General features: G+C 51.0%; 2 long non-coding RNA genes across 3 annotated transcripts; one reads left to right on the top strand and one right to left on the bottom strand.

Moving 5' to 3' along the window:
* Positions 1-13,938: 13,938 nt before the first annotated feature.
* Positions 13,939-18,258, bottom strand: LOC144276813 (uncharacterized). Of its 2 annotated transcripts, none has more exons than XR_013348341.1 (3): positions 18,159-18,258; positions 16,667-16,816; positions 13,939-15,762 (listed from the first exon to the last, which is right to left on the bottom strand). It is a non-coding gene; the product is annotated as an uncharacterized LOC144276813 (long non-coding RNA). The 2 variants fall into 2 exon arrangements; XR_013348342.1 differs by having other exon boundaries at positions 13,939-15,743.
* Positions 18,259-18,409: 151 nt separating this feature from the next.
* LOC144276812 (uncharacterized) lies at positions 18,410-62,846 on the top strand. Its single transcript, XR_013348340.1, has 4 exons — positions 18,410-18,857; positions 20,259-20,435; positions 56,598-56,683; positions 60,436-62,846. It is a non-coding gene; the product is annotated as an uncharacterized LOC144276812 (long non-coding RNA).
* Positions 62,847-71,190: the final 8,344 nt, after the last annotated feature.

The raw sequence follows: 71,190 nt of genomic DNA, 5'->3' as shown, positions 1-71,190 counted from the left end.
TCATGGCTCATGATACACACAGGGCCATTCACAAAATTGAGATCAAAGTTCAGGGGACTTCAGAGCGAGGGTCTTGGGGCCGGTGCGTCTCTCCGGGTACGTGGACACTGCAGTCCCGGGGCGTGGTCGCAGCCTGTGTAGACATGACTGCGCGAGTATTACTCTGTCCCGCGTGGACGGCAGATCAGTGCCAGCACGGGCTCCCGCGTGGGCTAGCTGCCCGAGTACGTTCCCAGGCCCCTTGTACAGCCTGAAGTGGAGCCCAAGCTGGATGGAGCTAGCTCAGGTGTCCACCACTGCAGACCTCCCCTATGAAAGCAGGCCGGGGCTCCCTGGCCAAGTCCCTTGTGTCTCCATTTACACCTGTGCAAAATGAGCGTCAAATGCTACCGCTGCTGTAAGCGAGCTGGGAGTTGTGATTGGGTGGCGGTCTACGGCCACGTTGCACAGGCATAAATAGCCGTACAGCCGGGGAGAATCAGCTGCAGGAAAGGGGCGGATTCTCCACTTGCTTATCCTGGTCTTACTCAGGGAGTAACTTCGTTGGCTTCTGCACCGCCGCTCCTCACTTCTGCCCGTGAGCCCAGGCCCAAGAGGGCACATTCTGGAACGCTATGAGGCCCCCACCATTTTTACAGCGGTGCTGACGTTGCTCTGCCGATCAGCTCAGGCTGCAGCGCTGGCTCTGAAGACAGCCCCTCTCCCTAGGTGTCAGAGCCCGGGCCGGAACGTCCACACTGCTATTTCGAGCATGCTAGCCTGGGCCCCGCTGGCGAGAAGCTGTCGACTCTGGCTGTGAGCCTGGCTCCCGGCAGCCGTGTAGACGTACTCTCCGTGGCCTAAGTCCTCCAGCCTTTCAGTGGGCACCGGGCTCCCAGGGTCACTTGGGTGCTGGTTCTTGGTGCACAAGCCGGGACTGGCTTTGGCATCGGAACGTTTGCGCTTCGCAGCCTCGGTGGCTTTACCGCAGCTGCTGTGGGCCAGCGGCAGGGGACGGCCTGCTCCTGAGCGCCGACGCTGCACTTCCCCTTGGCCCGCGAGTGCTTGGGGCGGGGATGAGCTTTGCTCTGGGTTTGTACAGCCCCTAGCACAATGGGGTCCTGGCCCACAACAGCGGCTCCTGGGTGCTGCTGCAATACAAACAACAAAACCAAAATCCTGCTGGGCCAGATTCTCCGCTGGTGGAAACAGGGCAAGCTAATGCAGCTGCATCTTTTGACTCCAGCAGAGCATTTGATCCACCAGGCACAGGGAGCAGCACCGGAGAGCAGCCCGTAGGTTGCACAGTGAGGCAGCACTGAAGGGGTTAACCAGTGGGATTAGCGCTATGGGAAGTCATCATGCATTCAAGGGGCGCCTGGCTTCTGCCTCTTCTCGGGTGGGCCAGGAGTAGGCTCACCTCTCTCTGACAGCCGTCGCTTCCCATTACCTCCACTCCCGCCTCCCTGCATGCAGCAGGCTGTGAATAGCTCTGCGTTGTCACAGCAGATCTGCACCCTCCTACGCCCCACAGGAGACGTTAGCGGTTGTCTGCACGGATCAGTTTATGCTTGAGCACGTCAGCCCCGCTCTCCTGGCCCTGCTTATGCTGGTCCAGGAGGAAGTCATTTTAACTCCCTGAATCAATGGGCAGGACACATGCAATGTGGCCATCCCCTGGCATTCGGAAAGCATGAGACAGCCCCCCCCCCCCAAATTATGAGCTTGGCTCCAGGCTCACGAGAGCTGACAAGAATAAATGGGTGGGGGGAGGGGGTGTCTTCTTTGAATTCTGGGTGTTGAACCTTTAGGGGTCATGTTCTCCAGCTTTTTCTCTGCAGCCACGAGGGCTAGAAAGTTACTTTTTCATTTGAATGACAGTGGAGCTCATCAGGGAGTCACGTCTCCCGCTGACTTCCCCGGGGTCCAGGATTTCACCCCAAATCAAGTGACAGTTGCAATAGGTAGGAAAGAACCCAGGAGTCCTGACTCCCTGTCCCCTAGTCTAACCTACCAGGCAACACTTCTCTCTTCTATCCACCATCCTACTCGCTGTCCCAATTGCTTCATTCTCACGCACAGCAGAGAGGATATGCTAAGACTCTGACAGTTCATACATCCCTCTCACAAAAAGATTTCCCCACATAGCTGAGATGTTGGCCTGCAATATGCATTTCCTTTGGTCTACAGAAGATTGGCTCCCGCTCAATAGATCTAATCCAGTTTTAACTCCCATTCTCGCTCTACACAGCCACAGCAGCAGCCTTTCCGGGCCCGTTGCGTACCATGGTTTCAGCAAGCAGCTCTGGAGAGGCGTCGTTCCAGTTTAAGGATTTGGAAACAGTCCCAGCGAAGAATTATTTTGGGCCGTCTCTGGAAGGACACAGAGCCCTGCCTGTTTATCTTGAAATGTGCTCCTTTCTGCCCGGCCAGACTGCACTGCAGCATGAGGTGCAGGCCTGCGTCGCAGCTCAGCCATTGCAATTCATCATGCAGAATTTGGTTTTATTGTACTTCAAACTCCACATGTGCAAAGATCTGGACTGACACTGGTTTCTCGTGGTTTGACAGCTGTTTAACTGACAGCAGCACCTGGCCCCTGGTGGCTATGCAACGTCTCCCACGTGAAATCATAGGTGCTGGAACTAGGGGTGCTGTCGTACCCCCTGGCTTGAAGTGGTTTCCGTCATATGCAGGGTTTACAGTTTGGTGGGATGGCTCTCAGCATCCCCCACTATACAAATTGTTCCAGCCCCCTTGCGTGAAATCAAGCCTTCGTAACATCAGTGCCAGAAATGATCTCCTAGCCCTCATTTCCCAGGGTTTTACAGCATTAAGTTTCTCCTGATTTAGGACCAGATTCTGGTCTCAGTTACACCAGCGTAAATCTGGAGTAGCTCCTCCAATGTTAACTGCGATCTGAGTCTGGCCCACTCCTTCCTGTCAAGTGAGAGTTGAATCTGCCCTTTAGTTTTTCCTCAGAGCTCTTCTTTGGAGAATTTGGCTTTTCCTTATTACCTTGCTCTGCTCTGTTGGGAGAGCACAGAGATGAACCGCTTGGAAAGGCCAAATGAAAAGGAACCGCATCAGGATTTGATTTCCTGAACAAGTCACGGTCACTGGAGAAACTGGCATTTCCCTCTGAGCAATGAGGGCTTGCTCCGGTCAAGGTCATTCGCCTCATGACATACCGAGAGGAAGCGTTATTGTGAGTGATCTGGGAGTGTGAGATGAGCAGTTGTGAGCGGGTGAGAGAGCCGTGTGCGTGCATGGCAGTGTGTGTGTTTGTGTGAGATATGCAATTGTTTAGCTGGGAGGGAGAGACGTGAGTGTCTGTCTGTGCAGCTGTGTTACATTTGCAGACTGGGCACAGTGTGTGGTGGGGTGTGTGGACAGATGTGGCTCTGTGACATTCCCAAACTTGCCCCCGGTTAGTGGGATCAGAATTAGGGTGCTAAAAATAGAGCGTAGCTGTGACGGGAGGGGCTAGTTGCCCTGAGTACTTAGCTAGCCAGGACGCGGTGGCCCTGTCTTTTGTAGCAGGCTAGCATGGGTAGCTCCTCAAGCTGCAACTTACACCTGCAGCTCCAAGGGGAGGCGTACCCGTAGCAGGGCGGAGGTGCTCGCTCTGTGTGCATGTAAACAGTTAATCGCTAAGGACAGACAGCGCTCCCAAACGTGGACCAGAGTTCCTGGGTTTTGGAGAAGCAACCGAATGTGTTGTATGGTGCAGGGGGTTAGACCAGCTGACTCTTGCGGTCCCTTCCAAGCCCCTGGTTCTCTGACTCTACTGGCCCTCCAGGGGAAGGCTGCAGCACACCGCCGGGCTTTTTGCTAGATCCTAACAGAAACAATTACAAAAACTAAGCACCCAAAGTAGCTTTCTTGGACATTCAGCTTAAAGGTTACAAGCAAACAAAAGCATCTGGGGTTAGCACAGAGGAGATCCACAAGCCTTAAAAAACAAACCGGATCGCGTCCAGCTAAACATTCTGATCTTCTTACACACATGGAGTTCCAGATAAGTACTGCTAAGTATGATCTGACGATTTCTGCTCACACCTGGGTTAAAGCTCCTTACAGCATTGCTGCTCTGCCCCTGCAGCCCAGAGAGACAGCAGAGGGCTGGGCAGGACTGGGGCCTGCGTGTTGTGTGGATAATCTGCTCTCGCCTGGCCTTACTCCAGTATAAACATGTAAACAAAATCCACCTTTGAAATCCCCCCCAAAGATTTGGAACCTCCAGCCAAATTCAATATTTACCCTGGAGAGGGGAAAGCGCCTCGCTGGGACGGGGCCAGCTGCCCCATGGGGACAACGCACAGGGTAGAACCTCCCAGCAGCGGGGCAGTTCCATCAGCTTTTGCTTCGTGCAAAAACAACAAACAAGCCACCAAACAACCCCAGGCAGCGATCTGCCCCACCCGCATCGGGGCTAGGAGCCAAATGCAGGACATTGCTGGGGACATCTGCGCCAAGAGCTTTTCTTTGATCCCAGCCCCAATCCTTTGTGGCTTTTATTCTGCTTTCTTCTCCGCTGTGACGCGGCGTCCGGAGGGGCTCCAGTCTGGGCAACATCACAGGGTGACTCTGCTCCTCCGACCGCGCTGGGTTGTGGTGTTTATTGTTCCGCTCTTTGTTTTGTTGCAAGGTGGGGGCGGGGAAGTGACGGGAGGGGGCCAAGAGCAGGTCAAGCAGTGCAGGTGCCTGGAATGGAAACGCAGGCAGCCCCTAGCCCAGGAAATGGCTCGCAGTTCACCGGACATTTTCCACAAGGAGATGCAGGGCTTGATCCGGCCAGGTGGCTGCAGCGTCTGGGGAAACCAGCACTGGCCCAGCATCCGCCTCTCATGCCTGATTCCGCACCATCCGGCTTCCAGCCTGGGGAGTCTCTGGTGCGGATCGGCTCCTTTATACAGCCCCCGCTGCCGGTGAAAGGGCCTTCTCCTCCGCACTTCCCGCACTCGGGAAGTGCCTTGCAGGGCCTCTCGGCCTTGTGCCAGCTGTTGTCCCAACGTCCCTCTGGCATCCCCTCTCCTCTCCCTGGCCTGCACGTTGCTGCTTCTCGCTCCTTTGACTCGTGGCTATTACTTTGCGCCGTAAAGTGTCTTGAGACTGGGGGGCCCCGTTTTCATGCCTGGGCCCCCTTCATAGGGTAGGTCCAGTGGCTAGGACACAGGCTTGGGACACAGGCTTGGGTCTAGTCCCAGCTCAGCCACATCCTCACCCGTGCGACCTTGAGCAAGTCATTCCATCTGCCCTGGGCTTCAGTCCCCCGTTGGGTAGCTGGGGACGACACTTCCCTGCCCCAGAGAGGAGCTGTGAAGCTAACACCGTGGAGGCTCTCGGTTTCTGCAGTGACAAGCCATGCCATGTCCACCAGAGGGAGGCCACGCCAGCCTGGCAGGGGACCCTGACGTGCCTTCAGGCCTTTTCCTACCAGGCGAACCAGAAAGGAGCGCCCCTGAGCTGAACTGGGCCAGTCTCAGGCGTAAGTAAGATCTAGGCTGGGATTTGCATACCAGTGAAATTCAATAGGCACCTAACTCCCTTAGGCTTCCTGGAAAAGGTCAGCTCTAAAAAATACCTTCTAGTTCTCCCGTCCCACCCCCACACTTTACATTCAGGCCTGGTGTCAACTTGAGTTGTGTCTCATTCCGATGAGGAAGCAGGAGGCACTGCACAGCGGGGGAAAGGTCCTGCTCATAAAGGAGCAGGCTGGAATGGCGCCAGCCTTGCCAGGTTGTGCTGTATTTTTAGACACTAGGATAACTCCTGCCCTGCTCAGCTGGGCTCCCGGCCTGCCACGGGAGGGAGGAAACACTGACGAATGCGCCACTGAGCCCTCATTAAACATCCGTCCAGTGGAAACAGGAAGGAGAAATGGCCCATTCAGCACGTGCGTTCCCACCACGACAAGCTGTACGGTCCTGTCCTGCACTGGGCGGGCAGAGGAGAGCGGACAGCAGCCGAGCCCAGCTCCCCATTCGTGGCCTAGAAGAGTCGGGGAGCAGGATGAGCCTTAGCGAGGCAAGCGATGGTTGGGATGACTCTGCCCCTGCACTCTGTTAGCCGTCTCCCCAGTCTGGCACAGGGGGCGTGGTGAGCCGGAAAGGCAGCCCAGTGCGGGCGATGGGAACATGCCCCGGTGGAAATGGCTCAACAAAGAGCCAGCGTCTGTCAGCATCTGAGAACCAGAGCGGGAGCAGGCTTCAGGATCTGGGTTCCCACCTCTGAGGGACAAACCACCGGGACATCTGGGATGGTTGAGAGCTCATGAAGCTGGCCGTGTGCACTGAGCACCCTGTCAGATGTCCTGGGGCAGCTGCCTCGCCAAAGGGGTGATCCTGGGGAAACCTGGCCAGGTGGCAGCCCTCGTCCCTGGCCTTTTCTCTGCTTTCAGCTTTCTGGGTCCTCAGCCCTTTGAGCTTCCCCTGGAATGATGGGTGCGAACGGCCCCATAAGCTCAAACTGACCCCTGATCTGTTCCAAACACGACACCAAGCACACTGGAAAGTTGGCCTCAGGCCTGCACTTGAAATTCAGCCCCTATCCCACTGCAATCTCAGTCTAGCCTCCCAAACCTCATGGCAAACCTGGCCCTGGTTTCAGCTCTGGAACGAGTTTCACCTGCTTTGGGGGGTTCATTCACGTGCATGTGACTCTGGTTGGGGGTCCCTCCCCCCTGAGGTCCCCTTACCTCACACTGTGCCCATGGAGTGACGTGCTTGATCAGGCACAAAACCCACAGACCAGGAACAAAGCCCTCATTTGATTTTAATCCCAGCTAGGCGCCAGCTGCCGGGAGCGAGTGGGAGGGAGCAGGGGAGGGGACTCCTCACCATGGCACCGGGCTCTGTGTTATCCAGAAGCGGATTTACCATGAAACAAACTGTGCGGTGGCACGGGGCCCCCAACGACAGGGGCCCCCCGAAAATGCAGGACAAATCTCATCTGACAACCTGCCCCCGACCCCCGGCCGGCAGCGCAGCTGGGCTCAGGCCCAGAGTCGGCACCCAGCACCCAAACGTCCTCCCAGAGCCCGCACCCCGCATCCCCTCCTGCACCTCAACCCCGTGCCCCAGCCCAGAGCCTTGCCTCTGCACCCCACATCCCTCTGGCACCCCAACCCCCTGCCCCAGCCCAGAGCCTTGCCCCTGCACCCTGCATCCCCTCCTGCACCCCAACCCCCTGCCCCAATCAAGGGCACACACTTTGTTTTCATTTACTTCCCATTACTGATAATATAGGAGGATGAAGAAACAAAGAATGAAAAAGCAGGCGGGGGGAGATAAGAGACAATGTTCTTTTTCTTGGCTGGGTCCCCAGGGGTGGGGGTGGGGGCAAAAATGAAGCTGCACACAGGGCCCCACTAACGCTCAATCCACCACTGGTGTTATCCAGCCAAGGTCACAGTGGCCTCGGTCAAAGCGTTGCTGCGGTTTATGATCTTTTTTCCCAGGCTGATTGGGGTCGGGATCGCTGCCCGCCTCCCCTGGCCTGGGGACTCCCTGGTCCATGACTCCGAGTCCTCCACTCCTTACCCTGGGCCACATTCGTGCAGGGAGAAGCTGCGGCTTGCAGTCCCCAACTCTTTCGGGGTCAGCTCCAGGCCTGTCAAAGCCCCAGAGAGGGGCAGAATGGAGGGCGTGATCACAACACATTGAGGGCAGAAAGGAGGATGCAGCTTCTGGGTGTGGGCTGAGGGGAACCTGGGCAAAATATGGCGGCCAGGGGCAGGCTGCTGCTGCTAAAGTGAAACATGTTCCAGGCTGATCAACAAGGCAGGGCTCCCCTACCACTCTCTGGGGACCTGAGCCCAGCTGCACGCTCAGGCCAGTGGGGTGGGAGTGCAGAAGGAAAATAGAGTCTGTGGGGGAAGTTAGTGCTGGAAAAAAAATTGGGGAATCCCCTTTAGAGCACCCTAGTCTCCTTTTCTAAATGCAGGGCCGGGACTGTCCGCTCAATGTTCTGTCTCAATCCCCCGCTGCAGTGGGAACCTGGCTTGCATCTGCCGTGGTATCTAAACCAATGATGTTGTATTTCTTTATCCCGGCAGGCACAGTGCGCAGGCAGAGCATGAGCAGAGAGTGGCGTGGACCAGAACGCTAGAGCCAAACCCACCTCCCTCCCTCCCAAAACATTTGGATCTGGGTCTCGGTGGTTCAAACCCATCCCGGCTTGTGGCTACTAAGTTCATCACGCTTGGATTGCGTGGCTCCTGGCACTGCTGGGAGCTCAGCCGAACTGGCACAGCGGGTGAAACTTTATAGCTAAGGAGACGGCCAAGCTTTCAGAGCTAGAACCGTGAAGAAGGCCAAGCCATGTGAGTCATGTTATCCTAGGCACACAGAATTCATCATCTAACAGCGTGGTGCTGTTGACTATGCAGGAGGAAGTGGGTCCTGGCTCAGGACTGGGCATTCGGAGATGTGAAGGCCATTTTCAGCTCTGTCGCTGGCTCAGTGACCTTGGGCAAGTCATGGCATAGCTGCTAAATGTCTCTACCTGTGAAATGGGCGTAATCCATACTGCCTCCCACCCGCCAGAGGAGAAATTAACTGTTGCACAATGCATTGCGATGCGGTAGTGTCACCCTCTAGTGGCTGGCCCCAGAGTTAACAAGAACCTGCTGTTTACTAACAGCCAATGGAGTTATTCCTTTAGCCCAAGTGGTACTTGCCCTTTTGGTGCTGTAGGTCGCTGGTTTGATACCCCCACTATGGTGGTTGTATGACTATGTCTGTGAAATTAGTTAGAGCCAGAGAAAGAGCAAAGTGTTATTATTAAAGCATGGTTCAGTCCATTGATGAGAACCAGCTACACAACTCAGATCTGGATGTGGATCCAAAATCCTTAAGGTTGGGGGGGGGGGAGTTATTGTTCCCAAGATGGGTAGAAATTAGACTGGGAAGTTGTTGCAGGGGAGGGGAGAAGTTGAGAAGTTCAGGATCACGTCTAGGAAATCCTGTTACAAAACCAAACTCCTGCAAGGCATGAGGGAGCCAGCAGGTTCTGCCAGGAAGCGTTATCGCTGATCATTCTCTCATCCCAGCTCCCGCCAGCTTTGTTCTCCCCCCACGCTGCGGTAGGGAAATAGTTGCAATTCCTCCGGTACAGAAAGAAAGACCAAGCTTGGTGCATAAGAAGAAAAGCAGAACAATTCCAGTCTCTTTGGAAAAGAAGGGACTTTTGTTCTGCAGCTCAGTGTTGTAATGTTTGGCCTTAAATGAAAAGAACGACAGCACCAGCAACAAAGACCCCCCCCCACACACACACACCCAAACAAGTGATTCAAGTAGGGAGAAAACAGCTGGCAGAACACCCCGGTACATGGGCTTCTTCCGCGGAGATCCAGCAAGCTAGAAGGGGTTTGCATCTCGTAGTCAAACCAACAGGGAGCAAAGCATCTTGGAGGAATGCTCAGCCTGCCCCGAGAGGGGAGTGCAATCAGGTCATCTACTTGAGGGCTGTTTATTTGCTGTAAATATTTATCAAACCCAAAGTGCCGTGTTTTCCCAGAACCGGTTGGGACTGACGTACGTTGCGGCTCAGCTACCTGGGAGGCAGCCATTCCTCTTGTCAGCAGGTTGGAATGAAGGATGATCACGAGCCAGATCATAATACGCAGGGGAAGATTCGCCCCTGTGCAGGCACCAGGGAAAGGATGGAGGAGAGGGTCTTTATGCCTTAGTCAGGAGCTACCAGAGCTGATGTGTCCCCAATGCAGGCTAAGGCAACCCTGAGCTTCGGTGACTCCTGATGGGGCCCTGACGGGGTGCAGAATTGCTCAGAGCATAGGTCTGCCCTAGCCATGCCCCCTCAAACACCAGCACTGATCTCTCCTTCCCCACCAGCCTGCCCTGCGCTCCCCTCTGTGCTGAAGGCTGCTCCAGATGCACAGATCCTAACCCTGCTGATCCTAACCCTGTTGTAGGGGCTTCCACAGCAGGGCCTTGTGGCTGCCCTCTGGCCTAACTGCTGCAAGGGGGCCAGAGCACAATGACGAACTGAGCCCATGGGCTGGGATTTTCTGAAGTGCTCAGCATCGGCCCACTTCTTCTCCCAGAGGCATCAATGGGAGCAGAGCGCGGCCAGCTTTGGAAAGCCCAGCTCCTGCTGACAGAGCTCTTTGCTGGCGCCTTTATAGAACTGGTCGGAACTTTTTCAACAAAGAGGGGTTGGGTTTTTTTGGTCAGAAGAGTGCTGATTTGTCAAAACCTAAACCTCACTTCCCAGTGGCCCCAGGTTTGCCCAACGGCCCAGTTCAAAAGAGCGCAGAGAGAAAAGCAAGATTTGAAATTGTCGAGCTGTTTCATTTCCAAATTTCTCAATAATAAAAAAAACCCCTGGTTTTCCAGTGCCACGTGACTCTTTGTTGAGCCAGTTCAGCTAATGGCAGCAGAAAAGAGCAAAGGCAAAAGGTCAAAATCCAGAGGGAATGTTTCGACGGACTGCAAATGACAATAAATAAATACCACAGCGGGTTGCCGGGTCGCAGAGGGATTCAGCTTTTCATCCCGATTCGAGGTGGGAAAAATATCATGCTCTCGTAAGTACTCACAGGACGAGAACCGTCCTCCCTTCACCCCACCACTGCTCATGCCCCCTTGTGAAGTCGGTAAGTATTTACCCCCCCAGCAGTGTATGGCCCACCCTCCCTCTGGAATGCGATGGAAGAGGCTCCCACAATATCTGCCTCATCTCACGCCAGGCCTGAATTCAGACCACTGCCTATAAATACCTGTGTGCTGACCTGCGTAGAAATACCAGAGTGAGTGCTCTATGCCAATCAGTGGGGAGTGGTGCGGAGAGAGGGGAAAGCGTGATGCTCTCCCTGGCTCTGCAGCACCATGCACCAGGCAGAGAGAAAGGGACGAGGGTGCTGGGCAATGAAACGTACTCTGACAAGTTCCTGTCGTTGCAAGGCAGAGGGGTCACGCTGGAAGCAATCAGGAGCTAATTGTTCCCTCTGCAGACCCACTGGGGGGCACCAGGATTCATCAACTTTTGCAGGGGGCCTGCATCCAGCTTGAGAGGGAATCTGTAATTGTTTTGTTGCGTGCAGGCCCACCCAACAGGCCCGGTCAGGAGTGGGGCTTCATTGCCCTGGGCACTGTGCAAACATAGAGAACGACACAGTCCCTGCCCCAAGGAATTTATCATTGGAGGCATCAACCCTGGAAAGAGTTACGTGCAGGCTTAACTTCAGGCACGGGAGGAGTCACAGTGAAGTCAACGGGAAAACTCACCTGCTTATTCGTGCTTGTCTGGCTTGTCTTCCAACCCGCTGACCCTGCCCGTGCTCAAGCATGTATGTAAGCGTTTGCAGGACGAGGGAGTTTGGAGCCAAGCCAGACAGGCGATAGTCAGACAGGAGCCCAGTCAAATCTCTGAGGCAATAGCTGATTTCTCTCTTGCCTTTTTTTAACCCCCAACCCTAACTCGAATGTGAGTTTATTTTTAAGCCCTGTCTGGTTTCCGTTAGTTTGTTCTAACTGCTGCCCACTGAGCTTTCTTTTCTAGCTGCAAACACTGCCTACTAGGGGTGGGGGGAGGCGCGGGCGGGGGGGGGGGTTAGGGGTTTGTACGAACCCTTGTAAAACAAGACAGCTGAACTCCTCCTGGCTCCGTCCCCTCCCACCCTGAGATTCCCAGCAGCTACTCGGTGCTGGGAGAGAGTCCAGCTGTTCGAAAATCATCTTAGGGACAATCTTTGTAGCATTTCAAAACACACCCTGGTTAAGTGCAATGACTAGAAGGGGCCTGAGCCTGCTGAAGACCAAGCAGGGACCCAAGGGAGCAAACAGACTCTGTCTCTCCTAAGGGCATGTTATCCCGGCCCCTCTCCCCCGCAGAACTCAGCACAAGGACATGAAAGAGCGTGAGAACGGAGAGCTCCAGCGAGGTGCAGCTCCCCATGGATGGCAGGGCTAGCTGCAGCTGCTGAGCTCAAGGCCACTGGCTGCCCTTTGCAAGAAAGATTGGGAACAAAAGGGGCTGCTCAGCGTCCCCCCGGGAGAGCCATAAAAAGAGCCATTCCCCTGTTACTGCATGTCAGCAAAGGGAGTGGACAGAGCAGCCAAAGGGGCAGCCCCCTGGGGACTCTGTGCAGACAGATGTTTCCCTCTGGAATGCTCCTGACGCTGGGATTAGTGCCTGGCCCTGATGGGGAAGGCCTCTGGAAGTGGCTCATATACAGAGCGATTCTCTTCTCGCTCAGATCCTAAGCCGGCGTTAATGGCAAAATCAACTGCCAAGCTCCTGCCAGCATCACCGATTCGGGTTCAGCGAGGTGACCCAGTGGATGCTCATGGAGTTACACGTGTGTAACAGAGAGAAACTGGCTGGACAGAGATATTTTCAACACAAGCAGCAAAGACGAGCTGAGTTGAGTTTATCGTCTCATCTCCAGGGCGTCAGGGTCCCTGTATCCAGGGGTGTAGCGAGGCGGCTGCTTTGCGCCTGGGGAAGAAGGTTTATTGGGAATTAACAGTGCTGGTGATGGAGGCGTCCATGCCTCCTGGGCTGCAGGGAATCCTAGCATGGGCTCTGCCATGACCCGGCACTCCTCCCTGCTGCCCTGGGACCTACAGCATTAACCGCTTCAGTGCCTGCCAGCATGGGCGCGCATCAAGAAGTCTAAGCCTAACAGCCTGACTTCTGTGGGGGGCTGGGTGGGGTTTGGTTCAGCACCCGATAAAGAGAGGGGCCAATGGTGAAATTTGGAGCTAGCTCTGGGTTGGGCTTCCAAATACCCCGCAATGTTGTGCGGTGGCTGGATTTGGAGGGGCTGGGGAGGGGTGATTTGGGTCCTTCTCTAATGTAACCCCCAAATCTTCTTTCTTTTACTTCATGCTTTGGACTGATGAGGCTGACAGCCTGAATCCCCTGGGTTACTGCATGGGGGTCTGTAATTAATACAGGGGCGGGAGAATCAGACTCTTATCTTTGCTGCCGGGCCACGGGGTTTGTTCTTCCCCTCCTGGGGCTCAGAGCAACTGTCAGATCAGAAGGGGACTCCAGCACATTCAATGAGATGAGACTAGACCGCTTCGCTGGTGTCGATTTGATGGCTTCTCTCTCACCCCCTGAAAAGCACAGAGAAGCCCTGACAAAATCTTCCTCATAATAACAGGGAGCTAACTGCTGCGAAACACCCACTGACTGTTAATTACAGGGGCCTGCCCTGGCTAATTGCTCTGTAGTTCTGGGGAATATTAACCATATTCCATCAACGGTGATGGTGCAGCGTGAATAGTGACAGGTTGCACTTTTCAGCTTCAAGTCCCTGGCAGAAATGAGTTCATGAACCCACCAGCTTGTGTGAGCTGCGAAGCACAATGCAGTAAGAGGGGAGGATGGTGACGCTGACACTTGGGGGTGTTAGCAAGACCCCGCAGCGGTCGACCTGCACCCCCTGCTGTCATCGGAACCGCTCAGTGTTGCAAGGGGGCCACCACAATGCACCTGGCTAAGTGTGTAGAAAAATTCCCTCCTGGAAGTGCTGCAGGACGGTTCCAGCGTTTAGGTACAGTCGATATCTTACCGGGGGCCGATAACACAGCCACGGCTGGCCCAGGTCAGATGTTTCGGGCTTGCAGGGCTTTGGCTGTGGGGCTATAAAATGGCTGTGTAGACTTTTGGGATCAGGCTGGAGCCCGGGCGCTGGGACCCGCCCCCCTTGCTGGGTGTCATTGCTTCGTGCCTCAGTTTCCCTCTCTGACCTGGGGATGCAAGCACTTTGTCTTGTCTAGTGCAGCTATTTACTGTGGGGCAAGGGCGATCTCTCACTCTGAGCATGGGCAGCACCCAGGGGGCCTCAATCTCAGGCAGACCTCTAGCTGATGCTGCAAAACGTACAATAATTACAAGCACAGCTTACCCCCGGCAGCAAAGGCTGGAGAAGCGAGGAGTCCCACCTATCTATTTCTATGGGTAAAGGCTGGAGGCATGAGCTGTGGGTTTTGGTAAATGGGGCCCCTGGGAGCTGCTTTTCGCAGAGTTATGGAATAAGAGGTTCTGCGACCAACAGCCTGGCTTCCTGCCATGGTGAAATTGCACAGGATTAAGCGAATGTTGGCTGAGAAGAGGCGTAATGTAAACTTCAGGGAGAAGGTGCACAAGTGGCATGTGGCCCTGTGATGAGGAGAACTCGATTACAGCACAAAAAACACCTGCCAAAGAAAACTGGAGACATTTCTGGGTGGCCAACCCCCGCCCCACCCAGCCCCTGGTCTCCTCCCCTTCCCACCAGCTTGCTTCCTCTTTAACCTCCAGTCCCAGCTGCTCCCCACTCTGTCCTGACAATGAGCGTTGCCCACACTCCATCAGCTGCTCTTCCAGGTGGAGAGGAGAGGAACATGTGAGAGAAGCTCCTCCTTATACCGCCCCTGCCCCTGCCAGGCTTGTTTGCTCCTACAGCCCCTAAGGGGGTGACGTTTAGCCACTGGAAGTTCTCCGGGGCAGGAACCATCTTTTGGGGTTGTATTTGTGCCGGGCCTGGCCCAATGGGGCCTGGCTGCGTGCCGGGGGCTTCTAGGCCCCCAAGTAAAATATAATGAGCTCTCAGAGACGCAGGTGATGGTGGGCCGGTTTCCCCACTGCCTCGTGCCCTGTGCAGACAGAGCCCGTGAGTGGGGAATTCTGAGTTGGCAGCAATGTGCATTCACTCGCACCAGATGGCAGGGTGCGGTGGGTGGAGCCCACTGGTTCCAGCACTCCCAGACTTCACTTCCACGACCACCGGACTAATCCCCCAGTGTCTCCTCTTGCCATGTTTCAGGACTGTGCCAAGCAGCGGGCTGCACTGAGGCTGTTATCCTTCGCTCCTGGCTTGGAAAGTCCAGTCCTGTATCTTGCACACGAGTGGACGCTGTTCTGGAATGCAATGGCTAACGAATTCTGACTAACAGCATGAGCAAAGCAAAGGTCAAGGAGGGCTCAAAATTGAACCCAGATCTCCTGGGTCCCAGGTCAGAGCATCAGCCACAAGACCACCCATCCTGTGAGGTACGCCACGGCTGTCTCTCAAAACCATTTAAGTTGTCATTACTGAAGAAAAACTGGGAAGTCATTGTCCACCAGAAGAGAAGAGCAAAGTCCAAAGGCCATCAAGCCTCATCCATCGATCGCAGTGTGATTTACAAAGGAGGGGCACGTGTCATTATCCCCACTTCACAGATGAGGATGCTGAGGTACAGATGTGCCTGAGTCTGTAATGCTGCAGGACAGGGTTCAGCTGGAGAGTTGGGCACACAGGCAGATGGGGCCAGCCAAGTTGCTAGGATGCTGTAGGGAGTGCAGAGCAGAGGAAGTGTATAGGGAGGTAGAAATAAACCCCCACACCCCAGATAGACTCAGCCCAGAATCCTTCTACTTGTGTCTTATTTTTTTCCGTCCAGTGAAACAGTGAGAAACTTTTAAAAAATGGAGGCTTGCGGCAGGGGCTGAGCCGTGGGGAGCACTTGCCCCGTGACGTGGCGGAGATCACACCTCCTGCTCCTCTTGTCCATCATGTGTAGGAAGTCTGACAGGTGCTGTTTAGCAGATCTCTCCCACGTAGGGGCTGTTGCTGCCTCCGCTCTCTCCTCTGCATTCGGGCGCCTGTCAAGGAGATGGTGCGTGTGGCATTGTGTTATTGCCAGGCCAGGCAGGATGCTTGGAATGGGAACAATTAAAGCCTCTTCTCCTTGCAGCAGCTGACCTGTGTGATTGGCAGGGCTTCTCAAGGGAGCCAGAAGGAAGGTGATGGAGAGGTGACACTGGAAGGCAAATGAGAACCTAGAAAATCAGAGAGGAAATTGAACTTTTCGTCGTGGGGGGAGGGGGAGGGGGAAGGATTCTCTTTTTGCAAATAGTGCCCCAAGGAGTTCACCAAAACCATGGATGGGGGTTTGGGGGGTGCAGGCCAAGGGGAATTTCACTCCTTGCCCAGAATTCCCCAAGCACTTGTCCAGTTTTGGCCAAGGTGTAAACTCGACATTGTCCTTGCTGTATAGTTTTAAAGCTATTCCTTCCAGATCAGATCCTGGAGCTTAGCTAGATGACAGTAACAATGGTCTGTGCCTTGGGATGGTGTATGGTACAGTCGCAATGGTGTCTCTGTAACGGTGTACAATACAGTCACAATGGTGTGTTTCTTGTAACAGTATAAGGTCCAGTCAAAAATGGTGTTCGCCTCACAATGGTGTATAGTACAGGACACTCGCAATGGTGCGTCTCTTATAAGGTACAGTGTGCTTCTCTACCAGGGAAGCCTGCAGGACCCATTCTCCAGCTACATTTAATGGGAGCTAGGTACAGTGTGGGAGAACAACAGACCACAGGCAAGGAGGCAGCCATGTCTGTACGTGTTCCCTTTGGGTAGGGGGTTAACCCTGGATCTGTCACACAGCGCCCTGCACTCTGGAGGGATTTACAGATGAGGGGGCTAATCGACGCCTCACACTTGGAGATCCCTCTGCCCTTCCCCAGAGGGGATGCCCTAAGGACTGTTACCCAACAGCCCTTTTCTCCGGGACTGGGGTCAATTCAGGACCCCCCAGTCTGCCCCTAAGACCACCGTAGCTGGCCTGGCTGACGTGCATTCTGCACCGATTTCCAATTAGCCCCTGGCGTGGGTTGGCGTGTGTGTTCCTGTTAACCAGAGCCAACCCGCATGGCAGAGACGGTACGGTCTGCTCACCAGATGGGACGAGAAGCAGGCGGGAGCCGGCGCAGAGATCAGTCTGCCTGCCTGTGGAACCCTGGGCCTGATCCTCCTCCCGCCCAGCCGAGTGTGCCCCAGCCCGTGTAACTCCATGGAGATCGACGGAGAGCAGCCACCAGTGTAGCCCTGGTGACATGAGACGAGACTAGGGTGACCAGATGTCCCGATTTTATAGGGAGAGTCCCGATTTTTGCGGCTTTTTCTTATATAGGCACCTATTACCCGCCACCCCCGTCCCGATTTTTTAACACTTGCTATCTGGTCATCCTAGAAGATAATCAAGCCCAGTGTCTCATAGACCAGCCGCTGAGAGGGTAAGAATGTAAATGTAAGGAATCACTTACAACCCCCAGCGATGTATTTAGTGACTGGAAGAGGGAGTTTGTGCTAACACATCCACTCCAAATGCGTTGGCTTGAGGTCAGGGGCTGCCTAGCTGGCCACTTCAACAGCTTTCCGCTTCCCCCGGCTCTATTATTTATGGCTTAGGGAGCAGGGTTGGCCTAACGAGCTCCATGAGGGCTGTAAACATTTGCTCGGGCATGGGCAGGTGCCATCTCTAAGTGGCAGGGAGGTGCTTTGCAAGGCACCCCCGACATTTGGCAGATGCCTTCCCGCTCTCGCTGCCAGATGGAACAGATCCATTCTGGAGCCGATCACTGCAATGAAAGAATCTCCTTACGGGGTATCCGATTATTCTGATTCCCATGTGTTGGTTATTGAGCTACGCGGAGTGGCGAGGAATTCAGTTAAATCAGCCCAGGGCTCAGCCAGGCAATAACTTATTTACTCTTATGAGACTGTAGCGGCCATTCACCCAAGGGCCTGGCCTCCGCCAGCTTTCATAAGGGTCTGTATTGGTGATACATATTTCTAGCTTGAAGAACTGAGGTGGGCGAAGGTCAGGGGAGCTTCACTGCAAACGCCTGCATTTGCCGGAGACGAGATCATCACACCAAAAACTATAGGTGTGCACAGAGCTGTACAGATATAAAGAGGCAAGGTTTGTTCTCTGTCTCTGGGGTGGGCTCGTGGGTGGGGAAGGAGCATGAAGTCAGCACGAAGGTGATGCTAGGAGAGGAAGGCGTGTCAGGAAGGGGAGCAGCACCGGGGAGAGGTAGCAGGAAGATGGGACCTAGACTGAGGGCTGGGGGAACTCAGAATTTTTGCCTGTGGAGGATGGAGCTTCAGCGCTGGAGGCTTCAGACCCTGTCTGCTCTTAGCCCACCCATGCAATTGGCAGATTATTTACTCCCTTGCTGGCAGTGGGTTTCTGCGGATCCTGGGAGTAAAGTGGATTTGATCGTGAAATTCCAGGACTGCCCTGGGATCGCATTCTCCCTCCCCACCCCCCCAACATTTCCACCTCCTCTCCAGCTTGCCTCCTGTTCCCTGCTTTCCTCTGGCTTCACTCTGCCACCTCCTTCTCCCACTCTCTCACTCCACCAGCTCTTTTTGGACTTCTGACCTTTGTCCCTTGGGTGTCCATGTCGCCTCAAGGCCGCCAGACCTTCCCTCGCACCTGCAACCCTCTAGCACGCTGGATCCCTTGCCCTGACCCAAATGAGTCATCCGCAAACTCCGGGAGCTGTAAACACAGAGCCTAGTGGTATCGCATGGAGCAGTCCTGCCTCCTCCCTGTTTACTGGCAGCAATCACGAGTCTAGCCTAGCTGGGAAATAAACAGCCTTATCTCTCCAAATTAGCTCTCACAGGCCGAGCCTGCATGCCAAAGGCAGACTGCAGGCGCTGGAAGGGCAGATTGCAGCTCAGCCGCATGTAGGAGCTGGAGAAAGAGTTCAAGCTCTTTTCCACAAACAAGTCTTGGGTGTGTGCGATTTCTCTTGAAAATGGGGTTCCCGTTCCTCAAGTCTTTTTCCCCCTAGGCATCTGTAACCGGTGATGGGGGAATGTCTAAGCGTTTGTGTCATAAATATAAAGGGAAGGGTAAACCCCTTTGAAATCCCTCCTGGCCAGGGGAAAGCTCCTCTCACCTGTAAAGGGTTAAGAAGCTAAAGGTAACCTCGCTGGCACCTGACCAAAATGACCAATGAGGAGACAAGATACTTTCAAAAGCTGGGAGGAGGGAGAGAAACAAAGGGTCTGTGTCTGTCTGTATGCTGGTCTTGGCCGGGGATAGACCAGGAATGGAGTCTTAGAACTTTTAGTAAGTAATCTAGCTAGGTATGTGTTAGATTATGATTTCTTTAAATGGCTGAGAAAAGAATTGTGCTGAATAGACTAACTATTTCTGTCTGTGTATCTTTTTTGTAACTTAAGGTTTTGCCTAGAGGGGTTCTCTATGTTTTTTGAATCTAATTACCCTGTAAGATATCTACCATCCTGATTTTACAGGGGGGATTTCTTTATTTCTATTTACTTCTATTTTTTATTAAAAGTCTTCTTGTAAAAAACTGAATGCTTTTTCATTGTTCTCAGATCCAAGGGTTTGGGTCTGTGGTCACCTATGCAAATTGGTGAGGCTTTTTATCCAACATTTCCCAGGAAAGGGGGGGGTGCAAGTGTTGGGAGGATTGTTCATTGTTCTTAAGATACAAGGGTCTGGGTCTGTAGTCACCTACGCAAATTGGTGAGGCTTTTTACCAAACCTTGTCCAGGAAGTGGGGTGCAAGGTTTTAGGAAGTATTTTGGGGGGAAGGATGCGTCCAAACAGCTCTTCCCCAGTAACCAGTATTAGTTTGGTGGTGGTAGCGGCCAGTCCAAGGACAACGGGGGGAATATTTTGTACCTTGGGGAAGTTTTGACCTAAGCTGGTAAAGATAAGCTTAGGAGGTTTTTCATGCAGGTCCCCACATCTGTACCCTAGAGTTCAGAGTGGGGGAGGAACCTTGACAGTTTGGGGTTCAGGTTCCTCTCCAAAAGCCAATGGCTGCTTCTGAAAGTCACCTGAACCTCCTGGACCTGAACTCAGGCATTCATGAGCACATCTGGCTCTTTGGGATTCCTGCTGTTTCCTTTCAAGCTGGAAACTGCAGGCAAACATCCTGCTTTGGGGTATTTTGACACCTCCATTTACGGTTCCAGCTGGAAGGCAGATGAGCAGAAGCATCCGCAGAAATGAGAAATAATGGGAATGGGGCGGGGAGGTCAGTCAGCCTGACTCTTCGGGCCTGCCAAAGGTTTTGGTTCAAGTTATGGGCGAACATGTCATCTGAGTTGTACGATATCTCACCTAGGTTGCTTTATCCTAGCAATAAGGTGCACTCTATAGCCATGACAGATGGGTAGACAGATGGGTAGTCAGGCTCTCCTTGGTGCAAGTACTAGGGGCCTAACACAGTTTCACTGATCAATGGGGTTTGTTTGTTTCTGAGAACCATGTTATTACCATTCCCACTAGCTAGGTATGGTTTTACAGTATTCCTGTAGCATCCCTGTCTCCGCAGCTCAGCCCATGCGAGCTACCTGATAGAACCATGCAAGCAGGTTGCTGGTTTCAACTATAACATGGACAAGTTCTCGTTTAGTTTCTGGGTTTCTCTGCTGGTGAGTTTTGGGGGGGCTGATCCCAGTACTTTGATTGCTTGTTTCCTTATAATCCTTCTAGGGTAGCAACTCCGGGACACTGTGCATCTTAACTACTTCAGTGCTGGCATGAAGGGGAAAATGCCTCTGTGGTGGTACCTCCTATAACTTGGGTATCCTCCCTGAAGTGCCACTGTCTAGTGGTAAATAGGCACTTAAAACACCACCACTATATTTCATTGCAGCAGATGGCAGCAGGGTAAGTGTGGAATAATAATAACAACAGATGCTTAGCCCTGTAGCCACGTGCATTTCATGCCCAGCTCAGCTGAGACCCACTACGACCCTGAATGGGCTGCAGGTGGGAATTCATCCCAATACCTGAAATAACAAAGGAGAGAATGGAGTTTGTTGTCGCCCCGTCTTCACGGTGCCACCATCTTGGATTTTATGCCAAGATGGTGACAGTTGTTTATAGAACTAATTATTACTCAATAGCCAGAAGAACAAAGTTCAGAATTGCTTAGAACGCAATGTTTCAAAGGTGGAAAATAACCCCAAGAGTCTATGTAAGTGAGTGCTTCGAGCCAGCTTGGTTGTTGGTGAGAGGTCAACCAGCATGGACTAGTGCAGGGTCGGTACCCTTTGAGAAGTGGCGTGCCAAGTCTTCATTAATTTAAGGTTTTGTGTGCCAGTAATAAACTTTACATTTACAGGGCCCCCCCCCCGACGGAACCCCAGACTGGCAGTGGGCTGAGAGGTGCTGGCGGCTGGGACCCCGGCTGGCAGGGGCCAGCGGCCGGAACCCCAGACCGGCAGCGGGCTGAGCCGCTCATCCCACTGCTGGCCTGGATGGACGGAACCCCGGGCTGGCAGCAGGCTGAGTGGGGCCAGTGGCCAGAACCCCAGACCTGCAGCGGGCTGAGCCGCTCATCCCACTGCTGGCCTGGATGGACGGAACCCTGGGCTGGCAGCAGGCTGAGTGGGGCCAGTGGCCAGAACCCCAGACCGGCAGCGGGCTGAGCCGCTCATCCCACTGCTGGCCTGGATGGACAGAAGCCCGGGCCGGCAGCGGGCTGAGTGGGGCCAGTGGCCAGAACCCCAGACCTGCAGCGGGCTGAGCGGCTCAGCGCGCTGCTGCTCTGGGGTTCCGTTTGCCGCCCGCATTGCCGGTCTGGGGTCCCAGCTGCCAGCTCTGCTCATCCTGCAACCCTGGCTGGCAGCAGAGTGCCACTAAAAATCAGCTCTCGTGCCATCGCCGACCCCTGGACTAGTGTTTGCAAATGGAAGCATGAAAACAGTGGGATTTGGTGGCAGAAGAGGTCCTGTCACTTCATGAAGTCTGCGTCCAAATAAAGGTCAGGTCACAAGTGAAATGAACTTAGTGCCCTCAACCTTCTCCTTAGAGGCTGCTTGTGCACACTGCAGAGACATCCCCTACGGTTCTCCACCGTTTGCAGTCTCTGCTCAGGAAAGGCTCAGTGCTGCAATAGCAGGAGGAGGGGTGGCATTAAGATGAACTGGGAGATGCTCAGTTGAAAGCCAGCTCAGCCTTATACCCGCCTTATGCTGAGCCCAACTCCTGAGCCCACAGCAAGTAAATGATTCTTCTTCATTCCATCCATTGTCTGGTCCTATCTGCAGCATGAAAGCTCAACAGATGTTAATTGAGCCATTCCTGCAGTGCTAGCAACATTCCCTGGTGGTCAAATAGGAGAAAGTTAAAATAAATTAGCTCTGAGCACTGTGCAAAGACAAGAGACGCTTTTCTCATGCACTAAAGTCTGCATTCCAGAGCAGCTGCTCCTCACAACAGATGCATCATCCCAACCTCAAGGCTGCTGGATATGCAAGACATCAAACAGGTCTGGAGATTTATTATTCTCCCAAATGGCTGCCATGAATTTCCTTGTCACAAGACACTTCATGATGTCATTCTTGGAGTTCTTCCTGCTGCCTATAGGAAAAACACATTCCTCGCCTCCGTAACCCTTTCTCTGCAGGCGAGTCCTCCTACGATTGTCTACAGGACATCTGGATGTACTGGACCATCTGGTCATGCCGGAGTCACCTGTTTCATGAAGGTGTCCAGTGCTGAAGGGGTGAAATTGCGTCTCCAAACGTGCAGGTTAATGACATTGCAGACTGCACTGCAGTGGTATCCCATCATCCTGGATTGATGTTACATGCTTATCGCCGTCGCCAGCTGCCAAACAAAAGTAAATCAAGCTCTACATTAAGAACGAGGTGAGGGGGATTGGTACCGTTTAAAAAGGGCCAAATGTTGATGTGGGGAATAGCTCCACTGAAATCAACTGTTCTTCAATTGACTTCAGGGGAGCCACACTGATTCACACCAGTCGAGCATCTGGCCACAAAGGGTCCAGATGGTTTCTGCATACTCCTAAGGACAACCATTATTTCACAGTTATCTGCACCATCCCTTGCGGCTCTGGCTATAGTGTGTGTGTGTGTATTTACTGGGTGCTATTAAGGAAAGCCAAAGAGAAAGTGTCTAATAGGAGGCTCTCAAGTCACAACAGCATGGTGTGGAAGCCAGCGGCATGCGCGGATCGTTAATGGTTCTTAACTTGGCAACCCGCTGACTGTGACGTCGCTTGGAATGACCCCTTTGGCTGGCTAACGCAAGCCCAGGACAGCTCCTTAGTGGTGTATTGGAGAACGGTGTAGACGCTTCCTGGGCCTGTCCCTGACCTCATGGTGGAGTCATAGTGGTGCTATGTATCCCCCCGAGTCCACTGGATTTACTGGGAGAGGTATGTGGGGTACGTGAGAGCAGTATCAGGCTCCGTGATGTTCAGCAGAGAATGGAAAGAAGAGATGAGGGCAGGCAACCCAAGGGCAGGCGGAAGACAGGGAGGGGAAGAACACAGGATTTCGTCATTGAAACGTCGCCCTATCTGAAAAAGACAAACAGCCAGGCCACAAATAGGGGCACCACAGCAGGAGGATTCAAAAATCGCCTGGAGTAACCACCTTCACCGCAGTCTCACTCGTCCCTCTGCACTCCTGGGAACCAGCAGCGGCCCCAGCCAAACAGTGGCATTGGGTGTTTTTACCTGGGGTGTCCAGGGAAGAACAGAGCCGCGTGCTGTGTCTCCAGGGCATGAGAGCGAGGCTAGACAGTCCAACCGTTGAGCCCCGATGCACCAGTTCTGAACAAACACCTGCTGGGTGGGACGGGATCCAGGAACAAATAGACGTGGGCGAGAGCTTTTCGATGAGCGAGAATTACTGGAAAGAAAAAACGCCCATTGGCTGCCAAGCTTGACTTTACACAGTGCATGTGGGATATTTCACAGTCGAGTCTGTTCCAGCCACCTGTCTCCATTTCCTCTCACTCTGCTGATCTTCTGCCCTTTTCCCTGCTAGCTTGCTGCCATCGGCCCTTCGTGCAGGACTCAGACAAACCCGCCTGAGGATGGTTCCTTCCAAACATCTGTTCCAATCTCAGATTTGGTCCCATTTTCCTGTTTATAACCAATTGCCCATGAAACGGTCCAGGTGACTGGTTGGAAAACACCACGCTGCAGGCGATCATGGCCGACTCTGGCCTCCCTGAGAAATGTCAGCCAGCTGCCTGGAGAGGACGCTGTCTGATGGCTCGATGGGGAGACTAAGAGCATAACTCCTGGGTTCTAGTTCCACCAGAGCAGGTCAAAACATTTCAGTCAAAAATGTTTTTTGATGAAAAGTTGGGAGGGAAACTGTTCCTTTTGTTTGAAATTTTCCATTTGTTCAACAAAAAAACCTGAGAACTTTAACCCAAACCCAACTTTTAAAGTTTTTAATTATTTCAGTCAAAAAACCCCAGAACATTTCTGGGGGAAAAAAATCCCCAAGATTTTCGTTTCTTCTGAATTTTGCCATGGAAACTACGGACCATTTTCTAACCAGTCGTAACAATTCCTAGCTCCGCCACTGCCTCCCTCAGTGGACCTTGGGCAAATCAGCTTAACCTCTCTGTGTCCCAAGCTTATCCAGCAGTAAAATGGGGGTATAACCATGAGGGTTAATTACTGTTTGCAATCTGCTTTGAGCTCCTCGGATGAAAGGAGGCCGAGATGCACAAAGGACTGTCAAGGACCCCATGTAAGCTCTCCCCTCCATCCCTGCAGCCCCTCAGGCAAGCTACGGCCCTGCACATTATATTACTCATTGTTAATGAGCATTTGCAGAACACTGGACACATACAAGGTGTCCAAGGCCTAGAGCAAGATATGATCACTGTCTTGAAAGGCTTATTGCTCAACATGACGTGCTTGCCTTAGCTAGCCACTCCTGGACTGTCAGTATGGCAGAGCTGGGCCTGGTCCCTAGGGGTGGATATTGGGGATGTGGATGTATTGCCACTCTGTCCCAAATGCTCTGGTCAGAACATCCTGCCATCTCCTAAGGCCTGGACGTGGCCACGGCTGCACTGACCAGAAAGAGTGCTGCAGAACTAAACCAAGTGCTCCCGTCCCAGCCTAAGGGCAGAGCCCCTTAGTCCGCATCGCTCCCAGTCTTGCTCGCGTGAGGTCCGGCATCACCAGGAGGCGCTGTTACACGTCGTCTTTCAATTTTTTGTTCTCAGCATGGGAGCACGTTTGGACTCTGGAGAAGACATGCTGGGTTACTGTTAGTTGGAGTTATACAACCTTTTAGCTTGGGAAGAGAGGGAGCTGTGCCAGCCACAGCAGGTGACCCTGCTCTTTGCCTTGGGCTCTGAGTAGAGTCAATGTGTCAGGCAAAGTAGCTCTCTGGGAATGGGGCTCTGGTGCTGGGCTGAGATCCCTAGAAGCAGGGGTTGCCCTGCAAGCTGTCTGCCCACCTCTGTTCCAGGGCTGGTGCATACATGCACATAAATGACGTTACTCAGAGAATATCCCCAGACGCCATGCCACTGATTTCTCCTCCACTGGGAAGCCAACTTACAAAGTCTCAGCCATCGGCTACCGCTCCTCCGAGGGGCGACTGGTGTGAGAATAGGACACTGACCCAAGCAGAGGAGGGCTGTCGCCAGTGCCAAATGCAGGCATGGCAGCCCATTGGAGAGGCTGACAGATGCCTTTCATTTCCCAGCCCTCCGTCTCTCTGCTTGTGGTTTTGCTCTAGTCCCGATCACCAGGGATGTGACTCCGCTGCTTTCTCTTTCAAACTCCGCCTGCCAGATCCAGGCCATTGGCAGCCATAAGGAGACAAGGATGACGGGATTCCCGAGAGACCGTTTGGCTGAACACAGCAGACTTGGAGGGCACTGTGTTTTGAGCCAGCCGGCTGGAGCACAGGTCAATGTCGTTTGTCTTCCTTTGGGACCCAGAGGCTCTTTTGTATGGTTGTGAATTCAGCCCACCATAGCTCGGAGCCCACGCTTTGCCCGGTTCTCAGAGATAACCAGCCTGCCGTCAGGCGGCTGCAGGAGCTGGGAGTGAGAGGCCTTTACAAGCACAGCTCAGCAGCTGCGAGACACCTGGTTTCCAACTTTCGGACGTGGAAAATGGCATGTAAAATAAAGTAACAGAGCAAGGGGAGGGCAGAGCGGTTATCGGCTGGATGGTACAATGGACCTGATTTTTCCCCGCTGTAATTCCACTGATGCCAATGGAAATGGACCGGGAAGGTATTTGGCTCAGCACGTCTTGCAAAATATGCTACCCTGAAGGGAACATTCCCCTCCCCTGGCCCTAGCATTGATCCTTAGTCCTCCCCATCAGCGAGAGACAGCATGGCCTAGCAGATAGGAAACGGGTCTGGGAAATGGGAAGTCAATGTTCTCATCCTGACTCTGCTATGGGACCTTGGCAAGTCACTTTCCACCTCTGTTTCCCCCACCCACCCTTTGTCTGTCTTGTTTATTTAGCTTGTAAGCTCTTTGGGGCAGGGACTGTCTCTCGCTAGGTGTGTATACACTACCTAGCACAATGGGGCCCTGATCTCAGTACAGGCGTCACTGGAATACAATACCACCCAGAGTACAGTATGCAACACAATGCCAGAGCACTGTACCACACCAACCAATGTGTGAGAGCAGTTCACTATGTGATCGAAAACTCTTCTTTGTAATTAACAAAAGCCAAAGTTCCAGTAACTGGATAAAGGAAGGACATCGCCTCTCCCGCTCGCTGGCAGTTGATGGGATTGGGTCACCCAGTCTGAAAGGGAAGGGGATGTGGAAGACCGGACAGCCAGCAGGGAAAGGGGGCTTTCTGACTTCCAATAGCTACAGGCTTGCGTGTATTTCCCCCTTTCTATTTTTACTCCTGCTTATTTGTTCAGTGGCCAGGACTTGATTTCCTTAGCTAGACAGTGTGTATGTGGGAAACAATGTAAGCAGCGACATCTGAAAGCTGGGAGGCGAAGCCAGACTGAGTTCTGATTTCCTGTGGCTCGAGCCCGTCTCTTCTGCTGCTTTGCTTCTTATCTCTCACCGAGGTTATGACAGACCCCTGAAAACCTTGGCCGGCACTGCCCATCCTGTCTGCTGCTCCTCTGCCGACACACTGCCCAGCCTAGATCTCCAGGCAGATTCAAGCAAGCAGTTCCTGGTTTGGCTCATCTCTTGTTTCCAGTATAGTTTTGCTTGACCTTTACAGTTCAAGCCCTAGCAGCGTTTACTGGGTTGTCACTCAGTGATGTCTACAAGGCCAGGGAAGGTCTGACGGTAGCACAGGCTAACAACCCTTCAACGAACCCAGGGTCCCTAGCTGACTTGTGCACTGCTTGATAGCCCATGCTAAAGCCGGTAGTACCGCATCTACCCTGCTATTGTTCAGTGCTAGCTAGATTAAAGCTCTCATGGAGATGCTTCCCCATTCTACGATCATACCCTGCCTTGCGGCGTTGACACACCTCAAAGGTGGTGGCGTAGAACAGATCTCCTGGGCTAGAAATAAGTGGCTAACACAGTGAGTTGAACAAACAAGGGACGTACAAGCAGCAATTTCCAGTATCTAGCTAGGGCGGGGAGGGAGGGAGCCCCTCTACACATCGGAGAGCTCCAGATTGCACAGCTTTTGAACTTCTCTTTACATATCTGGTGCCACCAGAGCACATTGTTAGCTGTGGTTCAAAAGCCCCAGTCTTCCCAGCGGGAACCGAGTATGTGCTGAGACCACACGACACACAGGAGGAAAAACCTCTCTAAACCGCCAGTCACCAAAAGTCACCTTCAGCGTCATCAAAGGAGGAGCCAGTCCGGCCGGAGCTGGTGGGAAACTCTCGACAGGCTTCACTTGTAAACTTCTCACACGGTTTCCTGCTCTGGAGGAGCCGGAGATTTGCTGAGCAGCTCAGTGAGGCCACGGATATTTTAAACAAATGAAATAAGAATTTGCAGGGCACAGTGCAGCGGAGCTGAGCGCAGTGTCCCCTGCCGCCTCCAACCGAGGGGGGAGATGGCCGGCGTGTCGGCTCAGCATTTCTCCATGAGTCTAGCTCCTGAGACTGGCAGAGAGCTACGAGCATTTCTCCATGAGCGTCCTTGCTGGACTCCACCCTGGGTCAGTAGTGGCCAGTAGGCATGGCCGTTTGGTGGACCAGGTTGGTAGTCTCCGGCCATTTCCTGGTGGCTGTCAAGGGCCCTGTCATAGGGCAGTCCCACCTGCAGCACCCTCCTGCGGCAGGCTGCTGCAGGACAGGCATGCCTGCCTCAGTTTCCCCTTTCCGGTAACCCAGTAACTCTGTGCAAGGCTTATCCTCGAGTCCATCAACGTGGTTTATTACCAGAACATCATTCAAAACAGTCCACAATAAGAGTCCATTTCTCACCCCAGTGCAGTCATTAAAACCCAAGACATCTCATCCCTTGGTGCTCTACATACGGGTACCTTCACGCACGCCCACACTCTGTGAGTCCTCTCTTGTCCTGGTACCAGGACAGCCACCCCAGCCCTTCCCTTGAGAGTGAAACCCTGCCTTTCCCAGTGCGAACTCCACAGCCTTCCTGCTGGGGGATCATCTTTGCCAGGGCGGCTCCCGCATTTCCCTGGAGGGGACTCTCTGCATGCTTTCTGCTGTTTGCAATGGGCCTTTCGGGATACACAGGGCTACAGCTGTGGAGATCTCCCTCTTCGCCAGGCACCAGGTTCTCCGTATTCCTGCCCCTTGCAGGCTCCCTCCGCTCTCCAAGCTAATGGTGCGATCTGGGAACGAGCCAGTTAATACACGTTCCCAGAGCTGTGCCACGAGAACAAGGGCCTGGTGGCACTGGGTTGCCCGTAAGAGGGGATGGCATGTTAATTTGCTAACCGAGCCCTGGGATTTCAGGTGGCTTAACTTGTTTGCTGGCGGAAACTCTGCCGATGGCTTCAGAGACTCCCTTGAAGGGACTCTGGGTAGCACGGAAGCGGGTAAGTGACTTAGGAGCCCATGTCTCATTGGCAATGTTACCTTCCATCTATTATGGAGGGGCTCTCGTCTACCTCTCAGCACAGCCTGGACTGGGGATCTGGAGGGAGAGGCAGCAAAGGGATTGCGTGGTTCTTTGTAACCAGAGCCGGGGTGGGGGACGCCGTTTTCCATGAAAAATGATGGCTCATAAAAGCCAAAACTTTTCACAGAAGTGTCTCAGGGCCCCACCCCAGAGTAGCCAATAGGAGACAGAGCATGGAGCTGGGAAAGCTGGGTTCAAGTCACTGCTCTGTCCGAGTCAGACCAGGGACCTGATCCTGAGTTTCCCACATACCAGCTGAGGGCACTAACCACTAGGCTACTGACCATGCTGGGGAGGGGGAGCTCTCCCCAAGGGCTACTGTGTGGACTGCTTTGTGTACTTCGTTAGTGCCTTAAATCATCTGCGCCTCACACTCCCCCCAACGAGGAGCAGCTGGTGAGTGGTATAATACATGTCTTGCAGATGGGTAAAACGAGGCACGGAGGGCTCAGGCCTTTCACGGCACTGTCTAGCTTTCAGGCTTTATGCCTATAAAACAGCAGCAAAAAAGACCCCACACCAAGACCCCTCGCTTCACTCTACTGTGCAGCAGAAAGCACCAGTGACAGAGAATCTGAGCCCCTGCGAACGGCTGGTCCTACATGCCAAATGTAAAGCTGAGCCCGGTCATTCACTCAGTGCAGCTTCCATGGGGTCATTTGGCTTTGTGGTCTCTGAGACTGGATATAAATCTGGGTTGACGAGCAGGATCTCACTTTAAACCTAATTCTGAGCAGCCTTAAGTCCACCCCTGGTGCCGGCAGTACCATCATATGGACGGATCAGCACCAGCAGCCAGGATGAGCCTCTGAAATAAAGAGAAACTCTTCAGTGCAGGTCTAAATACATCACAGTTCTGCTTGGTGTCCCAGCACCTGCCTCACAAAACCACCTCGAGGATGGGGCACGTAGGAGAACGCAGCTCTTCAAGGCAGATAACGAGCCAGGTAGCCTATATTACTAGGAGTATTTTAAAATAGAGGCAGTTCCTGCTGGGAGACATCACATGGCTCCAGAAGTTTAAGCAGGAGGCTGGCATGTGTCAACACATACAGAGGTCAAGGCCGGGTGGTTAGCAAGCTCCCAGAGACTAAGTGTAATTGGGAGGTTTCATTTCCAGGGTCAGCGCCAGTTACCGGCCTGGTTTCACCAGTCTATGGCTTTTAATGGTGATATGACAGGATCCACTTCCAGCTGCCCCAGACTATTGCCAGCTACACCTGAGCTTGGGTCCATGGCAACGTGCCGTATGAACCCTCTTTCCGGGGGGATACAAAAAAAGCCCACGTGACATTTTCAGAGTAACGTCTGTACTTCCTGCTTCTCGTGGATTGGCCAAACCAGAGCCTAGTCCCCGTACACTAGGAAACTGACCCCTTACTGACAATGGGTGTCTTTGAATGGGTGCGGAAGATGGTTTAGACAGGACAAAGGCATTGTCAACAGTTACAGAAACTGTGATCCAGGTGCTAGGGATTTTCAGCAGTAGTTCAGGAGGTTCACATTGCTGGCAACATGTCAGCTTCCGCTGGGGGTTTGAGAGACACTGTCCTGCCCATGTTTCCATCTGACCTGACTGAGTTAAATCTCTATAAAAGATTTCTCCTCATGGTATCTGAACACCAGAGGCCCAGATGCAACCAGAACATGCCAGTTGAATGTAGTTTAGCATTTCTACTCCTGGCTGGAACTCAGAAGTTTGGAAGAAAAGTTAAAAAGAAAAAAGGAAAGGAAAGGAAAGGAAAATCACCCCACCCTACGCCCAATTAAAAATGAACTCAACTTTTTTTGAACTTTAAAACCAGGTTTGGAATCAAGTTTTGGGTGAAGTTGCAGGTTGGTTCTTATTTTATTTGAAGACGTTTGCCCATCCCTTGTTAAAAATTGACTAAGAAACTGTGAAAGGCATGTTCAGACTGGATCAAAAGAGTGACAGAAAGAATAATTATACTTTGCACTTCTATAGCACCCTCTATCCCAGGATCTCACGGTGATTCACCAACAACCCTTCACTGGGAGAGTTGGGTGATGACTAAAACATATTCCACGAATAACTGCATGTTGTAAATGAAATCTCTCTGCTTTCCACTGTTCCCTTAGTGTGCTTGTTTTCAAGGTGAAATTCACCCTGGTGCCTCTTAGAACCTCAGTACAGGGCTGACGTGGTATATATGAATATTCTTATTAAATATATTATGATTTATTTACTTTGTGATAGCGCCTAGGAGCCCCAGTCACGGATCCAGACCCCATTGTGCAAGGCACAAACAGAACATAAAGGGGGAAAATTTCACATAGAATGCAGAACTCGTAACTATAACCAGAAGCCTGCTTCTCCGAGCCACCCTTCTCCAATCAGGGAGCAGAAGCAATACCACGTGTCCAATCATAAGGCTTGCATTTTTAATATCTTACCCTAGCCATCGAAGCTAACCAAATACTGTTGGCTGCATTCTTTATTTGATTTTTGCGTGTGAATTTGGCATTCACAAGAGGAAGAATCAACAGTTGCTGACCAGGATCATGTGCAGCATAAGGAGAAACTGTGCAAGCCTCCTTCTGACCTCATCCTGGTCTACCAATGCACCTTCAACTCATCTGCAGCCCACCTCCTTCCCCTGGCTGTCATGTGCCGCAATGAGACGATGGGTTGCAAAGACTGAGAGACCACCCCCTCACCCACACACACATGCTCCAGACTCTCTGTGCTTCAAGCAGCTCAGCGTCTGTGACCCACTACAGACTCATTGATGATGAATTCCTGTTTGCCTGCGCTTTGCAGAAACATGAAGTATTGTCAATATTTGCTCCTTTCCGCTTGTCACGGCTCAGCTCAGCTGTGTTTCTTCCCACAGCCCGAGGGACTTGATTTGGTTCAGTGGCTCTTTTCACAAGCACTCCTTTCCCACCTGCCTGGCTCTGACTGCAGCAAATTGAAATGATAAACCTTGCAAACTGGCCTATGGGTGGAGGCGTTACTCATTGCAAAGGAACCCTCAGACTGGGGGCCGAAGCTCCAGGAAAGGAGCATGAAGACCCTGGGAACAGAGGCAGGGAGTCCTGCCTACATGTTTCTTACTGGTGATCTCAGTTAAACAGCAAAGATTTGGTCCAACTGTGGGTTTGGCCCAAGCAATGTGCTGTAGCAGGATAGTAACTGTGCTGGCAAAGAGGACCTCTGCTATAGCTCCCACAGAGCTTGTGGCTTGCAGTGCTACCTAGTGGTTAGAACGGTGGACTTGGTGCTGGGCTCTCTTGCTGGCTATGCCACTAGCTTGCTACATGGATTTGGGCAAGTCATGGCCCCCTCCTTGCCTCAATTTCCCCAGCTGTGAGATGAGGAAACTGAAGGCAAACTATTTCAGAGGGGTGCGACGAGATTTATTTAGTTTTTTACTGCCACTCATGCTTGCGCATTGCTATGAGGCCCGCGCTAAATGCACGGTATTATTATTTGAATGAGAATGGGAGCCCAGGGCGGTATGAATTGAAAAGCGCCCTGAGATCGCTCATGTTTAGTTGAGCAGCAACAGAGACGGGCTACGGGGCTCTGGCAATGGCGTGCAAACGCCCGGGAGGACGCTGCTTCCAACCCTGCAGCCTCCCTTCCTCGGAGTGCATCAGATGAGGTGCCTCTGGGCGGCTGGCACTGCTGCGTGAAGGATGGGTGCTGGGTTTGCAAGTCTCCCTGTATTCCACATAACAGCAGAAGCCTCTTGAACAAAGACCTGCCCCCAGCCTAATTTCCGAGCGTGATGTGCTGCATCCTAACGGCTTTCTCCTGCGATGCACCAGGCGGCTGAAGCAATAAGAAGGCCACGTTCCCGCAGGGACCAGTGAATCACAGCTGGAGTGTTTGGGTTGGCAGAGCACATTATCATTTTTAACTGCTGCTTTTGTCTGGCTGACGAGTCTGAGCTCATGCCCGGTCTCCAGGGGCCAGCGCGGCCCCAGAACACTGCAGAAGTCCAGGCATGCTGTAATGACGCAGGGCCTTGATTTTTAAGATGAGGAAGGGGGAAGGGGGAATCTAAACTGGAGGCAAATAAGGGACCCTCTGGACCTTCCAGGACAATGTAGCTTGCTAGTGTTGAAAAGCCCCTTTGGAAGCGAAAAGCTAAACTCTCTGGGCCTGATACTCAGATGCCCAAAGATCCTGTTCTTAGCCTGCTCTGGAGAGTGATCATCCCACGGAAAAGAAACCACCTCATCAGGGAACATGAGCTCATCAGACCCTCCTCTGGCCAAGTGCGAAGAGCATCTGGCGCCTCGTCTCGCTAGATGGCAGTTTGGGCTGTGTTCACGTCTCTGGAGTGCTGGAACATATGTTCAACAGCAGGTACGTGGGGCTGAATTAATGTAGCTAATCTGGACTCGTTCATCACTCCGGCAGGGAGCTCACAAAACATTACTGATCAAGCTCCAACAAAACCTCCGGACCCCTACTGGAAAATCTCCCAGGGGTTAAAGCTTCCAATGAGAGCGGCGTGGGGGTGGGGAGAGACAGATGGGTCTAGCTCTTTGGAAACTTGTTCCTCGCCCTTGGAAGACAGAGCATTTTTTCCCCTTGATAATTCCTCACTTTGAATGACACACACCAACCCTCTGAAAAGTCTGCCACGATGCCTACAGATGCCTACAGCTGCTCACGGTGAGCCTGGACCACTGCTCTGCTCTCCACCTGTTTGTCGCTCTTCGCAATAGAGAAAACCTTCTCCACCGGTGAGGCCGCCCTCTTCCTTCAGCTTCTTTTGCCCCAGCTTTTTGATTGGTTCTGCCTAGCCACATGGCTGGATATGGGTCAGTTGTGTAGATCTGGCAGAGACCCGCTACGCGACAGACTTCACTGCTTCTGCATGTTACAAAGAGCCAGGAACTGTTGTCTTCAAACACAGCGGTGAGATTCAGCCTTCCAAAATGCCTCTCGCTTGGCTATTGATCTTTTAGCATTAAGATTCTAGTGATTTTTACGGGCTCCTGCCGTTCGTCCACCAATGACCCTTTGGAAACGTACGGTCGATAGATTGCCTAGCAGGCGGGACGGATGTGCGAATGAAATGCTGCATGCTCTGAGGTGATCCCCAAGTCTTGAATCCTGGTATCTGTACAGCACAATGGGGTCCTGATCTAGATGCTACCATAATATCAATAATAAAGGGTCTTTTCCCACGGATGGAAGGCTCTGTAGAACTACACAGCATCGTTATTACACTCTGCCCATGAGACAGACCCACAGTGCAAACACCGAGACCCTGCGGGTAGATTTTCAACCCAGCAGAGCTCAGTGGAGTTTAGATCCAGGCCCATCTCTGCTCTGACATTTGCTGGGTAACAGCATCCCACGTTCTGCATCTATTTACATGGCCCCACTATTGTAGTGTCTCGCCATCTTTGGTGGGGTTATACTTCCAAAGGCCCCTGTGAGGGACAGCACTGCTCTTATCCCCAATTTGCAGATGGGGAATGGAGACAGAGAGGGCAAGTGACTTGCCCAAGCAAGTCACACAGGAAGCTTAGCAAAGCAAGGTCTCCCACATTCTAGGCTGTGTCCAAAAATAGGGTTGCCAACTTTCTGACAGAGCAAAACCAAACACTCCTGCCCTGCCCCTTCTCTGAGGCCCCACCCTGCTCACTCCATCTTTCCTCCTCCCTCTATCGCTCGCTCTCCCCCACCCTCACTCACTCGCTCATTTTCACCTGGCTGGGAGGGTCCCTTTTTGACCAGGTGTTCAGTTGAAAACTGGACACCTGGCAATACGGTGACCAGATAGCAAGTGTGAAAAATCGGGGCAAGGGATGGGGGGTAATAGGGGCCTATACAAGACAAAGCCCCAAATATCGGGACTGTCCCTATAAAATCGGGACATCTGGTCACCATACCTGGCAACCCAGCGACATTGCATGCATAGGTGCTGGAACTAGGGGTGTGCTGGCTTGAAGTGGTTTCCATTATATACAGGGCTTACAGTTTGGTTCAATGGCTCTCAGCATCCCCCCCGACTATAGAAATTGTTCCAGCCCCCTTGGTTGCATGCACTGTCCCTGGACTGCTCTATATTTCATACAGACGTTGTCTTCTGTTATGCCACCAGCTGACAAGGAGGACTAGGAGACATTTTGTGGCAGGCAGTGTGATCATTTCTTTGTCACCAAAGGCAATCGGTGGTACAGAGGGGGAAACTACTGAAGGGGTTTTTCAAAATGAGCTTTTCTTAAGTGCTGTTGTTTCATTCATAGATTTTTTCCTTTCCAATAAGCAGAGGTTAACTCGGTGGCCTACAAGAATTTCATTACGTGCATTCCTGCTGACTGCACATTGCTTCTAGGCCCTGGAGCGAAGTAACAACGAGGCGGGAGAAACAGAGAGGCTAGACGCGTTCTCTTATTTATAAGGGCAGTTTTCACTTCACAGACAAAACCTCCAGCAACACTCCATCCATCCTTTCCCCAGCTAAATGGCAAATGGGAAAAACCAATAAAAATGCAATGGCTGCAGGCTAATGGTGTTCAGGGGATCCTGTCTCTCAAGAACGATGCTTTCTAATGGCATTTCCTCTAAACGAAGCTTTCAGAACAGTCAATTTCGTAGGAGTCAGAATAAAGGTGCCCCAGAAAAACTTGAACATTCGGGCTTTCAGTGTTTAAGCACGTACAGAAATAGCAAAGGTTTGTTGTTTTAAAAATCCAACAAAGAATCTCGATATATTATTTGAGGTTAACTCTCGGACAGAAGACTGGGAATTACGGTTCAGATCATTTTGCTCTTGAAATGGAATATGTTTTCAAATAAATAATATCTATTTTTCAAACAATACCTTCAGTGTATGCAGTGCCTGAAAGATCTGACATGCTTTCTGTACTGTCCATGCCACCCACAAGTAAATGCAGCCACCTCCTGGGCAGAACACAGCTACTGTTTAACAGCACACAGCAACACTACGCGACAGTCGTGGACAGCAGGTGAGGAAGAATCCCAGATCCAGATGAAGCCATGGACAGGTTTGGGAAGGGCAGCTGAGGAAACACAAACTCAGTCGCTGGGGGTTGGGCAAGACTGATACACTTGTATCAAGCTTGTGGATCTCCCAGTTTGCAGCTGGGATTTCCAGGCCTGTTTTGGAGGCTGTGTTTTAATAATATGGGAAAGAAGGAGCCGATCTCTTGGGAGATAGATATTGATAAGCACAGCAACCCACCTTACATCTCTGCTTCAATATGAAATCTCTTATTCCATATAACTTCTCTGTATCTATGAATGCACAGACCCAGGTTTCTAAAACCTGGGCTATTGACTGCTGCTTCTCCAAGACTCTGCTTTCTTTGCTGTGTGTCTGTGTCCCACAGCCACAGATCTTACATTTAGTTTTCTTGTTCAGGCTATAAGCCTGAGGCTGTCACTCAAAATCACCACCACCCTGTGGGCCTGGTTGGTAAGAAAACAAACAAAAGGCAACCTGTGGAAAAGGTGACCCATGTTAGAAATGCAACGCTGCAAACCCCAAGCCTTCAAAAATCATGGGTCAGGCCCTAAAAATCAGGAAATTTTTTAAAATAATGAATGTTGAATTCTTTTTCTTTGCCTTCTGGCTTCTGAGCCTTTCAGGTTCACTCAGGTCACATCTTCAGGCATTGCTCCATAACCATGAGTGCTAGACATGTCCTCTTTTGTATAACTAGAAGCTGCAATTATCAGGTGTTCACATGACTCCAGGAGCTGGGGCTCTAAGAAATCACCAGCTATCACGGGATGCACCACACACCCATGAGAGGTGCCGACCTTGCCTCATCCTCCTCAAGGCCCAGATTTCCCTGTCGGTATGGACCAGACTTATGAGCTATGGGCCTGATTCTGCCCTTTTTGAATCTCACTATTGACTATAATAGGAGCAGGGCTGAGCACGCTGAAGCCATTGAGAGTCTTCCCATTACCTTCACTGAGCTCTGGACCAGGCCCTAAGCTAAGCAGAGCATTGAATCTTAGACACGGCAGCTTCATTATCATATTGCCCTTCAAGGGACCCTGTCGAGGTGGCTGGGCGTGAAATGAACCACCCTCTGCCGGCCCTGGCTCAGTTTGTCCTCTCATCAGGAAGAACAAAGGACCACCCAGAAAACTCCTGGAGGAAGATCAGCAACATTTCCACTCCCTGGCTTTCGCAGAAGTGCACAGTCCTTAGAGGTCGCATAAAGATCACCTCACTCACCATGAAACGCAGCCACCTCTGGGGTGACACATGGCAGCTGCTGCACAGCAATATTACATGGTGGTTCAGAGCAATACGTGCAGAAAAACACTGAATCCAGCTGAAACTGGGGTAGGGAGGTGCAGGAGTGTAGCTGCCAGGGCGAACAAATCTACCTTTCTGGAAATGTGCTTAGATCCCTTCAGCCAGCCTGCCTATTAGCACCAGGGAGTGATGCTGTGGGCACGTCTACATTACAGCTGCTACAATGGCGCAGTGAGGGTGCTGCAGTGGTGTTCCTGCAGCACCGTGGTGTAGATGCTTCCTACATAGACGGCGGGGAGGTGGGGGGGTTTCCGTTGATGTGGGAGAGTTGGTAGCAAGGTCAATCCTAGAGTTCTTCCATGGACCCAGCTGTATCTGCTCTGGGGCCCTAAGTACATCACACAGAGTGCAACATTTTTCCACAACCTTGAGCAAAGTAGCGAGGTTGACCTAAGTTTTAGGTGTAGACCAGCCGAGGAAGGTTTGCTGTCTCCGAATCGTTGTGCTAGGGTAGATCGTTGGGTCCCTATGAAATGAGGTAGGCCGTTTAATGGGATTCTATTATGATGCCTATTCAGTATTTCTTGTTAAGACTGCAATAGAATTAGGTGATTAAAAGTGACTCATAATCATGCCTCTGCCGTTAAGCAAAAAACCAAAGCAAACCCCAAGAGAAGCAAGTAATAATCACGGGACTTCTCCTGGGTATTGGCACTAATAGCCCCATTACCCTGGGACACTGGAAATTCCCTTCCCCTGCAGTGCTGAATAGATATAGTGTTCCTAGGATCCAGGACAGTGTTATTAGTAGTTGTAACATTTCAATAGGGCCGAGGGGCCCCATCTGAGATTCGGGCCCCATGGAGCTAGGCCAAAGTGCGGTACAGGCCTTGGAGGGGCCTCGGGCGTTGGTTCTGTGTTCGTGGCTCACAATTTAGTCTCCTGAGGACTGGAATGCTTTAGTCTAACTCAAGGTTTTGTGCAAAGACTAATGGGGTGTGATACCCAGGAGGTTAGACTGGTGATCGAATCGTCCCTCCTGGCTTTAAACTCTGTGAAACTAGGAAGATAGGACACACAGCAAGAGATGGTGCCTGCCTTGAAGACTTTACAGTCTAAGACCTCTTTAGACCACCCAGTCTCTCTCTCTCTCTTTGCCAATACAGGATTGGTCCCAACTATTTTCTTTGTCACGTTCTATCCTGTACTCAGGGCTTAAATTCAGCGAAGTTCTGGTAAATATTTTCAAACCTGCAGGAGCCCCAGCATGCCCAGCTTATGCTGTTGTACCTTGTTACTGAACAGCTGCTGTGTCAGTGCAGAGGCATCTGCATTGCAATGGTTGGTGGAATTATTCGTGTGGACAGCTTATGGCTCAGTTTTTTATGCATGTAAAAACTTTGGGATGAAGCAAGCTATGTAAATATACCTTTGAAAGCCTTCTTGTCTCTTTAAACAGAGAAGGGGGATGCTATAAAAAGGCGACTGATGGCTATAGAATCAAATTACCATATTGACGAGCTGCTAAACTATATTAGGGAACTGTGTCTTGGATGTCTTGATAGGATTTTTGTTTGTTTGTTTCATTAGTTTTAATCAAGTTGACAAACATATCAGCAATGCTGCAAGCAACGCTCACCAGTGACTAGTTAGCACAGCAAAGAGGAGGGAATTGAAAAGGATTCAAGTTCAAGTTCCAGTTAAACACTTGGCAGCATAAATAAAGAGCAAAAGAAATTGCCCACGCCATGTCTTTTGAATTATATTACAGTGTAAATCACTGCCACATTAACATAAAATAATGGCCCAGGGAAGGCTAAGCAAGTGCTGTGTTAATCTGCCCACGGTGGTGTTGAACGTAATAGCCAATCTCGTAAGGGCACTTTGCAAGGGGCCAATAATTTGCATTGTTTTATTAGAATGAAATGGCCAAATCCTGAGAGGCAGCCCCCACGGAATGGTTTTGGGTAGGTCCTACATGAACAATGGCTAATGATGGGTTGGCACCTCTCAGGATTTGGCCATTGAATCTGTTTCAGTGCTTGTGCTCCCAAATCAAGTGAGGCAGATTCAAGGAGGTCACCTGAGTAACCACATGCTGTAGCTTGGGGGTGAAAGTGACACAAAGAGAAATGACTATGTATATAGAACCAGCTCCCTTGACCTTGGCTGGAACCAGATGCTCCTTCAGTAGTTGTGGGGAAGAGTATCGGTGTTCACATATGCGGGGTCTGGGTCTGAGCCATCTCTCCTCTTGGGTCAGCAAAGCCAGCAGACCAGGCTTTGCAAAACTGAACCTAGTCCCAGTCCAGCCCATCTCTGCTCGCGAAGGAGTACTCCTGCATTGGGAGGATCCTTCCACAGTGCAATCTGGACTGACTGCTAACCCAGATGGTTTGTCTTTTACTTCATCCTAGTGACAATTACAATGAACTCCATTACAAGCCTTCAGCTGGCCTCTCTTGAGGTGAACCCCTGGCATTTCTGGAATCGAGGGGAGTTTTGCCATTGACTTTGTGTTTGTTTATTCTTGTTTGCACAGGTTTCGATTGGGGGAGCAGTAGTCCCAGGGGAATCAACTGACCAATACACACACTGCTGTGTTCCCAAACCCAAATTGGCTGATTGGATCCAGTGGGAACTAATTTAGACATTTCAGCTGGAATTTCCTCTAAGCTAAAAGGCTGCAGAAGCCAAAGGCTGGAGACAGAAGTATTGTTTATCCAACTCCCTGGGCTTCACTGGCCTGGATTTCCTTGCGCTTTGTACAGGCTCTGCTGTCCTTGGGGCCAAAACCTATTCTCATTTACGCGGCTGTAAATCACAGCAGCACAGGCTCCAACAGGCTTCCCCAGATTTACACCAGTGGCTGAGCAGAATTTGATCCTTCGCTCAGGATTGCCTGGGGCTCATCCATCACTCGCCAGCTCCTGCGTTTCATACACATCAGCCAGGCTCCCGAAAGGGCCATTAAACGGGGCAGTGCTCCTTCTCTGCTACCTGTGGGGCTGGGCGAAGGCTCATTTGCGTAATTATCAATCCCTACCTATGGTCTCCATACATGTTTTGCGTTAGCATGACATGACCCCCTTCCGTCTTCCCACAGAGGCGGAGGGGCCCCTGTCCTGCTGGCTGATCCTAGATACCGTACAGTGTCATTGCAGCTAACGCAGGCATCCTACATGAATGAGAATTGAAAGCTTCGTCCCACCCCAGTCTCGTCTTTCTCTGTTTTTCCATTAGTGTGTAAGGGGATTGGGAAATGTATGTGAGCAGCCAATGCGCACAGATGAGGATTTCATTATTCCATTGATGAACAATAATCCTATCAGCCACAAGGGGCTTGGTTGTCTCTCTTTTTAACCGTTCCTGGGCACGTCCTTGGAAAGAACATTTTGTTTCTTCCCAATTTTGCCCTTTTTCACACATCATCCCCTGGATTCATTTCTCCCCTCCCCCCTCCTCTGTTGCTAACAGAGATTAAAATGAACACAGAGCTTTCTACTGTATACATCATCCCGTGCTAGCACGTATATACGTATTCAAAGGGTTTCTTTTGTCCGCGACGCCAACCCAGGACTAAGGAGAGTGTAGGAGTCAGACAGCAGAGGGAGCACAGGAGAACAAAACGTTGGGTACCAGTTTGGTTTTTTTAAGTGTTCAGCAGCCACCATTGATCGGGTAAGATTTTCAACAGAGCTTGACCTGTAGAATCACAGACTATTAGGGTTGGAAGAGGTCAGGAGGTCATCTAGTCCAACCCCCTGCTCAAAGCAGGACCAACACCAACTAAATCATCCCAGCCAGGGCTTTGTCAAGCCGGGCCTTAAAAACCTCGAAGGATGGAGATTCCACCCCCTCCCTAGGTAACCCATTCCAGGGCTTCATAGGAAGCATCCGTACTTTTAAAAGTGCTGAGCTAGTCCCAGATGCTCTCACTGGGCACTTCTGTGTGTTGTGCTCTGTTGAAAGTCTTTTTCTTTTCTCTAATTAGGTACTAGATACACAGTGATTAAAGACATTTTTTGCAGTTTCTTGGGAAGAAGGACTGGATCAAAACAACAGGAGCAGCTTTCCCTTTCAGAGAACTTTGTGTTTTTAAATATGTCCAAGATTTTAGGAGCCTAAAGTGAGGCTTCTAAATCCGCCTCTAAGCACCTTAACAAGTTCTCAGATTTTCAAAAGTGCTGATCACCCGACAAGTTCTCAGTGAGCTGGGGACTTCTGAAAATCATGCCACTTATTTGTTATTCCTGTAGCCCTGGGAGGCCCCAAGAGCAGGGCCCCGTTGAGCGTTGGGTTCTGTGTATGCAAACACCAGAGAATGAGGCAATGCTACAATACAGCATAAATTGACATAAATTATGTCACTCAGGGGTGTGAATATGTCACTGAGGGGTGTGAATTGGCTGAGAGTTTACAGCAGCGCAGCTGCATCTCTTGTGTAGCCATAGCCCAAGAGACAACTCCCTGCTCCAACAAGCTCACAGATTAAGCAGACAAGGTATGTGTGGTGGGGGACAAAGGCACACAAAGATGAAGTAACTTGCCCAAGGTTATATGGTAAATCAGTGGCAGAGCTGGGAAAAGAAATCAAATCTTGAGTCCTAGCCCCCCCACACTATCCACTAGACCACACTGCCTCTGGAGGTGCCTAAGCGTGGATCTGGGAGCCTAGATTTAGGCTTTGCAAACCTTGGCGATGGAATTAAACTTCCTTGCCACCTTTTAGCAGCATCCATTTAAATACTCACTTTGAAGGGGACTGTATCCCAGGCGACCCCAGTTCAGAGCATAGCAGAGGATGAGAGAAAATGTGATTTCGTGTGGCAACTCTGCAATCGTTACAAAGCAGCCTTCAGTAATAGCTGACTCTCGGGAACGTTTGCAAAGAATTCACTCTGGATTCCAAGCGGGACGTATTTAAACAGTTTGATGCAGCTCCCTGTAATTGTTCTTCAAAGCCATCATTTAAAAGGATAATTGAAAGCTTGTTTCACGTGGAGCAAGAGGACTGAGCAGGAGAACCAAAGCTGTGCTACAATCTGAATGGTGACAAGGAGAAGCAGGGGCTTGTCAGGGAGCATATCGCTGGAAGAGTGTGTGGCGTTTAAAACAAAGGGGGACACAGCAGCAGCTAGCAAAAGCACCCATCTCATTCGATTTGATGGAAAGCATTTGACCGTTTAGTATGGGCTGTAGCCCACAAAGCTCATGCTCAAATAAATTGGTTAGTCTCTAAGGTGCCACAAGTCCTCCTGTTCTTTTTGCGGATACAGACTAACCCGGCTGCTCCCCTGAAACCTACCTTTGTTTTTTAATGTGCAAGATCAAGGCTCCTTTGTACCAGCTGCTGTACGGATACAAGAGACAGTGCCTGCCTTGGCCAGCGTAGGGTCCTGGGGCCTGAGTCATCAAAACACTGGAGCACATGCTTTGAACATGTGACCCATTAATTTCACTGAGTTAGGATAAAACACACGCTTAAAGGGCTCTGCTGAACAAGCCCTAACCAGACAAGACAGGCAGAGCGGGGGAGAAAGGAATTCTTTCATCCCCCTTCATTTGGCAATGGGGGAAAAGGGGCCCTGCGGTTAGGTGACTCGCCCAGTGTCATGCACAGAGTTTCGGGCAGAGCCGGAAATTGAACCCAAATCTCTTGGCTCCCACTCGTGTGCCTTGCATGTATCATAGAATCATAGAATATCAGGGTTGGAAGGGACCTCAGGAGGTCATCTAGTCCAACCCCCTGCTCAAAGCAGGACCAATCCCCAATTTTTGCCCCAGATCCCTAAATGGCCCCCTCAAGGATTGAACTCACAACCCTGGGTTTAGCAGGCCAATGCTCAAACCACTGAGCTATCCAGGGCAGGCGTGAGTGAGGGGAGAATTTCCCCCTGTGATTCCAGGCACCACATCAACAGCACCTGCCCTTCTTTGAAAGCCACATTGTCCCTGATCATGTCTGCTTCCTTCCGACTCCCATTTCATTTCCGACAGGGCCGATTCAAACCCAAACTACAGAACGCTGGCCTGGCTGTCAACTGGACGAGTAATTCTTTGGGCTAAACCCTGCCTTCGGTGGCACCGGCATTAATCTGAAGTGTGGTAACCAATTCACTCCAGATTCACACGTTGGGGGAGGTCCATGAGATCAGACTCCCGTCCTTACACGTCCAGTCCCTTTTATATCGACAATCTACAACGGCCTCCGTCCAGGTGCTCGGGTCACCCGCTCTGCGTGGCGCTCTGTCCCCCTCTAGTGGTGTCTAGGAGAAATACATCTCAGCCTTCCCAGACGACTGTACCCCTTTCCGGAGTCTGATTTGTCCTGCGTACCCCCAAGTTACACCTCACTTAAAAATGACTTGCTTACAAAATCAGACATTCAACCCTGCTATTAGGGCCGTCTTGTTTCACGTGCTAATTATTTTTCATGCAGTGAGGGGTTAGCCGGAGGGTCGGGGCACAAGCCTGGATGCCACGGATCCTGGTTTCTATCCTCATCTCCGCCCTCAACCTTGGGCTAGCTAGCCCATAGCCCTGTGCCTCAGTTTCCCTATCTGGCAAATGAGGAGGCTAATCGTGAGCCTCTTTTTATTTTTTATTTTATTCAAAATGATGATAAGTTTGAATGGAGGCTCCCAAAGCCCTTTATAAAAGGAGTCAGAAGGATGGCTTCGCCCTGAGACTTTGGGCACCATTCTGTGACTTTTATTGCCCCTTCCACCTTTTATCTGGTTAACTGTAAGCGCTTAGGTGCAGGCCCTGTCTCCCTCCAGGCGTCTCTACAGCACCTAGCACGATGGTCCCCTGATCTCAGCTGGATCCTCTAGGCCAGTGGTTTTCAACCTGTGGTCCATGGACCCCTGGAGGTCCACAGGCTACATCTAAGATTCCCCAAAGGGGTCCACACCTCCATTTGACATTTTTTAGGGGTCCGCAAATGAAAAAAGGTTGGAAAACCACTGGTCTAGGCACCGCTGTACTAAATAATCATAATCATAGCAGGAAGCCGCGGAGGTGGCAGACCAACCCAGGGACTCTGTTATCTCTGGGCCCAGCTCTGCCTCCCTTACGCTGATCCAATGCAGCGGCTCATGGGGTAAAATGTTCCTGGTGTGACTGAGTGTGGTAGGAATAGCCCACGTTTCCGCCAGTTCTGCTGCTCCCCTCTTTTGCCTCTTTATAGCACTAGGTTTATTACTTTTGTGCGGAGCGGGCTCTGTTGCGGCAGGGGGAAGAAAGCCTAGATAAAACAATGGGGAGGCAACAGCCGCAGCAGCAATGCAAGAGTGGTTGCCGGGTTGGCTTTCTTTTCCTCGGCTAGACCAGAAGGTGTTTCAGGTGTTTTGAAAGCATGTGCAGGTTAAAATCCAGCCTCCATTGGTCTTGCCTGAAAATCCCATGCCCCATCAAGAGCAGGAAATTTCCAGACCATGTCCCAGACTAACTGCACCAGATTCACACAAAGCTCCCACTGCTTAGCAATGCGGAGCACATCTCGACCTGATGTGAAACCCAGACCAGCCACTTCATTCTCAGCCCATTATTCAAAGCAGGCGATTTCATCTCCTGCTCCAGCACCTTATTAGCATACGAGAGAAGCATGGGCCCAGACTGGCTTCTCAGTAAATGAAAAAAACGTCAACCATGTTTTCAATAACGCGTTGAATAGCATCACTGAAGATTACACAACAAATGGAACGTCTGGCTAATTTCTTCTTGAAAAACACAGTTGTCGGGAAACAAGGCTGTTTTTCAAAGTTTGCGCCCCAGATAGCCCCCCCAGGACAAGGTCTGCCTCATGCAGAGCAGAGAAGCCGCGTCCTTCTGAATCGGTGCTTCGAAGGAAGCGTAACCTAAACCAGCACAGCAAGTCACGTGAGCAGAGATTACAGCGGGCTGCCCCTCCAGCCTTAGCAGAGGGCAATCTGATCTGCAGCAGCTGCTGGAACTTACATGACATGCATCTGATGAAGTGGGTATTCACCCACGAAAGCTTATGCTCCAATACGTCTGTTAGTCTATTAGGTGCCACAGGACTCTTTGCCGCTGAAACTTACATAGTTACTGTGGCATATTAGTCTTTAAGGTGCCACCGGACTCCTCATTGTTTTTGTGGATACAGACGAACACGGCCACCCCTCTGATAGTCACGGTGCCATTTAGCGCAGCCTTCGTGGACTTGGCCCTTTGGATATTGTTGTGAAGTTCAGAACTTTTAGAGACAATCTCTTTTTCTGTGAGGCTCTCTCTCTCTCTCTGTCCATCTGGCTTTCTCTCTGTTAGTCCATGTCTTTCAGCCTCTCTCTCCATCCCTTGTTTCATCCCTCTCTGCCTGCCCCTGGGCTCTCTTCTTCAGTCTCTGTGTCCAGCGGCAGCGTTCTAGATTGTAACAAAAGCGAACGTAGCGCAGCTGGAGGGTTCAGCATTGGAGGGGGCGACGGTCTGGGGGCCTTTCCCAGGAGATGCTCACTGAGCTCATGTGCCTCAGATAGGGGTCACTTTGGGAGCATATCTCAGAGCAGGCAGGCAGCCTCTGTATATCTACCCCCCCACAGGGAGGCTGTTCCATTGACCGAAATTGATCCTACAATGACGTGACACATGTGTAGGGTCTCCCTGGACTGGCAATGGATTGACTGTTTGCCAGAAGCTGGGAAAGGGCGAAAGGGGATGGATCACTTGATGGTTACCTATTCTGTTCATTCCCTCTGGGGCGCCTGGCACTGGCCACGGTCGGAAGACCGGATACTGGGCTAGACGGACCCTTGGTCTGACGCAGTAGGGCCGTTCTTATGTTCTATGTTCGTATGTTCTCCAGACATGCCCCGAGCCACTGGGCTCCATGAGACAGACATGAGAGGCTAAAAGCCATACGAGACAGAGCAATGCATGGGATAAGGCACATTCTGAGGCCTGGCTTGTCTGATTCCCGGTGTCCTTTGGCGATAGTGATGGTGCTTCCTCTTTTCGAAGCCCCATCCCCTCTGCCCCGAAAGGATCGTGCAGGATAAAGAAATTGAGACTAGACGGGAGGCCTTGCTTTCTCATTTTCTCTCTAATAAACACAAAGCTGCCAGAGGTCCCGTTGGGAATTTAATCTATATTTGCAGTGAGCTCAGAGAACAGATCGTTTGAGCCTGTATTTGCAGCTACCAATTACCTGGGGTTTAGACAAAAAGCTAAACTGACACCACTGTCTAACAAGATGCTTCGTAAAGCATTAGCCTTTGAAATGAGGCATACGTGTTTGCAGTGCCGGTGGATGCTGGAAATCTGCATGCAATTTCCTCTTTCCGGAGGGCAGGGCTGGATTCTGGTGGTTAGCCACAGCTCTGTAATGTGGCTGGCAAAAACACATTGCCCCAGGGGAGGAACCAAGAGCCATTCTGCTTCGGAGAGCTTGGTGCTGCACAGGGGAGGGGAGCTCCCACAAATTCAGAGGCTGCGAGTCTGGCGAGAAGTCGGGGCTTTTCTTCCTTCCTACCCCATTTGTGCCCCGGCTTATCGGCCCCCAATGTGGTCCTTCTGCATTAAATATCCCCTTACATAGTACATGAAGGCTCCAAATCCAAAGAGTGACTGTTACCAAGATACCCCCGGAAATGAGGGGTGGCCAACCTGAGCCTGAGAAGGGGCCAGAATTTACCAATGTACATTTCCAAAGAGCCACAGGAATAGGTCAGCAGCCCCCCCATCAGCTCTCCCCCCCCGCTCCCAGCGCCTCCCGCCCACCAGCAGCCCCGCCAATCAGCGCCTCTCCCTCCCTCCCGATCAGCTGTTTCATGGCGTGCAGGAGGCTCTGGGGTTGAGGGGGAGAGTGAGGGCACGGCGGGCTCAGAGGAGGGGGAGGGAAGGGGTGGAGTGGGGGCAGGGCCTGGGGCAGAGCCAGGGGTTGAGCAGTGAGCACCCCCTGGCACATGGGAAAGTTGGCACCTGTAGCTCCAGCCCTGGAGTCGGTGCCTGTACAAGGAGCTGCATATTCACTTCTGAAGAGCCACATGGGGCTCCGGAGCCCCCGGTTGGCCACCCGCGCCCTGAAACAAACCCCTCAGTGATGACAGTGGCAGTGTCCCTTTGTTATTGCTCACAGCAATGTGGATTTGCATTGAGACACCATCCTGGTCAGGGCTGGGGGCCGGGGCGCGGGGTGCGGGGGGGTTCATGCTTCAGAGCCTGCACCTGATCACGCTGCAAGGGATAGATCACTGACGGGATGCTTGCCTGGTGAGCTCACTGCTCCCTCCTCGCCCCAGACCCTGACACACGCAGGGAGCTTCCGGCTGTGGAACTAACCGTGCTTGGATGGCTCCGTGTGAGCCGCTGGGCGGGAGCCGAGCTCAGGCCCAGGCAGCTGGAGATTGCATAATACCTAGAAAGCAGGGGCTGGAGCAAAGGAAGTAGGCCAGCTCTGCCAGCGCCCCTCAGCCCTGGCCTGCAGCACCTTTCAGTCCCTGGCTTCTCTTCCGAGACTCCCAGCAAAGGAGACAATCTGATGATGCCTTTTGCGCTGAGAACCATGGTTGCTGGGGAAGTGACCAGATTCATTTCTCTTAGGGCCTGAATAACAGTCAGGTGGGAGCCTCTGTATCCCGTTGCCATCGCTCCTGAGCCATCCAGCTCCTCCAAGGCAGCTCCCCTTCCCTGGGTTTTCATTTGTATGAGGAGACAGAGCAGGCAGAGAACGCCTCTCTCTGCTACAACCACTGCAGCTCTCTGTGTTTATTTCCCCTCCTGGGTCCGCCCTGGGGAGGTCACATCTGGCTGCATCCCCTCACCCACCCTGTGAGCCCTACACTGGCATCGTCATCTCTGCCATCTAGAGGTCTCTTGCCCTGGCCAGTCAGCATCGTCCCAACAAACTGGGCTTGGCTTGGCATGGGAGCAAACAAAAAAATAACACAGAGCTCAGCCCTGCGCTTGGGGCCGAGTTCATTTTACAGCAGCGGCTGGTGGAACATCTGGCAGTTTAATGGCCAAGTGCACAGGCCGCGTGGCGGGTGAAGGGAGCAAACACATTAGCCTGGGCGAGAGTGGCAGGCTGGAGTGGCTCTAAGAGGGGTGACCCAAGAGAGTTAACCCTTTCCCGGCAGGGTGCGAATGTGGCCCGTGTGCTCAGCCGGCGCCAGGCTGCGATCACTCAGTGCTTCAGGTACGGCAAGAGCTCTGCTTTATTCTGGGTCTGGTGCCAACCAAGTGGCTTGTGCCGCACAAGAGCTTCACAGAGCCCTGCCCAGACTCTGTGTCTGGGAAGTTCAGCCCTTGAAGGAACAATCCCCAATTTCACAATGGTCAAGTCCTTTTCAGCACTGGCCCTTCCCTGCCGTGCTGGTGCCGCAGTGGAGGAAGGAGTCCCTCCTTGGAGGTTACAGTTCAGGCAGTTGCTCCGTGGGGGTTACGAGGCTCTGGCAGATCAGGGTGGGAAGGCGCTGGCAGAGCACGGGAGCTCTGTAGAGCAGGCCGGCGCCAAGCTAGCCGAACGGCACGCCGGCCCACTGCCAGGCGTGGGGGGGATTCTACGGCATGTCAGTATCAATTAATGCTCCACACAATGGCGACAGCCTGGTGAATTATGCATGAATTAATTTTTGCTGAATTAGCCCTGCTTGATTACTGGCCTCAGGATGACCAAAGTGGGAATAAATCACGATTAGACTCGGCTCTTTAACACAGTCGTTTGGGGAAAGATGTTGTCACGCCCAGGCAGATGCTTTGCATGATGATTTTGGGCGGCACGAGGGGACGAGTCGCACCGCAGGGGGGCAGGAGTTCCAGCACGCACTGGTCAACATGCTGTCTGCACTTCTCTGAGCCAGATCCCCAGCTGGTGGAAATCCACAGGAGAGAGAGAAAGTTGGGGAGGTCATCTCTTTGATTGGACCAACTCGTGTTAGTGAAAGACAAGCTTTCGAGCTACACAGGGTGCTCCTTCAGATCTGGAGCTCTGTGTGCCTCGAAAGCTTGTCCATTCCACCAACAGAATAACGATTTTCAACTCATGGAAGCACATTAGCATTCACTCATTCTGCAGTAAGAATAGTTTCCTGTGTTGAGGTCAAGTAAACCCACCCACTACAGAGCCTCCATCTTCAGCTTTAAAAGCATAAGCCGTTAGGCCACGGGCTAGTCCACCCGCACCCACCCCCAGCCTGCGTGAGTGACAAAAGTTTCATAATACAAGCTGCTTCGGCTGCCAATGGGAGTCATACAATATTTAACGGGGCTGAGGACAAGGCTTATTTCAAATCCAGTGGTTGAATAAGGACCATCCTGGGCTGAGGTTTGCTACTGCAACGGAGTCCAGCGGCATGAGGCCTGATGCTGCACTGTCCTCCAGCCAGTGTAGTCATTACACCCGTGAAGAGGGACTGAGAGGCAGGGGTGTATTGTACTGGTTCACTAGGATTTTGCACCCACTTTGCACACGTGCAAATGACAGCGTGCAAGGCAATGGCCCAGCGTTCCTAGCCCATGGCCGCAAATCACCCAATTAACACTCATTTGCTAATCAGAAGGTGACTAAAAGTAGACAGGGCGGACCCGAAGCTTTGTTCCTGTCTCAGAGGGAGCCCGAAGTCATGGACACATGAAATCCTGTTCCTTTGTCACCCTGGCTTAGCCATCATCTCTAGTGATTCAGTGCATCTCTGCACAGACAGCAGCCAACTCCGCCTTCTGGCCCGGCCCACTGGGCCAGCAACTATTGGTGAGTCTTTAACTATCAAGGTCAATCAAAACCACACAAGAAACCAGAGATGGGCCAAAAGGGGAACCACGTGTCCCTGGAGGGGGCTGGGTCAGGGCATGTGAGGTGTGTGGTGCCTGTCCCCAGGGCAGCTGGTCTGGAGCAGGTGAGGTGGGCCGGGCCAGCCCTGTTTTGCAGTGGTCTGTATGAACCTCGCAAGGAGCCAAAGAAACAGGAGAAAACGGCACATGCCAGAGAAATGGGTTAGATTCACCCCCGGACCACCGCCCTGCAGATCTCCCCAGCTGCCACCCTGCCGGATCAAATCCAGAGGTGCTGGCTGCTTTTAAGTCCTAGGTGGCCTATTCGAGTTGGGAACTCCAGGGCAGCTTCCACCATATGCACAGCACGGGGCAGCAAGGTGAGCTATAGAGGTTTTGCCAGCAGGAGTTTGGGATGGCCAGGTCACAAAGCCTCCCAGGAACGGGTTCTGCAGCTCACCTTGGCCTAATACTGCTAGAACCGTCGCCCCCGCCACACCAGCAGGACATTCGTATCTGTCACGTCATTTACAGACCAGCCGATTTAGAAAGGGGATGGGAATGTTTGATCGGTGCTTCTTGACGTAGCCTGTAAAACCAGCCGAGCTGAGCACCTGGGCTTGGTACAAGCTGTGATGGGAAGGGAAAATTACAGCGCACTTGAGAAACCTCTAAAAGACATTTACTTTCTAGGCACAAAGACTCCAAGATGCCAAGGACTTGGGATAGGACTTAGGGCCTCCTATCGCTGGCATGATCAGGGGAAGAAGCTCCCACTGATAGTCCTGCTGGTTTGCAGGATCCTGAGCCTGTCACTGGAGCGGCTTTGTAAATTGTGGGCTCGGACCTCTGCAATCTTAGGGGGAAATTCCATATTTGGAGGGAAAGAAACAGCTTTGGGATTATGATTTTCAGCAGCAGCTCGGGGCTGAATGGTCCCCAGGATTCACGTCTCCCTCCAGAGGCAGTGACTGAAGCCACAGCTGTGTTAGAAGCTTGTCAATGTCAGCTAGGGGGTGACTATTCAAAGACATTTCTACACCGACAAACAGCCTAGTGCAGATGCAGTTAAACTGGCAGAAAAGTGCTTTCTCCAGAATAACTCCCTTCATGCAGGGAACCGGGATAGGCTACACTGGCAAAAGCACTTTTATTTGCCAGAATACACGGCATCTCCACTATATATCACTGTTATCAGACTAGCTACAGCAGCAAATCTCTTCTAGCATAGACTAAGATTGACTAGCAGGGTGATTGCCCCAGCAGGGTGATTGCCCCACCACTGACCTGCTCAGCTTGAATCGCTTTAGAGATGAAGGAATCAGCTGGTGTATTAACCCCGTGCGACCTTGTGATGGATGAGTTACCGTTGAGGGACAGCCCTGTTATTTTTATCCTTCTGTTTTGGGCTGACGCCGCCCTGCAGCGGTTTGTATTGACATGAACAGTGTCTCTGGAAGTTTATGTGACTGGGTTTGCAACTGCCTCCTTACTTTGGGGTCACGATTTCAGAGTTCTGGAGCTGGACCGTGCAGTAAGAAATGCAAACACATGCCTCATTGGGATCCCAAGGAAGCACCTTTCAGGAGACATCCTCCATACGCTCGTCCCAGCCTTTCCCTGCGGGAGAGGAGGATGCATGTGACAAGTTTCCTCTGCCAGCAAACGCTGCTGAGCATTTAGTACAGCAGGATAATGCACTTAAGGACTAAGGGCCTAATCAAAAGCCCATTGAAGTGAATAGAAAGACACCCTCTGATTGCAGTAGGCTGTGGATCAAGCCTTTAAAGGCCAGAACAGATGCCTGGCTTATTCTCTTATAAATCATAGGGAATTTCACATACAGAATGGGCCCAAGGCGGAAAGTTTAGATCGGGAAAGTTCCCTGGGCAGTTTGGATCCAGGGTTCAAATATGGTCCCTTACCAGGAGAGAGACCATTTGGTAAATTCATGTCTAAATCAAGGTATGGATTATGTGCCCCCCCCCCCTTCATTCCCAAAGCTGTTGACCTCTGGCCTGGGGTTTGGTCCTCTCTAGCGGCAGATCTTTGAAGGACAATCCCAACTCTGACTGCATTAGACACTGGATTCACTTTGTTGTTTGTTTCTTCTCCCTGCTCTCTGCTTCCCTGCACCCCAGAAATCTCCTTGTATCTCACCCACCCTTCATTGGTGTTAATGCCCCACAGGGAATGGCCAAAGGAGAATAGCATGTGTGAAAGGCAGTGACAATGGGGGAGATTTAACTGGCTGGAAACTACTTGGCAAAGCCACCACTCTCAGGCGTATAATACAAGCTAACGTATAGCTCCACGCTCAGTCCATACCAGCAGCTAGGCATCACGTAGGGCCCTGATCTGGCAACGAACAATGTATGAACCCTGCACCCATATGGACTGCTATTAAGGTCAAGGGGGCTTTGCTTGGGCACAAAAATCCAGTCATGGAGCAGTTTCAGCTTCAGCGCCTTTGATTGCAAAGTCTTTAGAGCCCGGGCAGTCTCTTCCTAGGTTTGCACAGCGCCTGGCACAATGGGGCCCTGATCCTGTCTGGGATCATTGGCTGCTACCGTAATACACAAAATAAATACCACCACATGGGGACAATGCACTTAAGTCAAACAATAATTCGCTCCCTCCAGCATTATCCCAGCGGCTTCACAGTTTCCTCCACCCAATTTAAATATCTGGAAAACGGGCCTCTCTGAAAGTTGTGTACAAATTAAAAAAAAAAAAAACCATCATTATTCCAATGAAACCTCTGTTCCCCATTTGGGACTGAATACCTGACAGATCAGGAGACACAATCCTCCCTTAGAGCCGAGGGAGCCTAATGAATATGTATTTACATTGAATTATCCAGGGACAAGTCATTTACATCAACCGTAGAGCTGGTTTCTCTGGCTTTGTATTGGAAGCGGAATGCTTAGCTCAGCATAATGGAAAACCTTGAGCTAAAAGTAGCCAAGCCTATAAAAGTCACATTTCTCAAATTTATTTTTCCCAGTGGATGTTTTTCCTGCTGCCGACATTCATCTTTATTTCAATATATCCTGCTGTTCTTCTGGTCTTATTTATGGAGGTTGTTGTACAAATGAATCTGATTAATCAGTGTCGCTGAGTTTAATCATGCTTAACTAGGGTTGGTCGTTTGCAACATCAGCTAGAAATCTGGTCATAGGTTTCGCTGCCCTGGGCATCCCAGAATGGAGCCCCTCCCCAGTTGTGGCCTATGCCAGGTTGCTTGTGTCTCCACTTTGCTCACTTTCTGGAAAGCCAATTAATGAGTAAAATCAAAGGAAGTGACTTGGTGGCCTGCCAAGAACAGATTTGTTAAAGCATCTTGATAGTCTTTGTAACTGACCACTCACTCACTCCCAGAGCTGATACCTGCCCCAGATTCCATCCCACCCCAGACTTTATCAGGGCTATTTACAGGCCCTGTGGATAAACTCCTAGGCATTGGGCATGGCAGGAGCAGAAGAGATCTCCAAGCCCTGGGCTCCATTCTGAACCTTCGCCCCTGGTGTATTGGTAGGGCCCTACCAAATTCACAGTCCCTTTTGGTCAATTTCACAGTGATAGGATTAAAAAAAAAAAAAAAAGGTAAATTTCATGATTTCAGCTGTTTAAATCTGAAATTTCACAGTGTTGTAAGTGTAGGGGTCCGGACCCAAAAAGGAGTTGGGGTGGGCTGGAGGGGGGGGTCACAAGGTTATTGTCGGGGGGTTGCAGAATTGCCACCCTTACTCCTGTGCTGCTGCTGGCGGGACACCACCTTCAGAGCTGGGTGCCTGACCACCAGCCACTGCTCTCCAGCCACCATTCTCTGGCCACCCAGCTCTGAAAGCAGTGCAGAAGTACAGAATACCGCGGCCCCGCCTAAAATAGATTTGCGACCCCCCTGCATCTCCCTTTTGGGTCAGGACCCCCAGTTTGAGAAATCTGGTCTCCCCCGTGAAATCTGTACACTGTAGGGTAAAAGCACACAAAAGACCAGATTTCACAAGGGGAGACCAGATTTCACCGTCCGTGACATGTTTTTCATGGCTGTGAATTTGGTAGGGTTCTGTGTATTGGTAAAGAAACAAGGAGTCGCGGGTTTCAGTGAAACGTTGTCACATCAACAACATCACAGAGGAAGATGGATTCAGTGTCATATTCAGTGTCCCTAACACTGCAGGCAGGATGTTCGAAATGGCTCCAATGCCCCAGGGGCTCATTGGCAGCACTGTTAGGCTAGTGCCGAGCCCTTTTGAATATCCCCCTGGACTCGTCTCCAGATCTTTGTAGCCCTCATCTTCCTGCTGCCAGACTTCCTCGGAGAAATGGGCAGCGTCCGGCACATGCTGTTGGGCCACATTCCTCCCAGGTGACTGGTGTTCAAGCCACTGGTATAAACTCGAAGACGGACAAAGGAGGTTTAAAATTAATGGGCGGAACTGGTTGCTTTATCATCCATGTAATTAGCGCGTTCCATCCTGTTTTCTTTTATAGAGAGGTTTCACTGTATGTTAAGAAATGACTAATAACTTCCCCTGCTGCGCCCAGTAGCCATCATGGTGTCACCTTCTCCTCTCCCCCGGCTCCTGAGGTTTTTGTTTTGCTTTGTAAGGACAGGTGGCCTCTGACAGCGACGCTCAGTAAGCGGCATTGTTCTGCGCAGATCAAATGTGCCGCCCCACCAAAGCCTCCCTGAGACAGGCTGACCTGTAAGGCAGCAGGTTAAGGCCCTTGGTCTAGGTAGCAGGAGGCCTGGGTTTAAACCCAGCTTGTGTGTTCTCAGCCCAGTTTCCATTGTCAAGGAGTGACAACCAGGGTCGGCTCAGGAGGAGCCTTGCACAGGTGAAGATGGAAGCCCCTGGCCTAGCACCCACAACTGGATTGGCAGGGGGTGGGAGATGATGAGGACTGTGGTATATTGGCAGAGCTGCTCAACATTTACCAAGAGGGTTGATGATGCTGGTGGGGGTGGATGTGATGCATTAAATACCTATTCCCAGCACTGCTCACACCCGCTCTGCTAATAAACAGCCATTAGATGGTCTGTAAAGGATGATAAATAAAGAACAACCTCCACTGCATTCCTTACAGCATGGGAGAAAACAATCAGACTCGGCTCTTCCACAGTTCTTGCCATCCGGATCTCCCAAGGGGCCTGGTAAATATCTTATTTCCCATTGCACAATTCGGAAAGCAAAGCCACAGTGAGCGGCACAAGTTGCCCGACAGGCCAGCCTTAGAGCTCGGGTCTCCTGGACTGCAATGGTCCCCCTGCGGAGAGCCCAGCTGGTCAGGCTGGGTTCATTCTGCTTTGGGTTTTGAACTCTGGAACCTGTTGTTGTAACAGGCTTTGCAGCTGGATAGGTGAAAATTGAAGGGTGCCTCCCGTAGGACCCACTGAACTCAGACTCCTGTAGGCATAGCTTCCAGTGACTAGCAACCTGGGCGCAGCAGGGTAAGCCCCCGAACGCTACCCGTACCTCCCCAGCACGGATCAAAGAGTTGATGGAAAATTGGAGCAAGTGTCTCTGAATTCCGCTCTACCCTGGTTACTCCGCCATTGATGTCTGAAGTGCTGGGCTGGGGGACCCACGTACGGTATTACAACAAAGCTTCCTCTGCCTTTGTTTACGAGCATCTTTCCAGCCCTACCGCTGTCCCACTGCCTAGAACGGACTTCCCTGGGTTCTTTGTCAGGCCTGCTGCTTGCATACAAGAGGGCATCATACAGAGAAGGGGGTGGGGGTGGGGTTGGAATCGAGACGAGTGCACACAAAAGGTCGCAGCAACAAACTATTCAGCGTCTGCAAAGTGGAAGGACACCTGCGCCCTCCAAATCGGTCCCTACATCTGGAGAGACGAGAGACTGCATTGGAGACAAAGGGCTTGTCTAGATGGACAATTAGTCCATGGCAAGTGGGGATGTCAATCTACCTTACACTAGCCTGTTTGCGTGGGCCTTGCTGCTCTTTGAGCTAGTCCAGATTAAAAAAATAAAAAGGGAGTACTTGTGACACCTTAGAGACTGATAGAGACTAAGATGCCACAAGTCTTCCTTTTCTTTTTGCGGCTACAGACTAACACGGCTTCTCCTCTGAATCCAGTTTCAAAGAGGGATCCAAGCACTAACAAACCAGTAACAGGTGTCAGCAGGGTGCACCTGGACAGTCCGATGGCAGCTGGCTAGTGGCAGGTAGATTCACACCCCAGTTTGCTGTGGTCTAATTGTTCGGGTAGACAAGCCCCGTTCAGTGCAGTCAGAGAGTTGTACTTTACGCATAAGCATTTGTGAAGGGAAACCTGGTCTGCAGGAATAATCACAAGTTGCTCCAATCCTGGCTCTGCCACTGACTGCTGTGGCCTTGAACAAATCCCTTAACCTGCCCACATTTTCCCTTCCTCGGAAAGTGACAATGATACCTACCTGCTTTTTTCCAGCAGCGGGGCTGTTAGTTAATAACTGCAGATGTAAATTGTTGTGTAAATACTCCAGGCCTCCTTCTCATCTCAGATCCTTGGGGTTTACACCAGTATAATTCCATCAGTCTCAGCAGAGCTGCTCCTGATTTACACTGGCATAAGTGAAATCAGAATCAAACCTGGAGTGACCCAGCTTTCACTGGGACAGGAGCAAGAAAACAGAAACATTCTTACAGAAGAGCGTGCCATCAACTCCTTCTCAGTTTTATTAAAAGATGCTTTATCTCCCTTAATTCTGCTTTATTAAATTTCTCATTTGACTGGAAACCAGCATGAATCCCAGAAACTACAGGTTGGAGGGGAAAACAAAATCATTAGGTCAACTAACAGGAGAGCAGGCAAAACACCTCGACAACTAGGAATAGCAGAAACTTTACAGGTTTCCAGTGTCTCTCAATAATGTATAAGCCCATTTATAATACATTAACGTTACAATGCATGAGCAGAAATCACATCTGATTGTTTCCTACTAATTACACAAGGGTTTTCATCATGGTTATTTTTATCAACTTGTTTATTCCATTGTTTATTATGATCCGTGAAGCATTGTCAGTGGACTTGGTGCAGTCCAAGAAATAAAACCCAGACCACCCTTCAGAGCCTCTCATCTAACAGACAAGGAGCAGACAGGTGGGTCTACCAAAGTTCTACACTACAGCGCTCACTAAGAGATCGTAACACTGGGGTCGGGGAGCTGGCAGGACGGAACGACGGGGCTGTATTAAGTGGCAGAGGCCTGTGTTGACATGCGGAAGGTTCTGCTGATGAACCATGAAGAGGCTTGTTATATATTTGCTCACTCCTTGGCCTGGCAGGAGGAGTGAGTCTTTATGGAGAGGGAAGTGGCTTGTGGAGCAGAGCAGACAGGGTGGTGCTCCATGCTGGGGGGGTAGGAAGGGGCAGAAAGATGGCTGTGGGAGAAATGGACAAGCAGAACATGGAGGGTGAGATCCTGGACAGCGCAGCACAGTGTGAGAGACAGAGTTTTGAGAGATCTTGGCCACATACCCCGTAGCGGACCAAGCAATCTCTAGTTTCCCAGCGCTTGCCCAGCTTCACAGGAGTGCTGGGAGACCCTTGGTGAAGGAGGAACACCAGCAATGTGCCCAGGTAGAGGAGACGGGAAGGGATCCTTCACTGAAAGGGCTGGCATTGAGGGAGGCTCAGTCAGGCTCAGACTCTGAACAGCACTAGGCAGAGTTTTCAGCCAGTCCAAAGAGGGAAGAACACAGATGTGCTGGATGTCAGTGCTGGGCCTGATGGAGGGTAATTTCTGAGCGATGGGTCACTGGAGCGAGACTGAAATGAATCAGCACCTAGAGCCGTGGACCGAGCCTTAAGCCTGGTCAAGATCCCTGTTCATCTGCAGATGGCAAAGTAGCAAACTCATCATGGGCTCACACTGGCCAGGGGCCTCTCCCCTGCTGCTCCTTAATCTTCCCTTCCAGTATGGGAAGCCAGCCCAGGGAGAGAGCCTTTTGCAGGCTATTCCTGACTGAACAGAGAACAGCTACCCCCCCAGCCATTGTAATGTGCTGGGGGGGTATCTGAGCCATTTATTGACTCAAGAAGCTGCTTACTTGAGAACCTAAGCAATGGCCTGAACTCTGCGTCACTTTCTACAGCACTTTGCACTTCTCTAGCCTCTTCTAGAGAAGGATTTTGCAGTGCTTTGCAAACAACAGTTACTGAAGCTTCGATACCTTGGCCTCCTCCCCCAGGAGCTGGTTGTTCTCACTATCCCTATTTTACATGTGGGCAAACTAGAGGCTATGATTGTTAAGCGGCTTATCCCAGGTCAGCAGCAGACCTGGCCACAGAGCCCAGGAGTCCTGACACCCAGTCCTGTGTGCAATCACAACAATTTGTTGGCTTGGAGCCACCCCATGTATTTACTCAAATATTAGTTTGCAGAGGACACCCTCGCTAACAGCAGTCGGGGGGGGGGGGGGGAAAGAACTCACCGCCAGGGCACCTCTGCCAGACAGGACCGTGTTGTCGGAATTCTTCCCCTCCTGCACCGACGTGGCTCTCTAGCAGTTTGCATCTTCCACGGCCCAGCCCTCCAGCCAGGTCACCTTTCCAGTTTAGGCAACAAAAGTCCAACTGAAAACTGCAAAACCATCCTAACAAAGGGTTCTTCCGCTGCTCGCAGGTGATGCTGAAGTTCTCTGCTCTAGGCCCTGCCAAGTTCTCCTTTGCTCCGTAAGCTGAGCACTATCCGCCAGGGCTTTTCCCCAGAGGCTCTTTTCCTCCTGGCAAGTTTCCCACTGCCTCCCCTCCCTGGTTACTCCAGCAGCATCTCCCAGCATCCTCCCTTGTTCTTACATCCCCTACCTCAGGGCTCCCACAGACCCCTAACCTGCTCTCTACACCTTCTGTCACAAGTTCCTCCCAGCAGTCCTTTCAAGCCTTTATATGGGCCCAGGTGTTCCCCATGCTATCACCTGACCTCATTGGTTCCACCCCTCCAGCTGGGAGGCAGTTCATTATGGCACAGGTGGGCCTGATTGAATAGGGCTGGCCCTTAAAGGGGCGGGCTGCCCTCTCACACTAACCCCCTTACTTTCAAGAAAACTTTTGTGGGAACTCTAATGATCGCAGGCGACCAGGGTCCGAGTGGTGCCTCTAACCCCGCAGATTGGGTTCGTGCTTTTAAATCACTTGGCCCTTCCCTCTGCATATCCATCAGTGTAGATGCTGCTTAGCTTGGGTGAGCTGGTATAAATCTCAGCCCAAGATGGCAGAGCATCTTCCCGAAGCTAACTTAGAGCTTTCCTTGAAAAAGGTCCAGGGGAAACAATGAAGTGTGTCTCCTGGAGAAACTGGCAATTGTGCAGTATATTATTATTTGCTGAGTAACCCGTTAAGTATCCATCCCAGCTGTTGTTTTTCTCCCCAAGTTATTGTTTCTGCTTTGCTTTGTAAACATTTTGGTGCTATTTCTCCCTACACAACCAGATACCCACCCCTCTCTTTTGCAAACATGACCAAATACCTGTTCAGCGCCCCTGCCCACTGTGAAGATCTGATTTATATCTAGATCTATCTCCATAGGAGGAAAAGCTCCTTTCTGAAAGGCACAAGGAGAATGTTGCAGTATGCATCAAGTTCAAGGACATGCACAGAAGGAATGTCTTGGGGGTGATTTATTCCCTGCCACAATGTGTAAATCCCACTGGGTTAGTTATGTTTTCCCCACTTTCTATTCCCTGATTGCTTCTGTTATCCCTTGCCTTTGCGTGGAGGAGAATCTGGAGCTAAGCTGCATTGCACAAAACCATTGGCTATAAATCTTGCATAGAGGTGATGGCTGACATGATTAAAAGCTGGTTTCAGAGTAACAGCCGTGTTAGTCTGTATTCGCAAAAAGAAAAGGAGTACTTGTGGCACCTTAGAGACTAACCAATTTATTTGAGCATGAGCTTTCGTGAGCATGAGCTTTCGTGATTAAAAGCGAGGCTAGTAGCTCCTATCTCCAGCAGATTGGCTGCAAGACTGCCTGGATCAGAGAGGCAGAACTTCTGCTGTGTTTTGGGTGGTTTCTTTCTTTCTTTCTTTCTTTCTTTCTTTCTTTCTTTCTTTCTTTCTTTCTTTCTTTCTTTTAAAAAACCTTTGAAATTCATGCAGCAAAGACTAAACTCGGTGAAATGCCAGAGAATTTCTCAAAACGCAAACCAATATTTTCAGCATGAAATTTGGCCCTCTTTCCATTACTCTTGAGCAATTGCTCTTTTCTTCCCATCCCACTCAGCAATATATTTGATGCAGAAGAACAGAGGCGAGAGCACAAAAGGAAAATAACAGGGAAGGGAGAACGTTATCCAGCCCTTTCAGGGAAGGTTCCAGGAGAATGATGTTCTTGCTTTGAGACCTTCCCTCTACTTACATTTAGAGAGGCAACAGCCACAAGCTGATTGAATTTAGCTTGCAAAGTTGTTCTCTCTCTATGAATTTTGCTCCTCCAGAGGGCCAGTGAGTGTCATGCGTTGCCTTGTGCCAGGATCTGCGCCATGGTTTGATCCCCAGGTCAGGGCAAAAATACATTGGTAGAATATGTCAACTTTAAGAAAAGTGTTTTTTTCTTCCAAGGTCTGTAATTTGGGAATCTCTGGGTCAAATGACCTATAGTACACCTGATGGTCCCCTATAATCTATGGTATTTATTGGCCCCTTTACTGAGCACCTCATAATCTTTAATGTATCTTCACAACCTGCCTGTGAGGCAGGGCAGTGCTGTCACCCCCATTTTACAGATGGGAAACTGAGGCACAGAGAGGCTAAGTGAGTTGGCCAGGGTGGTCTGTTGAAGAGCAGGGAATTTAACCCAAGTCCCAGGCTAGCGTTCCAACCACTTGACCTCCCTTTTTCTCTTGTTGCAGGCATCCCCTTCTCTCTTAAGTTTAAAGGAAAAACAAAACACAGGTGGCCCCTTGGAGTGCGAAGGGAGCTCGGAGCTGTACATTGCTACACCACCACACAGCACCAGCCGCTGCTCAAGTGGCTCTGGCCAAGAGGAGGACTGAAATCCAGACACATTGGTATGGCAGCCCCCAGGAGAACATTCTAGTGCCATCTACCTAGCACCCGAGGTGTGACACTTGGTGACCAAAGCACCAGGATTCCTCTTCCCCTCTGCTCTGTAAGTGGGGTGTTGTCCAGGGGTTAGAGCAGGAGACTGGGATTCAGGGTTCCTGGAATCTGTTTTTGTAGGAAGAGAGTTGAAATGACCACTTCCACTGACCAGTGGTGGTGCTAGACCATTGGGGACCCTAACCAGGAATATCCCCCCCCACCCCAACACATAATCAAAAGTGAATAGGGGGCCCCCTTGAGTTGCTTGGGGCCATAAGTAATTGCTGAGACTGCTTATGCCTAGCGCCGGCTCTCTTCCCGTCTCTAATTTCTATCCCTCTCTGAGTACCAGGGTTTCAGAGAGAGGGTGAAAGTGAAAGTGACCTCTTTTCTGCTTCATGCCACTCTGCTGCCCCTGCGGGTTTCCACGGCCAGGGATGGATTTTGCCATCTTCTTGGCTACAGGGCTGATGTGCGGCTGGGATAAGAAGTTAGAGCAAAGGGGAATGAAGGGAGAAGGAGGGGAGGGAAACCACAAGGCAGGATATGCTGATGTCCCTGCGCCTGAGAGCTGAGTCTCAAGCTGATGGCAAACAGGGCAGAGGAACATGAAGGTCAAGTTCCTCTTATAACAAGAGGGCAGGAATGGCCTGCCCCTGTGAAAAGAATACTTCCTCAAAATACAGCAGCACTAACCTCGCCTAAGGGAAATGCTGCACTATCCTACAGAAAGGACCGCCCTCTGGTAAAAATACTAAGGGACTGGATAGCAATGACCTCTTCCTTACAAATCAGAGTGGCAAACGCCAATAAAGTCTTGCAATCAAGGTGATAAGGAAAGCTGCATCGCTATAGCAACTGAGCCCTGTGTCACCCAGCCTGGGGTGCAAGGCTCCTTCGAGTTGAAAGGCAAGCACCCGCCCTGATTACATGAAACCCGATGAGCACAGTGGTTGATTATGCACTGACAAAATACATCAGAGCCACTTAGGGGTAGTGCAGGCCCTTGATAGTAAATAAGGGAGGGAGGAGCAGTGAGCTAAATACTAATGGCTGGTAACCATAGCTACCGCCCGCTAGCCAGGCTAACCATTCTGAGACAGTCAAGGGGACCCAATAGGTTGATGGAAGCACTTTATTATGTCTAAAAATGATCAGCTGGGCTAACTTTGGACCGACACCTGTCATGAACTGGGTCTGCTCTGTTTCCACTGAAGGCATGTCGAATATAGCCAGCACCGTCACCCACTTGCAAATAGGATCAGCTCTTTGGAGAGCTGGGTATCCGGGCTAGTGGAGCCCGGCGAGCATGAATTGGCTGACCACCTACCACCAGGTATTCATTGGCGTCACCTTTGTAGCACCAATGCGAAGATTCCCTTTGACTTCAGCGGCTTTGAATCAGGCCCCTAGTTCTTTGTGAGACTACAACTGCTGTGCTGGTCAAAGCACCCAGACCCTGGGCTCAGGGCATCAGAGTTCCACCAGGTATGGCACTGTGACAAGATCCCACCCTACCTTACAAAGTCCAATCAGTCCAGCGGGGATGGGTAGTGCCTTGCAATCTTGTCTCTCTTCGTCATCCTTGGCTGGGAACTCAGCATAGTTTAATGACATTTGCAAGCGGTTGTGAATCAGGAGTGACTGAATTTTAATCTTGCCCCCAACGCTGTCTCAGCGTGTAGCCTTGGGCATGTCATTTAACCTCTGCATCTCAGTTTGCCCACCTGTAAAACGGGGATCAGATGGATCTATCTCACAAGGGCCTTATGGGGATATTAGCTAATGATGGTGCAGATCTTTGAAGATGCAAAGGGCTAAGGCTCATTAGAAAGGTCTGCAGTGCTCAGCTTTATGGCTTAAATTACAATAATAAATAAATAATACAGTGAATGAAGCAGACTTGAAAAGAAGACTCTACCTTGGGTTTTTCCACACAGTAGCCATCAGCACCTGGAAATAGCCTTTTTATAAACTTCCATTTATCTGTGAGCAAAACCTAATCCAAAGAGGGAACATGGAATTTGCAAGAATAAAAAAAATCAAGGAACACTGCTGGATAAAAATCCTACTGAGAAACAAAGCATCCTTATCTTTGTTATTATTAGCAACACCTGAGACAAATGAAAGTGAACATCATATTAAGTCTCATTTACTTCGTGTAATTTGTGTGTATATACACACGAATATTTCATTTTTGCAATTTGCTTGGCCTGGACAGTGACCTGAGACTGGGCAATTTCACTTTTGTTTCTAATCACTTTCTGTTTTTCATGCGTTATCCCAATCCTGCAATTGTTGGGCTTCCCGTACTTCAGGGGAATGGTCACATTTCAAAAGGGGGTAGCTGATTTAAAACAAAACCCAGGACAAACAGTACGCTCTTCATATTAGCTTTCAGCCACTCCCTTTTTCCCTGGTGAAAATCTAACTTTTAGGGGCTAAAATTAAACAAGCAGCGTCTGTTGAAGGAACTAGAATCCTGTTTCTATGAAACAAGGGCCTGATCCCGAACCCATTGAAGTCAGTGGGAGCCTTTCCAATCATGTCAATGGGCTTTGGATCAGGCCCATATAGGAACAGAAGAGGAGAGGAAAAATACAGAAAATACATGAGAGATGTGAACAGAATAATTTCGGGGGCGGGGGAATGCATTTCAAAGTCTTCCATGGTGCGTCAGTGTCCCTCTAATGCTGTGACTCTGTATGACGTGCACGCTTTCATGTTGCAGGGAAATTCAATCCATGCCCAAGCTGCCTACGTGGGATTTTTAAAAGAGTGGCCAAAGAGCCCCCCAAATAGATGTCTCTCTTCTGATGCATTGGGAACGAGAGCAGTAAGGCATGAGAAAGCCCTGCCCCAATGCTCGTGGAGAAGACAGGCGGTACTGAGCTGAGAGCAGGCAGCCAGAGAGTCCATAGGGAGAGTGCAGGGCCCGGGACAAATCAGCCTGTATGGGTCCCCCTTAACATTTTTTATATAGGTGAAATCTGGTGTGGGGAGGGGACAGAGGTGCTGGGGGGCAAGGGACGATGGAGTGTCACAGGGTGGCACCTGTTCTCGGGGCAATAGGCACCCCTAACCCCACCCCTGGGCTGGCTTAGTGCCCCCTGCACAACACACTGAAGCGTGGGGCCCCCCAAAGCTTGGGGCCCGGAGCGGTCACCCTGATTTGCCATACCCAAGGGTATGGCTGCCAACCCATGTGCTTTTAGAGCCTGCTCCAAAGCCCGCTGGAGTTAGCTGGAGTCACTGACTTCCATGAATTTTGGGTTAAGTCTGTAGGGGGAGATTTCCAGCCGCACTCATGGTTGACCCCACTCTGCTCCCATTGAAGTCAACGGTAAAAGTCTACCACAGCCCCCAGGTAAGAAGTCCTGACCCCTTAGCTCATTCTGTAGCAGCACCTGGCTTTTAGCTCTGGAGGCTCCTGGCCCACTCCTGGACGTGTCGGCCATCACACTTCCGCAGGAGCAGTTCACGGGCTTATAAGAAAGCAGTGACAGCGCTTCCCTTGTATGAGCAGCCACTTCACGCACCAGTCGTCGGGATGGCTCTACCTTGACGGGGATGGGCCCCCTCTAGGCATGAGAGGGGAGCTCAGTCTCCAGGGCCTAGTCAGTCATTGGCCTTTCTGCTGAGCCTGCTGCAAAGAGGCCAGCTGGTGCGGACTGTGGTGGTGGCTTTGTGGTGGATGTTTTTCCCACTAAGACCTGGGCTGTGACCCTCCCCGAAGGCATTCCTCAAAGGCCCACTGAACAGTCCCTCGGTCACAGCCACTTGTTTAAAGTGTCTTGAGACATGGCCTGAGCCTAAGCCCCATTCTGTCAATGGTGAGACTCCAGGAGGCTTTGGCTCAGTCAGGCCCATAGATACTCAGAGGTTTTCTGCATGTTTTTGTGGTTCTCTTGTGCCCAATGCCAGCCTGTCTCACTCCATCACCCATGGCCAGTGAGGTGGGGGCAGTCTGGTGGGAGCTCACCAGATAGTGACTCAGTTTCCCTGGGGTGGGAACTACGGGGGAGGGATGCACAGTATCAGCCAGGAGGTGGCAGCTAGAGATTGGGCAGGCTGTAAAAATACCCTCCTCGCTGGTAAGGGGGCTCAACATGCTGGCTGAGACAGCTGGGTGCTCGGGAGTGAATTTCACCCACCTCTGTCGTCTTTGGAACCAGGCTGGTGAATCCCCGTTTGGCTGTCTGATGGGCTTCAACACCCTGTGTGAAATGAGCTGGGTGTGCCTCCACCCTCTTCTGAGTGACACCCTGGTTCATGGCCTCCGCAGAGAGACCAGGGGCAGAACAGGCCAGGGGCTCTCCTCCCACTTAGAGGGCTGGCATCTGGGCAGCGGTGGTGTGAGTGCCCGGCTGCTGTCTGCGGTGTACCTGCTAGGCAGCGGATTGCAGCCCGCAGAGCTGGGGGCTGAGTGGGTCGTGCGGTGCAAATGAAGCGTGGCTGTGAGGAGCTTGACAGCTCCCATCAGCCTCCACACTCGCTCACATTCAGAAAGCAACAGTGTCTGCAATTCATCTTAACTTCGTCCATTCATCTCCGGGACGTGATGTGGCTGCGAGTGATAGCAGTTCCTGTTTGCTTTATGTGCATCTGCTGTCTAAGAGATTTATAACCCAGCTCTTTGAACCATCGCAGGGTTGGCACTTAATGCACAATGATAACTATGGTTGTCACTTACTATCTAGTACCTTTCATCTGAGCACCCCCCAAATGTCCGAAAAGCACAGTTAACCCTCAGATAACACCTGTGCGCCACCTAAGGGCTCACTGTCTACATTTTACAGACTGGGAAGCTCAGGTACCAAGCAATTTGCCAAAGGGGACACAGATCCACAAAAGGAGTTAGGCGCCTAAATATCTCTGAGGGTCCGTGCCTCAGTTTCCCCATGCCTCAGTTTCCCCATCAGTAAATGGGGATAGTAGCACTTCCCTGCCTCACAGGGTTGCTGTGCGAATAAATAAAGAGTGGAGACATGTTCACATACTACAATAATGGAACCTTCGATAGATAGCCAGACAGTGACCCAGCTGGAAATAGGAGCCAGGAGGAGTACAGACTCCCAGCATTGCACTGCATTGCCTACACAGGGAATGACTTCTTTTCGGCATTTTAAAGGAACACTGACTGTACTTTAATTGTCTGCTTGGAACCTTGGCAGGGGGTGGGGCAAATCATTATTATTAATTACCACAGAGTTTGCACTGGGGACATTTTTCCTGAAAACGCCAAGGCTGTTTACATTTAAGTGACCTTCTTTCTATGGCTTAGAAATGGCATGAAGGTGCTTCCAGATTTCCCCTAGTTGTGGGCCTTGTGACTAATGAAAAACCATATAATCAAACTGGATGCTGTGCCAATAGCCCTTAAATGAGCAAATTGATAATAATACCCGGCTCTCACATATACCGTTTCATTAGTAGAGCTCAAAGTGCTTTCCAAAGGAGGTCAGTATCATTGTCCCCATTGTACAGATGGAGAAACTGAGGCACAGAGTGGTGACGTGACCTGCCCAAGATCACCCAGCAGACTAGTGGAAGAGCTGGGAATAGGATCCAGGACTCCTAAGTCCCAGTCCACTGCATTACCCACCAGGCACCAACACTACCAGAAGAGATTATTTTTATTTATTTGTATTGCAGTAGTCCCTAGGAGCCCCAGGTTTTGTCCAGGACCCTAACCACAGAATCATAGAACCAGAAGGGACCTTGAGAGGTCATTTAATCCAGTCCCCTGCACTCATGGCAGGACTAAGTATTATCTAGTCCACCCCTGACAGGTCTTTGTCTAACTTGCTCTTTAAAATCTCCAATTATGGAGATTCCACAACCTCCCTAAGCAATTTATTCCACCCTGACTGTTAAGAAGTTTTTCCTAATGTCCAACCTAAACCTTCCTTGCTGCAATTTAAGCCCGTTTCTTCTTGTCCTGTCCTCAGAAGTTAAGGACAATGATTTTTCTCCCACCTCCTTATAACAACCTTTGATGTACTTGAAAACCGTTATCACGTCCCCTTTCTCAGCTTAAACAAACCCCATTTTTTCAATCTTCCCTCAGAGGTCATGTTTTCTAGACCGTTAATCATTTTTGTTGCTCTTCTCTGGACTTTCTCCAATTTGTCCACATCTTTCCTGAAATGTGGCTCCCAGAACTGGACACAATGTGCTAGACACTGTACAAACACCAAACAAAGGAACAATCCCTGCCCCAGGGAGCTTACAATCTAATTATTCACAAGTCCCCAGTGAGGAGTATCCAGTGCTGGCTCTGGCTCTCCTGTCATTACACCAATTTTACCTCAGTGTAACTCTTTCTGACTTCAGTGGAATCATTCCTGATTTATGCTGGCACCGGGAGAATCCAATTCCCCCGTCTATGAAAGAATACAATTTATTTCACTTAACAACATCCCTCCCGTGCTGCAGAGAGATGGCTCGTGGTTTCTGATGGATTCATTTCCCCACTGATATTAAAACTCTCTATAAAATAAGACAGTAAATTAAATCAGAGTTGTTTTTATGAACAGGGCTATTTGTCAGGTAACTGCTAATTTATTCTGCATCGCCCAACTAGATTGAAGAATATTGTTTTATAAATCCAATTTGATTAAGTGGCAGGCGAGCAACTGACTCAATAAGCATGTGTTAGTTGCAGTCATTGATCACATACGTGTCTCAGGAACAGGGCCATGGAACACGCTGGGCTAGATCAGAGAACTAACTACAATGTCTGAAAACACACAGGTGCTCTGAGGATCCAGGAACTGATCCTGCTCTCTTGCCGACATTGATGGGTCTGATTCGTAGTTACACAGGACCTGTGCTTGGGTTAGGAATGCAGGTTGCTACAGACATGCATAATAGAGTCAAGAGCAAGGCTGCAATCAGCGTCTGAACGCAGGAAAGTCCTGCTGCCGAAAAACCACTTCCTGTTGCTCTGGGAATGCGTAATAACAGGAAGGAGAACCCCCGCAGATGGGGGCACATCTGCCAGGTGTGCTGTAGCAAACAGAACAGTCAGTTATGCTTCTTCCAGGCTGGATCCTGTGTTTAAATTAGAAACAGGCCAGAAATAGATATTCTAGAGCTGGATTTCAGACACCCCAGATTTCAGGACTGTAGGTCAGCTTCAGATCAGGTTGGGTCCCTTCCCTACTGCTTCCGGGACCAGTCTGCCCAGATGGTGGTAGCAAACCCTTTGCTGGATATTCACCTGAGTGGTTTATTGGGAACAACCAGCTTCAACGTGACATTTACCTTTGGCCATTCGGTTGAGTTGCTGGCCTTTTATTCCACCCCCAAAGACTGGGACACCACAGAATATCAGAGTTGGAAGGGACCTCAGGAGATCATCTAGTCCAACCCCAATTTTTTTTTCCCCAGATCCCTAAATAGCCCCCTCAAGGATTGAACTCATAACCCTGGGTTTAGCAGGCCAATGCTCAAACCACTGAGCTATCCTCCCCCCAGGAACCAGAGTCAGTCAGGAACCAGAGCAGGGGAAAGCTATGTGATCCTACAGACAAATACCACATCACATACTTCAAGGAGGAAGGAAGGAGTGAGGATGTTTCACTATAGATTTTACTTAAACTCTTCCCAGGCTAGTGACGCTGGAAATCACTGTAAACATCCAACAAAAGAAAAGGCAAAGAGGAGATTCTGGCCAGGTGGGCTTCCCCGCCTCTCATAAATTCACTCCAAACCCACCCATCAATGGTGTGGCATAAGGTAGGATTCTTTTGGATAGTCTGTGAGCCCGCTAGTGGCCATTCCCATGTTTTGTGCTTTTAGAAGCCTCTAGAAAGCAGCCCAGACCACACCAGGTATGTAGCTAGGTCTGGCATGTTCGTGTGTCTTTAGTAAACGTGGTTATTTGGGACCCCCAACTGCGGCCTTGTCATTTTTCATGTTATTTTTGCTACGTAAACACCAAATAGGCACAGCAATGGCTAATCCAATCCCTATGAACAATGCTTTGATGCAAAAGCAGCACCTAATCAACTGTTGTGCTCTGCTGAGGTTTGCAGCCATGCTTAATAAATCTGCCAGCACCCAAGGAGTTAAGGGGCAGAAACCTTCCCCTCTTGTTGCTACTGAGAGCCTAAGGACATAATAATAACAGCTAATCCTGGAAGTTTTGGAACAGATGTGCTATTATGCAAGGACAGGATGTCTCTAGTTCAAAGGAAACGGGCCTAAGGCAATTCTCCCTTCAGCAACTCTGGATTTGTTTTCCTTTTTTAGTCAGGGTGTCCCTCACCCAGGCTTAATCATCCTGCGCAAACTCTGGTGCTGCTGAATATCGTGAGAATTATTAAATCGGCTCCTTTCACCCTGGAAGATCCTCCCCAATGTCCCTGAAAAGCATCTGGAAAATTCTGTACAAACTAGAGGCCTGATCCTTCATCTCATATACACCCAAGTCCATGATCACGTCAAAGAATCACTTTACCCATCACAGACATGCACCCACCTCTGGAGTGGAACATAACTGCTCTTTAGCATTACACAGAAGCATTAAACAACAGTTAGGCCAGGAAGTGACAAATACCATAGCCAGCTGAGCCTGAGGGAGGTCTTTAGGGTGGCAGAATTTAAATACCCAAACAGGATGCTGGCATTAAAGTCCTTACTTGTGAGAAACGTGTCATGGAAACGTTAGTGACCACAAGTGGTCAGGATATCGATTTTACATTTCATGCAATAGACCCAGTGCCCCATACTACCCTGCTGAGGTGCTGTCTCAGTTTGATTCAGACAAGGGCATCCCCTGCCAGATGGATAGATTCCCAGATTCTAAGGCCAGTGTGATTAGGAGTCTGACCTCCTGTATAGTCCAAGCCATGGAACTTCCCTGAAGTAACTCCTGTTCGAAGCAGAGCATTTCAGAAATGCATCTAATCTTGATTAAAGATTTCCAGTGATGGAAAAGCCACCATGACCCTTGGTAAGTTGTCCCAATTTTTAATTATTCTCACTAAAAAACTGTGCCTTACTTCTAGTCTGAGTTTATCTCGCTTCAATCTTCCAGCGACTGCATCTGTTACACCTTCGTCTGCTAGTATGAAGAGCCTTCTAATATCGAAGATCCGTTCCCCACGTAAATACTGATAGACTGTGATCAAGTCACCCCTGAACCTTCTCCCTGATAGACTAAACAGACTGAGTGTCTGGAGTCTTTCGCTCTAAAGCGTGTTTTCCCATCCTTTAATCATTCTCACAGCTTCTCGCCAATTTTTCATCAGCCTTGTTGATATTGATCACCAGTATGTTGTTATTAACATCCTCTCCCCGGAGGAGAAGGTACACACAGACTATGCCGCAGTGCACATTAGAGACACCCACCCCTGGACAGAGCTGTTGTTGAGTCTTCCAAACTCCTGCTGCGTGTGTCTCTGGGGAAGCGTTGGTCAAGGACCAAACCACACAGCTGTGCAGCCTGCCCCTCCCCAGCGTGATGCTGTTCTCTGGAATCCTGAGGTGACTGGAAAATTGACTGGTGACACCACACTGATCATTAGGAAACAAACTCTCCCTAAGTCGGGCACAAGTCGAGGCAGGATTTGGTGCTGCGTATCTATTGTATTTTTTTCATGGTTGTTGGTTCCCAAGAATTTTGGAGAAAAAGCTTCATGCCACTATTCGGCTGGGTATTTCACTCAGAGAGGTAGGAGACTCTTGTGGTTTGTCGTCAGAAACGCTGGATAGGAAAAAGAAAAGGAGGACTTGTGGCACCTTAGAGACTAACCAATTTATTTGAGCGTAAGCTTTCGTGAGCTACAGCTCACTTCATCGGAGCTTATGCTCAAATAAATTGGTTAGTCTCTAAGGTGCCACAAGTCCTCCTTTTCTTTTTGCGAATACAGACTAACACGGTGCTACTCTGAAAGCTGGATAGGAAATGCAGCCTTATGCCACGTAGGCGGGGTTTGTTTATTCTCTAAGGGCCACATTCCGAAGCAGTGTTGCAAGATTCCTGGGGAGCGGCAGAGTGATGCCTTAGAAATTGCGTAACGAGGCAAATTTGAACTTGCCCCACAGGAGATGTCCTGAGAGGATCTGGAGGGGCATGAATTGCACCCGGCTGCCTAACTGGCATGTTGGCTTGTGAGTCCCTCAGGGCCAGAGGCAAAACAACACTAGGAGGCTGTGTGCTGAGGGCAGGCCTAGGGCAGTTAACACCTGCAACTAGGTTCTGAAACATGCACCACCCACCTAGTGTGAAAGTTTTTAATTGTCCCTTTCAGCACAAACTGCGGGTCCTAGGGTCTGCCTCCCATGCGGTATGTGGGGTGGCTGCGACCCAGCGATCGTGGTAACAGATTTGGATAGACGCTGATTGATGTCTCTTTTATACCAATGCTCACTCCGAGGTCAGCCCAGCAGCATGGGCCCCCCCGGCCAGCCTGGCCTGTTATGTTGCAGAGGCTGACGGGGTCTTGCCTTGCGTTCCGCTGCCATGAATGAGACTGACCCACCCGACATGGTGTTACCCAGTTTATCACATTGTCTTCTACCTGCTCTGAGTGTGCCCCAGTCTGGCTGTG

This window comes from Eretmochelys imbricata, chromosome 18 (genome assembly GCF_965152235.1).
Source record: "Eretmochelys imbricata isolate rEreImb1 chromosome 18, rEreImb1.hap1, whole genome shotgun sequence".
Classification (NCBI taxonomy): Eukaryota; Metazoa; Chordata; order Testudines; family Cheloniidae; genus Eretmochelys; species Eretmochelys imbricata.
Note: the sequence above shows the minus strand (reverse complement) of the source record. Positions and strands in the feature narration are given on the sequence as shown.